Genomic DNA, 72,089 nt, shown 5'->3' on the forward strand with positions numbered 1-72,089 from the left:
ATATTTTTTAGATACAAAAAAATTGTGTAAATTGTACAATATTTTTAGTATAACGTATTTATATATACTGTTTACTATTTATGTTCAATTAGTTGGAATGTTTATACATTTGTTTGTTGTTGATTTGTTGTACTTTTTATATTTTTATGTGTATGTAAATATATATATATATGAAAAACATATATACACATCGAAAAAGCCGCAAGGCGAAACGCGTCTGTCAGTAAGCAGGGGGTCTGCACTAATAACGTATTCGTACTTGGAGAAATTGCTGCTGTGTGTGCTTTCCATCTGGTGTCGAAGATTTATCGATACTGTGTTGCAATATATATATGTATGTATGTATTTATATATATATATATATACATATATATATATATATATATAGTTGTTATATTATTAAATTCCTTTATATTATATATGTGTATATAAACATACACACTTTCATACATATGTGTGTTTGTTTACATTTTTTTATATTTAGATATTTTTAAATATCATTTAAATATTTAATTTGCAATACATTATTATTATATGTTAAAATATGTAAGTTTTACCTATTTGAACTAGATATATAGTAGTAAACAATATTTTTGTATATTTGTTCGATATTAGCGTAAAACAATTGTTTGTTGATATTTTCATAATTACCACTATAGTTTAGAAAAACGATATTTTTGTGATCGATATGTTTGACACCATATTTTGGTATCACATTTATGGTTTTGATGTTGTGTCAGTGATGCAGAAACATGCAGGCTACATTTGAAGGGCATTGAATACTGTTCTATCATTTTCAGGGTAAAAATTGCGAATTGTTTTGTACATAGTTCGTTTTCTCTGGAAGTTGAAATGCTTCAAGCAATCTTAGCCATTCAGAGCCAATCCTGTAGCACAGGCTTGTGAGTTCACTGGTTCTCGCTTCAGGTAGACAGAAGGGCAAGACAGCATTTGGTTTTTTTCCCATTCCCTCCATCTGTGCCTCATCAGGTTAACAATTTTCCTCCCAGTCATCACTACATCAAACTAGCATTAGCCCCTTTGACCCTAAACATGGGGAATGGTCATCCTGGCTGAAATAAAGCATACAGTGAAACGCTAGGCCATGATGGATCTCCAAGAGTCACGTAGTGCATCAACTGGGCAATTTCTTCAATGCCAGAAATTTTCTTGGCAATCGTTTATCACCTTTCCAGGTAGTGAAGGCCCCTTGATGTTAGTGGATCTAGGAACAAAGGGAAAGTAATTCTTTAGCCTGGGACTTGGACAATTTGCTCCCACAGTAATACTCCCTAAAATATTTTAGCAAATCACTTTAATAAATGAAGGTTAATTGATTTGTTCAGGAAGGAGTGGAACCCCTTTTCCCAGATCTTTGGGTGGGGTCTCTGAGCAGGTGGAATTTTGCCCAAGCAGGGTCATATTGCTGTACAAAAAAAGGCAAGAATTCACATCAGGTAACAGGTTAGAAACTAGTATTGGCAATCCCGATATTTCTGGCTTGCATTTTGGGTCCCAAGTAAAACATTTAAGAAAAACTACTGCAGTGTAAAGAAAAAACTCAAATAATTGTTTTCTGCATCTAATACATCTATGAAATAAATAAGTTAATGTGTGATGATTGAAAGTATTTTTGGGATGTAAGAAAGCCAGCATTCCACAGTGGATGAATAATACAAAAGGCAGGCCAATATCATTTGGTGAGACAGAAATACTTCTCTTGCAAGTGCCAAGACCCACTCAATCTATATTTTATAGGTTTGTAACAATAGGTCTTGCAGACATCTGCAGTGTCAAGCAAGACCAAACAAGAGATCTATTTATCAATGAAAAAATAAACTTTTAACAACTCTTAATAATAGTTGCCCATGAAGAAGCAGTGACTGCTTAGAGGACTCATAAATTTATATTAGAACAAAGCATAGGCACTCAAAATCAGTTTCAGAGTTCAGTTTCTGCGTACATTATTGCCCCTGGATGGTTGGTTTTACTTCACACAAAAGTCAATACTTAAATTGTGTTCTCTTGTCCACGCTGTTTATGTGATTGTAGAAGTTTATTAGATCATTTATAGATGAGTGCATCGTTCACTGATCCATATCTGCAATCCCCCACATTCTTCGAAACCTTTACCATCCACCAGAATAGGGCTTCCAGCTACACTATGGGTCGCTTTTCGGTGGTCCAACCGCCTGATTACGATGTGAGCGGGAAAACCGCCTCCAGATCACCACCCCCGCCAGCATTTCTGCTACCGCGGCGACAGAGGCAGAGGTGACCCATAGAGGTGGTCCCACCAAGCTTCCTGGAGGCCAAATTATGACTTGCTTTTTCGCGCACCTTTTCCTGGTGGGGACAACGCCATGAGAGAGTCCGCAGAAAGGCAGGTAATGAAGGGAAAACCTACCTCCAGGGGGAATGTGCCCATGTGAAGTGTAAATGGTGCTCATGTTTTGAGCTCCACTGCCTTTAGCTCGGGTGCACGTACTATTTTTCTTACACAGAATAATGCAAGAAAACAGTGCGCCAGTCTAGCTTAAAGGACTGTAGCACGGCGGGCAATGGCTTCTGGCTCATTACCAGAGCCGAAGCATGTCGCAGCCATAACTCCACTGCCCACACACTGCCAACCCCACAGAAAACTCCTGATACGGTGGGCAGGGATGACGCCGTCCTGGTGGCGTATTCTGGACGGCCAGCATGGTGGGCTGGTGGTAAATCTGTCTACCTCGTAATTGGCCCCTATGTTGGAAGGCCCTGCCTATGTCGTGCAGGATTTCTGAGGCTTAATTTTCAGGTTTGTAACTATGTAAACCATAGCAGTTGTGAACATGAAAAAAGCAACATTGTCCCCACTGCTCATAGATAATACTCCGTGCATGGCAGGACATTTCCTTTTTCTGTTTCATAAACAAAATCTGCTTTTGGGATTTGTTTCCAAAAACAAAATAATGGCTTAGCAGCTTTTTCAGAATTGTGTTCTCTCCAAAAGCGCTCCAGCCAAAACAGTGGGGAGTTCTTTACGTAAATTTCCTGCCTGACAAAGCAGAGGGGATTTTTTATTTAGCATACAGGCTTTTCCTGGCCTGGTAGAGGAGTGGCCTTCACCGTTCTAGTTGTTTGGTGGCCTCTTATTAAGATAGAGCCTGATGGAAACTATGGATTCAGTTATCTAAGGTTTGCAATCATTGAGAGAAGCAGACCATGATTGAACAGAAATGTTCACCTGAGTGGAGCAGTTCCTTCAGAAGAAATTCAGTTCTATGTCGATTCAGTTCTATGATGGAAGGTCATCGATGCCTGGTCGACATAGATAGTCACCACTAGATATTATCGGAGAAAAAACTTTCAGATACATCTGGGGACCGTCAGTATGCACTTGCTGCAACATGCCAGAGTTTCCGTGAATAATCCAAAGACGTGAAATGTATAGAGTGAATAGGGGTGCAGAAAAAGTGTCTCATTGTAAGTATGTCTGTTTTATGAATGCAACAGTACTTGTATTGCACAGCCCTACTTAAAAATAAAGGAGAGCTGGATTACTGAGGCAATCTTTCCAGGATGGGCTGGGAGCCGGAGGGATGCTTACCTATTGTTATGTACTGAAAATATTTAGTTAGATTGATGTGAACCAATTTTAAGCCTGATTACGACTTTGGCTGTGCTGTGCCAGCTAAGCGCCGGCACAGCGCCGCCAAAGCCGTGCATGGCCCTCCTGCCAGATTACAAGTTCAACTTGTGGCTGGTGTGCGTTTCTTTGGCCGTTCCCACGGCGGTGCCCTGAAAACGGGCACCACAATGGGACCACAAAAGAAGTTCCAGCATGCCTTGGACTGTGAAGTTCATTCCGTGCTGGGACTTGGAGTGCATGCAAACAGGGGGGCATATTTTGTCCCCCCTTGGATGCATACCCATGGCGGCGGGGGCTTGGGGTCCACGTAGGGCCCCCTTTGTTTCCCCACGCCCAGCCTTTTATTGGCGGGCTCACCACCATGAAAAGACTGGCAGTAGAGAAGCGCAAAAAATGTTCAGCGGACCTCAGCGGTCCCGCCTTACATACTGGATACCCCTGTATACTGCGCCACCATCAGGGAGCGGCGGTTCCATGGCACAGCCGGGGCAGTGGTGGCGGTCCAAATGGCAGCCTCACAATATGGCAGCTGCAGATCCTCTACCGCTACGCCACTGCGAGTCTGGTGGTCAAAGACCGCCAGACTCGTATTCAGCCCCTTGTTACTTTTACACATATGTTCATATGATGCTTTAGAGTTTCAAATAGTATTATGTCCTTGACAATACTGAAATACACCAACAAATCCAGAAGTATGAAGAAAAAGGAATCACCAGTGTCAAGGCCATGTAAGGCATCATCCACTTCCAGAAGTACAGATGACTCAGTACTGTGCCTGGGTCTGAAACCTAATTATAAGTCATTAGTGAAATTGTTTTTACTTATATACTTCTGGAAATTGAAAGTTACAAAATTCTCACGTACTTAAGCTAACAGAAGGGGGTCAGAGACAAGATGGAAATGACTTGGGTATATATGGTCTGTTGGTGGTTTTTTTCTTATTGCAGATATTTGACCAGTTTTTAGAACATTCGTGAATTTAACTTGTGAAAGTGATAGGTTCACAAAATTTCAGTGATGGCCGGCATGGCTCACGGGTGGTGGTGCGAGGGGAAGAGGGGGTGGGGTACGGCATCCGGGGTGGGTTTGTGGGCAATGTAAAAAAAAAACACTTTCATTGCCGAGGGGTCCCGTGTCTCTGCTCCTGCTCTCCTCGTCTTCACTGGAGGAACAGGAAGCACAGCCAGGCTTCCCTAACCAATCACAACTCTGCAATGCATCTTTGTGACTGGTAAGCACCCAGGCTCCCCTACCCAATCACAACGCTGCAAAACAGTGTTGGGATTGGTCTGAGCATCCTGGTTTGACCCTCAGCGAGGGAATCGGGGCCTGGGCATGTTCTCCGTGCAGATTGTAATGCAGCCTGCATGGAGAACGGGGAAAGTGTGCATGACTGGTCTGGGAGGCCAGAGAGGGCCAGGCAAACAGTCATGTGCACTTAGGAGTGGGCTCACCACACCTCCCCTGCCCTCCTTCGAGAGCAGAGCAGCCCCGCCCACATACTAAGCAGCACAGAAACATAAAATGATAATAACATAAAGTTATCATTATTTTATGTTTCTTTTACCTTGCACTGCTTAAAAGCAGTGGGGCGACGCTCCTCTGCCATAGCGGAGGAGCCGCCACTGTTAAATTTACTCAGATAAAAACTGAGTGATAGAACCAGTATTTTTCTAAATAGCTGCAATAGGGTCAGAAAAACATTTAGAGGTATTTTAGGTTGATTACAACAAGTCTGAAGTGATTAATGTAAAATACAGAGTGGTGTAAAGTCTAACTTCCTCGTGGAAGATCTTAGCAACGTGCTGCGAATGATGAGGTATGTTAGCGGCCCGTTGGAAAATCTATAAATTATTTTTTGTCACTTTTTGGATGAGTCAATCTAGCTTGTATGTACATAGACTTGCCATCCAAAAAATTGGTTTTTCAAGCTTTTCTGCCTGCATGTAAACATAGTAAACATCAACTATTTGAGGCTGTTGGATTCAGTCACATCTGTGGCTCGGACGCCCAGAGACATTTTCATGCTTTTTTTAGCTGCTTTCAGAGTAATTGTGTGAATTTCTTAGATTTCGGTCTTTGTGTTTTATAAGGGAGTCTGGTTATTTAAGATGTTGCTCTTGCTCCTGTTAATTGACTCAGGATGACATTCACCTCCTGATTGGAAGTGATAGGAGGTAGTCTGGTAGAGACTCTCATCACAGGGTTGTTAATATTTTTGGTGCTGTGTGGCACTGTCATTGAAGAATTCACAGGCGTATGAGTTACTGAGATGTTAATCAGTAAGATATGATTTTATTTTATTCTCCTTCTGCAAAAATACTTTTAAAAAAGAGACAATCTATTCTCCACTGCCTCTGTAGCCTCGTGAAACATGGGGATGTTCCATGCCGATTCCACCCTAGAGATACACCAACTCCTACGTTTTTAATACTACAAACACACACACACATTCACACACACACACATATATATATATAACAAAATGTTTGCTTGTTCACTCTTTGATCCACCCACTAGAATATTAGTCTTCCCACCCTAATCCCCACTACTACTGAAGAAAATTCACTATACGATCGATATTTCCCAGAAGTAGGTGATATTTGTAGTAAAAAAGACATACAAATCCTGACTCTGTAAACTACTACCAGATATTCAACATTAAGTTACATTTAGATGCACAAACAATGGCAGTACCAGTGTACACTATCCCTTACCTTTGCCCAGTGGCGGCTCCCCAATTGGGGCGTTGCCCCACTGCTTTCTCGCCGTGCGAGAAGGCAGAAACATAAATGGTAATAACTAACTACCATTTTTGTTTCTGCCTTCTCGCACGGCGAGAAAGTAGAAGTGCCTGTTTGGGGTGGGCGGTCCTGCTCGAGGGCGGGGGTGGCTTGCCTGCTGTTGTGGGTATTGACTGTTTGGTCGGCTGGGGCCGACCAAACAGTCAATACCCACAACAGTGGACAAGCCACATACCCCCCTGCCCTCTAGCAGGACAGCCCACTCTCCCTTCTTAGGTATCGCCTGAGCCAGTGCATGCGCTGCTCTAGCGAGACATTTAGTGAGTGGGTTTTCAAAAGTGCGACCGGGTGGCATAGAGCATGCGGTTACATGCACAATGATGAGCAGAGGCACCATCTGGCTTTCCTCTCTCATCATGGTGCGCGCACACCACTCGCCACAGCTGCTTTCACATTTGCCGGCACGCGTTCCACTCGCATCCTTTTTTCTTTTAGTGCGTGCACACACAACTCCCGGGCTTGTCCTCAAAAGACTTCCTACTTAGGCTAGGTTATTACCTACTTATGGGTATTTAACGCACTCTCTCCTTTTGTCTTCGTCCAGCTCATTGTTTGTTTACTGTTGTCAAGCTGTAAATGTTTTTTTGGCTTGCGCTACCATGTTTTTTGCGTCGCCTGCACTACTCTGATCAGCGCGCCGGTTTCACAAGCAGTGTGCCCTACTAGATTTCCTGCAGCCCCTTCACGGCTCGGTGGCACATGGCATTTGGTTAAAAAACAAGCCTTCCCCTGCTCTTTGTTTTGCCGGCGTGTTCTTGCTTGATTTGGAGGAAGGTTAGAATAGCCTAGAGGCTGAAGTACCGAGCATGAAACCCAAACTATGCCTTGAATACGTCATGAGCTCTCGCTCCCAGTTTGCACTAAGATGAACCTCTTTCCTAAAATCTCCACTGCAGGGTCATACCATATTATTTCTCTAGCATGCCCTGGAATTGGCTGCCTTGCACACAGCTAAGCGTGTGGTACAGCCTACATCACTTCGATACGAACACTTTACAGTAACAGGGGATTGGCCATCAAACACACACTCAGAACCGAGACCTGTCTGTCTAGTGTAAAGATATACCAGCCGTCTTTGGAATAATTTCCGTGTGATTGTAAGAGAAAGATGTGTGTGGGAAGAGGGGACGTGTAGACATCTGGAGTAGAATCACAACTACTCCATAATCACCCAGCCAAGCCTACAGGCCACAGACCTATCACTACCTGCCCACAAAAAGGACCCCGCACCCTCCTAGTCCAAATAAGCAGCAACCTAAGCCAATACACCTGCCCTCTTCCTTCAGGCATGCCTCCCCCTTCAGCTTCCAACCCTTCTCTTTCAGTCTGCAGAGAGACTAATCCAAACCTTCAGCTCTACCCGTCTCTAACGCCCCCTATTTGTTTTTACCTCTAACTCCCTCCTCGCAACAAGATCACCGTCATTTTCTGCTCCGAACACTCCTACCGTCTAATTCAGCAGCGCGGCCACCGTAGAAGCCGGATTCCGGAAGCACGTACTCACGAGACTGCGACCATATTGAAACAGGAAGGACCCACTGTAGGAAAAGGACAGCAACAGACAGATGGCGGCCATCTTAGAACGGGAAGCATCAGATTTAGGAGCTAAACTGAGACGGTGCTCTTGCAAAGGGAAACGTCAGCTTGAAGAAACACGGCAGGGAACATTCACCATGAAGGATTGTATCTGAGACTGTACTCCTCAATACAACGTCTATGGTTTAGTGGCATGACTGGCCATAGAGGCTTGAAGTCACCTTTCTTAGAAAAAATATTGGACCATTTAAGTTTTGTTTTTCTGGAACAGTCAAGAGTTGATAGATGAAAGCAATAATATTTTTGTAGCTGTTCAATTAAGTATTTTTAGTGACACCAGTCAATCAACAATCAATAACACAAAAAACACACATTTCGTGAACATAGGAAACAAAAACAAGCATTGGCATAGCCAATAGGTCTCGCCTTTGGGACCTTATACGTGTTTAGCCATGCAACATTTGATGTTGTTGCACAATGGATATTGTGCTGCATAGCTAAATACTTATAAGGTCCCAAAAGCGAGACCTATTAGCTATGCCAATGCTTGTTCTCTATGTAGGCTGCTGCCTGCAGCAGCCTACATAGAGAAGATGGCTCGGGTGGGGTGCGCTCCGCTGCGCCTCACCAATCACAACGCTGCCATTGTAGCGTTGTGTTTGGCAGAGTGGAGGGAGGGAGGCTGCCTTTCCTAGATTACGAGCGCTGCAGGTCCGAATTGGAAAATGGTGGACGGCGGGAGCGGAAGTCGGACTCGGGACCCATCCAGATCGGGACGGTAAGTTTTATTTAATTAAACCCCTCCCGCCTCCTCCCCCATCCCCCCGCGATGACCCCATTTCCACCCCCCTCCCACCCGCCCGTCATGCTGGCCGCGACTGCCAAACTGTCCAGTCAAGTTGCGTCCCTTTCCTGGTTGGGCCACTGGTGTGTCAGAGGCGCTGATGCACAAACCCCTCTGCAGGGGTCCAAATCTTGCCATGGCCCTGGGGTTCACGCTTCGGCTTCGGTCTCTGCAAATATAGGGAAGGTATTCAGATGTCACACAGAACCGATTCTGTAAACCACCTTGCTTGTAAATCAACCTCTTAAAAAGAAATTTAACAAGTTTCAAAGGCCAAAGCAGGTCACGGGTCGCGTCCTCGGCCACACGTTGCATTCTCCGAGCAAAGAAAGACCCTGTGTTTACAGTCGGTGTGTGAGCAACAAAACTGCCACTTTTGTGGAAATGCGCACATGGCGCGCTGGCACAAAGTGCCGGTCCAGCGGGAGGGAAAAGGCCGGCAGCGGCGATACTGCCAGCAGCATGAGACCCGCTCTTAAAAGACAGAGGGGCAGATTTACAAGCCCCTTGCGCCACTTTTGCATCACTTTTAACATGGGAAAAGTGACGCAAAAGTGGCGCAAGAGGCTTGCAAAAAAGTCCCAGAGTTTCTTTAGCACACTCAACGCAAACGCAATTGTTTTTGATTCGCTGAAGGGTTTGTAGGGTAGAAGATTGCCAGACAGACCACAGAGGGTCTCAGACACGATTAGCAAACACGATAAGCGCTCATTGCAGACGAATCAACCATTCCAGTGGGCTAATTGCAAACACCAATGGGTGGGAAAACGGCAATACGGGGAAATACATTATTTAGTGCTGAACCCCCAAAGCCCAAGTGCATAACATCAGTGAGTCCAAGTGTTGGCTCAGAATGATTAAAGCTAAAGCATTTCCAATACTCTGCGCATGCCTAAATTTCTTTATCGTCGGCTTGAGTTTTGAGACTGGGATTAAACTTTTAATGCAAAGTACTATTGGGCACTCAGAAGATTTTAATGCATGTGATTTAAAAAGATGCAAACAGAAGCAATTTCCAAATGTAAGCGTTCCTTTTTGAATGAGAAGTTAAAGTAAGAAAAGTCATTCTACGCTCGCTCGTTATAGTGCAGTACGGGAATAATTTTTCGCTTTACCACTTTCAAATGTCACCAGCCGCCACTGCTTCTGCCTTTGTGTGCACAGTAGTAAATGAATGTATGCAGTGCTATGAAGTAAACGAAGTGACAAAAAGACCGCATGCAGCACTTCCTAAAACACCCATATAAAAACGTAAGTCAAATCCTGGAAAATCCACAGTACCTGCTGAATGAATGACTTGCTCATTGATTAGGCCCTCACGGTGCATACGTCACAAAGAACTGTCCAATACTGCCCGAAGAACAAGATAGCACAAGAAGGTTCTTACGACAATGTAGAGGCCCTAAAATGCAATTGTCTTATTTTTCCCAATCCACCCAGCTCCAACCAAAGTGTACCATCAGGGTTTCTATTTGTCTTGCTGAGGGAGAAAAGCACCCAGGGTGCTATGCTCACTTAATGTGCTTGGTACCTCAAGAGGAAGATATTTAAACCCCACTTCTTTTATTTAAAGTTCAACAGTGCAAACGAGCACACATTTTTAATTTTACAAAATGGCGCCATATCACAGGGCACCACATTTCCAGTACTGAACTTTCCCTTTTCGAATCATTATTAAAAGGTGAATTAGTCTGATTAAATTAATTGAATCAAAAAAAGGCTAAACAGCCCCTATAGTGGACATATTTTTTCACAGAAAAGTTTAGAAGGTGTGAAACAAAGGGACCTTACAGCACAGTTGGCATTTGCATCCATTGTTACTGCACCAAAGCTCCTTTTCTATCAGAGAATAGGCCACAGACCTTCGTGTGGCCCCTTCTGTAATATGTATTCCCGTAACACAGAGCTAGCACCTTGGCAATGCAAAATGAGTGTTCTCTCATTTGAATAGGGGAGTGGCCCTGTGTATATGAGATAAAACCTTAGCCAATGCATGAGTGTCACATTAGCAATGTAGGCAAACGGGCATGGTGAGCCACCTATGAGTCTGCACACATTTAATCAGACCCTGCATGTTGCCTGTTTGAAACAGGACATGAAGAATTCCAGGGACCCAGAGAGACCCCCAATAGACGTTTGAGGCACAACACCCCATGAGGAGGGTCCCTGGCCCTGTTCCACAAACATGTCTGTACTGTTCTTACAAAGACAGTCACAGTGCATGAGGAGTCGAGCTGTCAGTTTGTCTATAGGGACAGCCTGTACCATCCCACTTGAGGGGTAAATTTGAAGACCCACTCTGGTGCTGTTACAGTCGTGCTATCTGTTTGTCTGTAGGCACAGCCTGTACCATTCCCTCTGAGGTGGGATTTGAAGACCCACACTAGTGCTGTTACAGTCATTCTATCAGTTTGTCTATAGGCACAGCCTGTAACATCCCGTCTGAAGGGGGATTTGAAGACCCACACTAGTGATGTTACAGTCGTGATTATCAGTTTGTCCATAGGCACAGCCAGTACCATCCCTTCTTAGGGGGTGGTTTGAGGACCCACAATAGTGCTATTGCAGGCTGTCATCGCACCTTTGTATGGTGTGCCTTTCAAGGACGGTCTGCAGAGAAACACAAAGCAGCAGACTGAACCACCACCATTGCCTGATTCTCTGTTGTGAGCTCTTTAGGTCATTGCGAATTCTGGGATCTACCACATGAGCAGGAAGTTGTGCCTTCTTTATGATGAAGCACATAGTCAGCCTGAACATGGCAACACACTGTGGGTGTGCACCAGTCATGCATACCAAGGCACAGCTCCAGGTTTTTGTAACATGGTCCAATTGCTCAGATTTTCCAGGGCTAATCAGCCTTGTAGATATACTTCAGTTTAAGAATTTTATTAAAAGGGAAAGATACGAGAATTTAAAAATGACTACAGTCCCTGAATGCATCAGCTCGGGTCAACCCAGGCCAATTAGCTGCCATGTTATCTGTCTGCCGTGGAAGCGCCTGGAAGGAAGGCCGCTGGAGGCCCCGCCTGTCAGGATGTAATTGACACGGGCAATCTCTGATGTGGACCCAGGAACCCCCCGAGATGCCTCCTAATACCCGAGTGACTGGCAGGGCAGGATTTCTTGTGGATCTTTTTAATGAAATGTGAGGAAAGCGTCTGCCTCTTAGATGGATGTACGAGAGGAGATTGGGCAGTGCGGTTCCCTGGACAGGATTAAGCAGACTTATTACGGTGGCTGGCACTCCGGCACGAGCGGAATATTAAGAGGAGGCAGAGGAGCTCGCCTGTCTACACTAGGATAACCAGACAGGCCAGGATTTAATTTACAAAGGACGAGGGGCTCTTTAGAAGCACCACCTATTCCCCACGATCCCGCCTAAAATACCACATTAAATGCCATTACAGCAGGGCTAATTAATCAAGAAATACTTCTAAAGACTGACTCGCTTGCACCACTCACGCGTTTGGCGTGCTTTCCGACTGCGTAGGCACCACGCAGTGGCGTAGCACAGGCCCCGCAGCCCCCGCGGTGCAGGGGGCCCCCTCAAGTTTCCTTACGCCGCTGGCACCACGAGGGAATACCAAAGCCAAGATTAATACTCTATGCCATATGTGTATTCAAAATTTGCGTTTTATTAAGAATGTTGGGGCATATTAACAAGAGCCAGCGATAATTATCGCTGGCCCCACATAGCGGTAGAAATATTATCGCTGGCAATCGCTGATAATTATCGCCATGATAACGCTATATTAAAAATACATAGCGCTATGGCGATAATATTTCAGCGATAGCGGTGTTTACCATGGAACATCGCTGGTTTTCCAGCGATACTCCATGGAAAACAGCGATAACCTTGCTGATACGACCCTGCATAATCCACCTACCATTATTAGTATGCCTCAGTCTGGAATTTAACAGACGTTAAATTCCAGCGTTAAAGCCGAGGTAGCGCGATTTTTTCTATCGCTCCTTGTTAATATCGCGAAGCTGCCTGCGCGATATTTTCATGTGTTGTTTTCACAGCCACGCCTTCTTTGCTTCTCCTTAGCGATGCGAGGCGAGGCTGTGAAAAAACGGGCTCCACATCAAAGAAACACACGCTAGCGTGTCCTTGATGATATTGCGATATAATTATTGCATGAAAACGGACGCTAAAGCGGCGATAATTATACCGCCAGCCCTTGATAATATGCCCCGTTGTGAGACATGACTCTTGAGAGTGATTTGACAACCGCTGCAAAAAATAGAGAAACAGCAGCAATTGCCTCCTAAATTATTTCACAATTCAAGCAAAAAAATGTGTCAGGTCAAAACCATTTTTATTATGTAGTGTTCCAGATGTGTGTGTGTGTGTGTGGTTGTATGTGTGTGTGTGTGTGTGTGTGTGTCTATATATATACATACATACATACATATATATATATATCCAAATCAATCTGTAAAAGATGTTTATATAGGCAGTAACATATACACACACATATCGGTTGGGATGGGAGACTTCTATACAAAATCTGGGTGCAGCCTGTGGGCCATAGGGTACAATCTTGGTGGCCTGACGGTGCATTTACTTATCCTCAGCTTGCAAAAATGCATACCAATGTCTATTATTAACCCCTTCGGTGCTCATGACGGAACGGTTCCGTCATGAGCCACGGTTGAGCTGTGCTCATGACGGAACCGTTCCGTCATGACCACGCCCGCACAAGATTCCGTCAGCACAGCGGCGGAATCTGCGCAGCATGGAAGGGGTTAAAGAGGCTGAAGACCATTTACTTTGTGGTGTGTGTTGATAAACTTATTATTGCGATTATTATTGTTATTAGTATTAGTAGCTGGAGCAACAGCAGTAGTAGTAGTAGTAGTAATAATATTAATAATAATAACAACAATATTAAATACATGAGTAACAAGAATAATAACAGCAAATAGCAATTATAACAATAACAACAACAATAATAATAATAAGAATAGTAATATTAATAACAATAATAGATATATAGTGGTTCATTATCACCTCATGCACCTTCCTCACTGAGATTTGGAAGAGGATACATTTTTTCTTCCGGCAGTGGAACAATGTTTGATAGGGGCCCTCTTATGTGATAGTACTGCTTCTCGTGTAAGAGTTTTCTCTCTAGGGCATTGCATTTGGCAGGACCAAAGCTGGGTCTGGTGACATCCACTTTGCTCATAAGAATTCTAGGTAACTCCAATAATTGGTTGTAATTTGGTGTATTAAGTGCAAGAACATTTCTATTTGCATCCCATCATAGCAGCAGAAATCTTAACCCTGGATAAACTAGCAAAAGTTGGCAACAATCCACCTAAAGTAAAGTCCTCAGTCTCTTTGCTCTTGCCATCCACATCTTCCCCATTGTACTCCACAGTACTCCACCCACTTTGGGTAGTACTGCGAATAGCCCCACCCACATGCACCATTTATAGCCTCATGTGTGGTCTCCCGTCAAGGATGGCACAGATCGGATCTGGGTCAGCTGAAGGACTCACTCTAGGATTTTCTGCTGCTTGCAGGAATCCATGGGACATTCCACTGTCATTGCTGCCAAGCCAGTGGCTGGAAACGGTATTGGGACAAAATATTGAGTTGTAAATATCGGTATATAGAAAGATCGCCCAAAAGAATATCGTGATACAAATATATTGTGAGGCAGAAATATTGTTGACCAGAATATTGACTTTTTCAGGCAAGTAATATTGTTAAGAATATTGTTGCTGTTAATATCGTTTTCAATAATATAGTTGTAAAAATTATTCTTTTTTACTTACCTTAATATGTTTTAGTTCATATATTAATCTTGTGTGTTATCATTTACATAATTGTTGATAGTATTTTTAAATATAGTTTGTAATTTCAAGTGATTTATCATTTTTAATCTGTCTAAAAGTAATTTATGTTGTCGGAGTGGATTGCTAGTTTGGTAAGGGTGTAGGGTGGGAAGTTAATTTAGTATTATTTAATGAACAATTAATTATAAATGTATTAATAATTATTTAATTGATTATTAATTATGTCAATTGTATAATAATTATACTTTTGGTTATATATTAGGTATGGGCTGCAGGGTTTATAGGGGTATAGGGTGAAAAGGAAATTGAGCAATAATTAATTATCAATTATTATCAATTATTATTTAATTGATAATTATGTACCTTAGCTAATATTGATTCATTTTAGTTATATTTTAGGTGCAGGTTGCTAGGTTAGTAGGGGTACAGGGTGGGATGATGAGTAATAATTAATTAGTTATTGATTACCAATTATGTAAATTGTGTTATACTTATTTATTTTACTTATATTTTTAGTGTGGGCTGCTAGGTTCGTGGGGGTATAGTGTGTGAAGTTAAGTAATAAACAACAATTTATTTTAACTGATAAAACATTTTAATAATCATAACTTACTTAACTGTTTTTTACATTTTTATTTTTATATATATATATAATTTTGAGGGGTTAATTAATAATGTTCATATTAAGAGTATTATATTTGTTCTCACTCAATAGGGTTATTCAAATATGCAAGGTGTTTAAAGTGAAGTACTTTCCCTACTGTAGCATCGAATGGAGTGGCGAAGACCAACGTTTTCCCTACTTTTGTACAGACTAGAGCAGGAATAGTAAGTGTTACCCCTCTGAAGTCCAACGCTTTCCCAGTTGTTGAACAGTCTGAAATAGGAATAGTAAATTTAACCCCTTTGAAGTCCAACTCTTTCTCTACTGTTGCACAGACTGGAGTGGAAATAGTGAATGTAACCACTTCAAAGTCCAACTCTTTCCCTGCTATTGCAAGGACTGGAAGGGGAATAGTAAATTTAACCACCCCGAAATCCAACTCTTTCTCTAGTGCTGAGCAGGCTGGAGTGGAAATAGTAAATATTACCCCTCCAAGGTCCAAGACTTTCCCTACTGCTTCACATACTGGAGTCAGGAATAACAAATCTTACCCCCCTGAAGTCCAACGCTTTCCCTACTGTTCCACAGACTTGAATGGGAATAATAAATCTTACCCCTCTGATGTCCAAAGCTTTCCCTTTTGTTTCACACACTTGAGTGGGAATAGTAAATCTTACCCCTTGGAAGTCCAACGATTTCCCTTCTGTCGCACAGACTGAAGTGGGAATAGTACATCTTATCCGTCGAAAGTTCAACACATTCCCTACTGTTGCACAGACTGGAGTGGGAATAGAAGATTTTACCCCTCCAAAGTCCAATGCTTTCCCTACTGTTGCACAAATGGGAGTGGGCATAGTTCATTTAACCCCTCTGAAGTCCAACCATTTTCGCTGCTGTTGCACAGACTTGAGTGTGAATAGTAACTCTTATCCCTCCAAAGTCCAATGCTTTCCCTTCTGTTGCACAGACTGGAGGTGGAATGGTGGAAGTCCAGTGCTTTTCCTACTGTTGTACAGACTGGAGAGGGAATAGTAAATGTAACCCCTTTGAAGTCCAGTGCTTTCACTACTGTTGCACAAACTAGAGAGGGAATAGTAAATGTAATCCCTCTGATGTCCTGCGCTCTACCTGCTGTTGTACAGACTTGAGTGGTGATAGTTAATCTTACCCCTCTGATGCCCAATGCTTTCCCTACTGTTGCTCAAACTGGAGTGGGAATAGTAAATTAAACCCCTCTGAAGTTCAAGGCTCTCCCCACTGTTGTACAGTCTTGAGTGGGAATGGTAAATATTACCCCCCCCCCCCCAAGTCCAGTACTTTCCCTACTGTTAACCTGTTTGGTGTGGGAATAGTAAGTGCAACCCGTCTGTAAGCCTACGCTTTACCTATAGTTGCATAAACTGGAGGAGGAATAGTATATCTATTATTCCCAAACTTCAATGCTTTTCATAATATTGTTTAATTATATCTAGTATTACTACTCGTGTATTCTTTTACATTTTATATTATGTGTTTTATAAATATATATATATATATATATATATATATATATATATATATATATATATATATATATATATATATATATATATATATATATATATATATATATATATATATAATTAATGTTCATAATCATTTTAGTAAATGTTGTATTTTTAATTGTATAGTGTTTTAGATTTAATGAATCTGGTAATTTATTTAATGTTTTGCAGTTCATTTGATAATATGGGCCTGATTATGATGTGACTCGGAAAACCTCTGACCGCTGGTCGGAGGCTTTCCGAGTCACATCGTAGGTTTTACTTCTGACTGCCGCATTGCAATGCAGGGGGTCTCAAGTGAAACCAGCCAGTCCTTCCGTCTGGATTCCGACGGGTTCAAGGAGCCCGTCAGGCAGGCGGAGGCCGGGCTTTATATACTTTATATAGTAGTAAATTAAAAAAGTGAATATAATGTAAAAAAATATTTTTTTTTAAAAGTGTTACAATATATATATATGTATATATAAACACACACACACATACATACGTGTGTCTGTGTTTAGGTATGTATTTATATATATATAGTATTAGATATTATTTACATGTATTTAATTTACATTATATTAAAGTTATATGTTAAAATAGTTAGGGTTTACTATTTTGAACTACATATATATTAAAAAACAATATTTTTGTATGTTTTAAAAAATATTAGTGTGAAACGTATTTGTTATCAATATTTTTGTGCTTGCTATTAAAATTATAGGGACACAATATTTTTGTCATCAACATTTTTGACATAATATTTTTGTATCACAATATTGTTGTTTTCAATATTGTGTCAGTGATCCGCTGGAAACTTCACCTCATACGTGGTTGGATGCCGTATACGTATTCAAAGTTTGCGTTTTATTAAGTATGTTGTGAGACACGACACTTGAGAGCGAGTTGACAACCGCTGCAAAAAATAGAGAAACAGGAGCAATTGCCTCCTAAATTATTTCACAATTCAAGAATAAAATGTGTCAGGTCAAATTAATTTTTATTGTGTAGTGTTCCAGATGTGTGTGTATATATATATATATATGTATGTATATATATATATATATATATATATATTATCTACTGGCGGTCGCCAGTAGATAGTTATAGTTAGGACCGAGTTTCCATAGGAAATCGGAAAATTCTATTTTGAATAACTTTGGCGCCGGTTGACTTATCTTCGTGAAATTTTCAAAACTAATGGGGCGCTCCGCTCAGCTCCTACCCTGAAAGTCTCGGGGTGATTCGTCAAGCGGGGGCTGAGAAAAAAGGGGGGTCCCAAAACACGTTTTCCCCATGCATTTTCCCATAGGACCTTTAGTAGAAGGTACAGCCCGAAAGGCTGAACAGAATTACTTGAAATTTGGCAAAGAGGTAGTCCTCAGGTCAGGCATGTGCCTTTTGCTTAAATGGTGTAAATCCGTTCCGTAGTTCCTGAGAAAATCAAAAGTAAAATCACATATATATCTGGGCGGAGCCTAACCACACATCTCATCCTGAGATCTGATTGGCTGTCAGCACTTCATCCAAGAAGTGTTGGCAGCCATCTTGGGACCAATATACATGATAGCACCTCATTAAAAAGCATTGCAGTCAATAGAAGGTTTTAAGACTTTAGTTACATTATAAATCATTTGTTGATGGTACCATACTCATTTAGGAATTGTGGTGTGTTCTAAGGTGATTTTACCATGTGAAAAAGCCTTCTGCTGTGATATCATGAATCATGTTTGAGAGAAAACTATTTTCTCATGCTTTTCCCACAGAGGTTTGGAAGGTGATCTATAAGCTAACTGAGAGCATATTTTCTGTAAATTCACATTATCTTTCTCAGTCATGTGAGAATGAAGTCTGAAATTCTCAGTAAAACATGTGCATCCAACAAGGGCAGAGACTGTCAGTTGATTCCTTTGTGTTCTACTGCAGCTTCCCAGAGTGTTCTAAAGAACAACTAGAGCGCTAACAGTCCTACTTATGACAAACGTATGGCACACCTGAAGCCATCTTGGTTGGAATAAAGTGGTAATTCTTAAAACATTTAATTTAAAAAGGAACAAAATGAGGGGGTTCATTTTGCCATAGAAAGTATGATTAGTGCTGCAGAAAGAAAACTTAGGGCACATTTTGAGTGACTTCTCAAATCCTCTTCTATTTCATTAAAAAATTCTGACATGCAGACTGAAACATGCACTTTCAATACCAGCAGCAGACTTCCCTGGTGAGCAGTAGCTTTACTACAGTGATCTAATAAGCAACTAGAGTGCTAACATTCTGAATTTATGGCAAATTTGTGACACATCTGAATGCCTTCTTGATGGAATCAAAGTAAAAAACTGAATGTATTTCCTACTGGGGAGACTGTAGTAAATGAGGAAACATCATAACAAATAAGTCTCCCAAAATGGCCACCAGAGACAAAAGAGCCCAAATGTAGCCCAAATATCACCCAGATGTAGCCCAAGTATAGCCCAATGACAGAATGTCCCAGAGTGTTCTAACGAACAACTAGAGCGCTAACAGTCTTACTTATGACAAAAGTGTGGCACACCTGAAGCCATCTTGAATGGAATAAAGTGGTAACACTTAAAACATTTAATTTACAAAGGAACACAATGAGGGGATTCATTTTGCCATAGAAATTATGATTAGTGCTGCAGAAAGAAAAATTAGGGCACATTTTGTATTCTCAAATCCTCTTCTATGGCATAAAAAAATTCTGACATGCAGACTGAAACATGCACTTTGAATACCAGCAGCAGACTTCCCTGGTGAGCAGTAGCTTTACTACAGTGATCTAATGAGCAACTAGAGTGCTAACATTCAGAATTTATGGCAAATGTGTGACACATCTGAATGCCTTCTTGATGGAACCAAGTAAAAAACTGAAAGTATTTCCTACTGAGGAGACTGCAGTAAATGAGGAAATTAGGAAACTTCATAACAAATAAATCTCCCAAGATGGCCACCAGAGACAAAAGAGCCCAAATGTAGCCCAAATATCACCCAGATGTAGCCCAAGTATAGCCTAATGACAGAATGTCCCAGAGTGTTCTTAAGAACAACTAGAGCGCTTACTGTCTTACTTATGACAAAAGTATGGCACACCTGAAGCCATCTTGATTGGAATAAACTGGTAACACTTAAAACATTTAATTTAAAAAGGAACACAATGAGGGGGTTCATTTTGCCATAGAAATTATGATTAGTGCTGAAGAAAGAAAAATTAGGGCACATTTTGAGTGACTTCTCAAATCCTCTTCTATTTCATTAAAAAATTCTGATATGCAGACTGAAACATGCACTTTTAATACCAGCAGCAGACTTCCGTGGTGAGCAGTAGCTTTACTACAGTGATCTAATGAGCAACTAGAGTGCTAACATTCAGAATTTATGGCAAATGTGTGACATATCTGAATACCTTCTTGATGGAATCAAAGTAAAAAACTGAAAGCATTTCCTACTGAGGAGACTGCAGTAAATGAGGAAATTAGGAAACTTCATAACAAATAAATCTCCCAAGATGGCCACCAGACACAAAAGAGCCTAAATGCAGCACAAATATCACCCAGATGTAGCCCACATGTAGCCCAATGACAGAAGTGTGCAAAACACTTATTTTTTGTGTATTTGCAGTTTTATATAGTGCAGACTTGTCAGGTATTGGAATGCTTTACATGAGCATTGGTTACATCACACGAGATCAAATTCATTTTGGTTGTAGACATGGGGAGATTAAGTGATTTGACCACAATCACAGAATGTTGAGCTGAAGCAGAAACTCCAACCTGGTTCCCCAGTTGCAAAGTCTGCAGCTCTGGAAGTAACACCACATCCTCTCGCCAAGGTGCAACATTTAATCAAGTGGTCAACTGGATCAAAAAACATAAAGATTACAAATAATTTAAAAGTTATTTGTCGCTATTTGAAAACTCAGAAAATATGTCCTCATTTTAGTTTTTTAGAGCACTAACCATAATTTTGATGCAAATAAGACCCTCTCATATATGTAATTTCTAAAGGAAATACTCTAGGTATTACAGTTTTGATTACATCAAGATGACGTCAGGTGTTCCACACTTTTGTATTAAATATAGAATGTTAGCAATCTAGTTGTTCATTGGGATACTGTTGAGAGGCAGAGGCCAGGGGCACGGACTCTGAAAATTGAAGGCAGGTAGGAGAGTGCAGAGGCAACAATTTGACCACACTGGGCAGGCAGGAAGGGCTGTGGCAGCACAACAGACTATGGAGGGCAGTGGAAAGGGGGGCAGGGGCAACAAACCAACAATACAGGACTGGCAAGAGAGGCTGTGGCAATATAATAGACCATTGTGGGCAGAAGGAAGAGGCAGTGGTAGTACAACCATACATGCCAACAGACCCGTTTCAGCCAGGAAACGTCTAATGTTTTTAAGCTCAAATGGGCTTTATTTGATCTGTCTCCTGTCTACAATCTCCTCTTTTTCAATGTAACTCAGAGGGGAAAATCAATGCCCCAGTTTTTTTTCAAAATCTCCCTCTTACCAAGTTCAAAATGTTCGCAAGTATGGTACATTGAATCATGGTAGGCAGGAGGAATTGGGGTAGGGACATGGACTCGGATAACAGAGGACAGGAGGGACATGGAGAGGTGCACCAAACTGACCCTACAGGGCAGGCATCAGGGTTTGCAGCAGCACAATACACCACACAGCGCATGCGGAACGGGAGTGCAGCACAACAATCCATAGAAACCAATAGGGAGGGGACAGGACCATGCACATGGACAACAGAGAACAGATGGGAAAGAGGCAATGGTAGCTAGCTGACCATAATGGACAGACAGGAGAGAAAGCTGAAGCATAACAGACCATAAAGGGCAGGAGGGACGGATCAGGGGCATTACAATGCAACAGACAAGCCAGGAGGGAGGGAATAGGGGGTCTGCACATGGAAACAGAGGGCTGGGGGCAAGGTGGCAGGGCAGGAGCAGCAAGATGACCATGGAGGTCAGGCAGGATGGACACTAGAAACAAGACACACCATGGAGAGCAACAATGAGAATATGGTGGCATACACACAGACCATGGAGGGAAGGTGGGAGGGGGTCAGGGGCAGCTAGCTGACCACACAGGGAAGGTGGGAGGGGCCATGGCAGCACAGAAGACCATGCATGGCAAGCAGGATGGTTAGTGGCAGCACAATGGCTATGATGGGCAAGAAGGAGGGTGCAGGGGCATGCACAAAGGACCATGGAGGATAGAAGGGAGGGTCAGGACCTGGGCACAGACAAGAGAGTTCAGGGGAAGGGGCCTCACAACAGACCGCGCGGGGCAGGCAGGAGGAGCAGTTGCAGCACAACAGATCAGGGAGGGCAGAAGGGTGTGGCAGTAAAATGGACCATGGAGGACAGGAGGAAGGGGATAGGGGCATGGCATGTGGACAGGCAGGGTGGAGGTGGCAGGGACAGGTTACAGTCATCTGACAATGCTAGGCAGGTGGGAGGGGAGTGGCAGCTCAACAGAACACTCAGAGTAGATAGGAGTGGCAGGTCCATGGAACATATTGGGCAAAAAGGATGGAGCAGGGGCATGCACAAAGACATCGGAGGGCAGGGGGAAGGAGAATAGGGGCAGCAAGCTAAGCACAGAGGCTAAGCAGGAGGTCAATGATGGGCCATAGAATTGGGCAATGGAGGGCAGGAGGAGTGGACTGGTACATCATGCTAAATGGAGGGCAGTAGCAGCACATCAGACCATGCATGGCAGGAGGGAGGAGGCTAGTCCATGGATTCAGACAACAGAGGATAGGGAGGAGGTGGATGGGGCAGCAAGCTAACTGTTCAGAGAAGGTGGGTATTAGGAACTTTATTGTTTTTAAAATGTGTGTCTGTGCGAACTACTTAAAATATGAACAAGTATGCAGCATAATCTCACTTTTATTCAGGAAGAAGAGGACGTTTGTGACTGTGCCTCCGGGCTCACTTGGCAGAAACACCCCCTGACCCTCCACCCCCATCGCAAAATGTAATGCCCGTGAAAAGGGTAGGTGGACGCAGTGTTATATAGAACATAGTCCTGAGAGCACGATTGAAAATGGAAACTAGATGTAGTATATGGTATAAACTATGCACCAAAAAGTGTGATATAAGATGAACCGGGGCGTGAAATATAATATGCAATACATTGTGCGCAATGACAGATTCATTGGAGAGCGCGAGATAGCACAGGCACTAGCGCGTGCTATGCGATATGCGCCTTGGAGTGTAATATGCACAGGGCAGTGTTGTGTAACATAACTAGTCTCTAAAGTTGTAATATAAAATATGTGCTGGGGAGTGTAACGTTGCATATGCACTGTGACAAAGATATGGATCCCAGATTGTAATATGTATGGCATAGCGCTGTGCGTTATAACATACGCATCGAGGAAGGCACGTTAGATGGGGCAATATAACCCGTGCGAAGGCAAGTGTGGCATGACATATTCACGGGGTGGTGTTACAGTGCACATGCGCTAGGGAGTGTCATAGCATACGCACTAGCTGGTAGAATACAACACAGAGGTGTGAGGTAATCGGCGGGCACTGGTGGGTGTAACACAGCATTGGGCTCAGCCAGGAGCACGCTGTGACTCTCAAGTGAGGTTCGTCTCCTTTCCAGAGAGTAAGATAAAAAGTATTACACATCTGGCGGTGGATGTGTTTTTTATTAACCGTGAGCGGGGTTTCTTGCATAGTTTGGTCGAATTTTTGTCGAATCCCCTCTGAATGGCTTGGTGTGTGTGTATATTAAATGTGCCCGTCAATAGCTACCCATGTTTGTATAAATAAACAACAAGGATGTCTACTTGGAGAGTATCCACCGCCGGGATTAGGCACGGTAGGGCGTCAGACACGTCAGAGCTTCACTAGCGGTGTAAATACATTCCATGTGGATTCATTCTATGCATAGTCGCCTTTTAATGAATGCATAGTCGCCTTTTAATGAATATCACTCAAATCATCATGGTGATAGGTACATACGGTTTGTCCAGCATGTCCTAGGTGTTTCTATAAATATATATATTTTTAAAATAATAAAAAACAAAGGCCGGCCCCGGGGGATGGGGTCCCCGGAGCCATAAGTGGCCTGAGGAGGGGGGCAACGCAGCCCCCTCCTAAAGAATTTAAATTAAAAAAAGGCCATGACCCGGGGGTTGGGGTCCCCGGGGCCGATTAAGGCCTTGGGAGGGCCACATTTATTTTTTCCAACAAAAAAAATTAGGGTGCAGGCCATGGGGGATGGGGTCCCCAAATAAAATAAATAAAAGTCCGGCATCGCGCTGGAGGCCTCGCCCCCTCCTTGCAGCACTCTGCAAACGCGCCCCCTGGCCAGTTGTAAGTTGGGGAATTAATTCCCCTTCAATACTGAGGGTCCCTGAGGGCCAACTAGCCCAACAGGTATCTCCAGTGTGTGCCAGGGAGCTGCGTTGCAGACAGGTGTTCTGAGGCCACGCCCCTTTTTACACCTCTATGCAACGCAGCTCTGTGGTACCTAGTGGGCTAGTTTGACCCTAGGGACCCTTAGGATTCAAGGGGATTTAATCTCTCAACTTAGAACGGCCACAGGGCGCGTTTACACAGTGGTGAAGGGAGGGGACGGGGCCTGAGGTGACGTGTGCAAACATGCCCTGTGGCGCGTTTTAAGTTGGGGAAATAATTCCCTTTCAATCCTGAGGGACCTTGGGGGCCAACTAGCCCACCAAGTGCTTCCAGTAAGTGCCACTGCTCTGCGTTGCAGAGAGGTGGTGCAGGCCGTGCCCCTTTTTACACCTCTCTGCAATGGCGCTTACTGGACGTACCTAGTGGGCTATTTTGCCCCTAGGGATCCTCAGGATTCAAGGGGACTTAATCTCCGAACTAAAATGGCCACAGGGCATGTTTACACAGTGAGGAAGGAAGGGGACGGGGCCTGAGGTGATGTGTGCAAACACGCCCTATGGTGCGTTTTAAGTTGGGGAAATAATTGCCCTTCAATCCTGAGGGCCCCTGGGGGCTAACTAGCCCACCAGGTGCTTCCAGTAAGCGCCACTGAGCTGCGTTGCAGAGAGGTAGTCTAGGCCGTGCCACTTTTTACACCTCTCTGCAATGCAGCTCTGTGGCGCATACTGGAGGTACCTAGTGGGCTAGTTGGACCCTAGGGACCCTCAGGATTCAATTTAACTTAATCTCCCAACTAGAAACGGCCACAGGGCTTGTTTACACAGTGGTGAAGGGAGGGGACGGGGCCTGAGTTAACATGTGCAAACAAGCCCTGTGGCGCGTTTTAAGTTGGGGAAATAATTCCCCTTCAATCCTGAGGGCCCCAGGGGGCTAACTAGCGTTGCAGAGAGGTGGTCCAGGCCGTGCCACTTTTTACACCTCTCTGCAACGCAGCTCTGTGGCGCATACTGGAGGTACCTAGTGAGCTAGTTGGACCCTAGGGACCCTCAGGATTCAAATTAACTTAATCTCCCAACTTAAAACGGCCACAGGGCGTGTTTACACAGTGGGGAAGTGAGGGGACGGGGCCTGAGGTGACGTGTGCAAACACGCCCTGTGGCGCGTTTTAAGAGGTAGTTTTATATTGAGTTCCTGTATGAACAAGTATGTGTTTCTATAAGTGATTGTTTAAAAGACTAAGTATGTGTAAGTTTCTGTAGAAGTAAGTGTGGTGGTGTGTGTATAACTGTATATGCAAGTAAATGGATGTTTGATTCTTTATTAGCATGAGTGACTATGTGTGTGAGTAACTCTATGGATGAGTGGCGTTGTGTAACAGGATGTATAGGTGTGTGAGTACATATGATGAGTGAGTACATGTATGAGTGACTGTATAGGACTGTTGGTGAATGAGTGGATGTGTATGTGGATCTTAGAATTACTGAATAGGTTGTTGTAACTGGTATTGGTATGTCCATTGTTTTGAACATTGTAGTTTCTATTTTTGAATGTGTGTATCAAAGGTTATATTAGGGGAAGAGGAGGTTTGCCACTCTATCACAAGGATGATGTCATTAGTGATGTCATTTGAGATGTCATCAGTGATGTCATGAGTGATGTCACTGACCATGTCATGAGTGATGTAATATGTGACGTCATCAGCAGTGCATTGCGGGCGCGCGAGTTATAGTTAGCTGAACTAACTATAACGGGGGAATTTCAATGGTTTTGTACGAGTGAAAAGTCCAGCTAACTATAACGCCCCTGAAACCTATGGTTTTTTCAGTGAATATATATATATATATATATATATACATACATATATATATATTACCTACTGGCGGTCGCCAGTAGGTAGTTATAGTTAGGACCCAGTTTCCATAGGAGAAGCATTTTTTTCTTTTCTTAATAACTTTGGCACCGCTTGATGAATGTTCGCGAAATTTTAAAAACTAGTGGCCTGCTCCGGTCAGCTCCTGTCTTGAAAGTTTCAAGGTGATTAGCCTATTGGGGACCTAGAAAAAAGGGGGGTCCCAAAACGTGTTTTCCCCATGTAATTTTCCATAGGAAACTTTAGACACAGCTGCAGCCCGAACTGCTGAACAGAATTTCACCAAATTTGGCAGTAAGATAGAGGTTGGTTCAGAAAGATACCTTTTTTTAAAATGGTGTAACTATGTTCAGTAGTTCCTGAGAAATTAAAAAAAATAAAAGTTTAGATATCAAGGGACGCGGTGGAGTTGCGACCCCTCCCGAGCATGAGCTTCATTGTGATTGGCTGCCAACACTCCATACCAGGAAGTGTTGGCAGGGAAACAAAGGTGAAATAGAAGAAAATGGGGCAGAGTAGAAACACCCTGACCCCCCAGGCCTGCTCAGAGGGTCCCACAAGGACCGCCTGGGCCCAAAAAAGCATTTTCTAAAAATAATTTCAGCGGAATTCGTGCTGGGGTCACGAATCGTGCCGAAATTATGTAAAAAAATGAAGCGCGGGTTAAATGAGGCCCTCAGGTGGGCCAGGCCCTGGGGGCATTGCCCAATTCCTCATTTGAAAACTGCTGGGGCCTGCAGGGGCCCTGCAGCCCTGGGGACCACCACCTCCCTGGGGCTATGATAATAAGAGCTGAGTGCCCTCCCGCAGTCCTGGGGACCACCACCCCCGTGGCTTGATTTTTAATGTGTGAGGGCCTCCAAGGCCCCCCAAGCCCCAAAGACCGCCACCCCCGAGGCTAATATTCGCGGGGGCACATGGCCCCCCGCTGCCCCGGGGACTGCCACCCCCAGGGATTTAAAAAAAAAAAAACCTGTGGGGAGGTTCAAGACCTCCTACATGCCCCAGGGACCGCCACCACTCCGGGGCACTAATATGCAAATGCAGGGGTCCGTTACGGACCCAGAGCCCCAGGGACCACCACCGCCCCGGGGCTGTGCACTAGTTGAGAGGGGGGCCACGCGGCCCCCCTCCTGGAGCCTTTTATGGCCCTGGGGACCACTACCCCCCAGGGCCGGCTCCTGCAGTGTCCCGGGATGCCCGCCCCCGGGACACTGCTGTTTGCTATGGCAGGGTGGGAGCATGGCTTCCACCCTGCCATAGCAAATGCTGCTTTGAATTTTGGAAGCGAGAGCAGGGAAACCTGCTCTTGTTTCCAAAATCCAAAGCAGATTGCTTTTCCACATGGGGAGCTGCATGTCAGCAGCTCCCCATTTGGAAAAGCATCGCCGGCTCCTTCAGGAGGCAGGGAGCCGGCGGGACCGTGGGGGAGTTGGGGTACCCCCACAGTCCCCAAAAAATAGGGCTGGCCCCGGCAGATGGGGTCCCCGGGGCCAGAAGTGGCCTGAGAAGGGGAGCCACGCGGCCCGCCCTCCAAAAGATAAATAAAAAGAAGGATGGCTAGGCATTGGGTCAATATTTGCACAATTGACCAGGAAGTATTATTGATTCCATTGTGCTGCATGATAAAGCCTGGATGGGCATGTATACAGCATGTCAAGCTTGGAATTAAGTTGCCTCGGTTTATGAATTGTAAAAGCTTGAAGAGTATGGAATCAAAATGATTTACATGGAGAAAAATCATATTACACTTTTCATTCAACTAATCTACACTGTGCAGCTTGTGGCTTGAGCAAAACATGGCCCCATCTTAAATTGGAAGCCTCAAAAGAGAACCATAATTAGTAAGGATGTTTTACAGATTGGGACAAATAACATTGTATTTGATTAATGTCAAAGCCCTGTGATAGTTGAAAACTCAGTTGACATTGCCGAAAATCATAGGAGGCTTAAGTTTGTAGTAATCACCATTACAATTTTTTTAGAAAGAATCTTTTCAATAGAGCCACATAATCCTTTCAAAATCTTGATGGGTAACTTCATGAGGAAGAAATTAATAAAGGGGAGAAGCATAATTTTAATGGTATCTAAATATCTCCATCAGGAGAGGTAAAGAGTATACCATCTCTGAAAGAAGTGATGAAGCTCAGCTGAAAGGACTTCTGAATTTGTTTTCAGTGTATCCTTGAGATTAGCAAAATACCTGATACCTAAACATTTGGGGGCTCATGAATGAGGTTTTGGTGCAGGGCAGTGCCATAAGAAATCTTGCTGCAATACCCTGCATATGGCGCACAATGGGCAGCCATATGCCAACGCAGGCCCCTTGCACCATGCTGCATGGGTTTCTGCGTTGCGGGGCTGATTGATTTTGTGCAGAATGCAACACAAACAACAATTGGTTCTGTTGGGTCAAACAATTTCTTTGTAGTGTTGAACATTTACAAACGTGAATAACGGCTCAAATCGGTCTGGTTGCCAGGAGCAATCTCCCACCTGTTTCATTTCCTATTATCAGGTATGCTTGACCCGTTAATCCAAGCATTTGGGATGTTGCCATTCATTTGAATTGAGGGATATTTTCACCTCATTTCCTCTCTAATACAATCCCCCCGTTATTACTCTAGGTAACTGATTCATTCTACCTTTGACTACCAGTTGGACCATACCCCTGTTGTACAAACCCTAGGGCTCTAGGGTCTAGCTTCACGTGCGTCCTTCGATTTTTTAGAAGAACCGGTGAGTGTATTGTACATACCCCATGCATTGGCATGTTCCCACACACGCTATAAACACACACTCACTCAGAAATTTTTTTCTGCAGGCTGTCCAGCTCAGCACCCTGCCCTGAAGAAGGCCCGTTTTGACATCCTTAACGTATGCTGTTTGTCAGGGTCAAAAAGTCGACGGTTATTTTCCATGCTTCAATAGGTCCCCTAGCACACAAATCCATGTAATTCAATTATCGAGCTAAGGACCTTGCTACTTTCACTTGAAATTGGACCTAGTTCTCAATAGTGTAATTTGTAAATAAATGTACAGTATCATGTCACCTTGTTGTATAATACACCGATCTCTCCACCTTGTCACTTCACTCAATATGTCACTATAATCACGTTCACATGTGCCGTTTTATTAATTGAATTATCAGATAGCCTTTCTCCCTTTTTTGTCGTGGTAATTCTTGACCTTACTTGACTAGGTTGGAAACATAAAGTAAAATATTCTCTTCTTTGTGAATAACACAATTTTGTCCTTGTGGTTGTGTTCAAACGCTTTGTGTACGTTAATCACTTTTGTAAATGTTCAACACTACAAATAAATTGTTTGACCCAACAAAACTAATTGTTGTTTGTAGTACATATGCCCATGTTCTGAGGGATACTGGGTTACCCCATTGCTTTGCATATTGCAGAATGAACACAGCAACACCCATGGAACGCTCCTTTCACGCAGTGTTTGGCGTGAAAGGAGCACATATTTACGATGCCATGAAAAGCTACGTAAAGTGGCATTTACGTGGCCTTGTAAATATGCCCCGGCACATTGCACCACCGGAATGTCAAAAAAGTGGTGTGCCGCTGTGCAAAAGTACTGCAAGGGGCCTCATAAATTAGGTCCTTGATTTTGAAGAAAGTCCATGATAGACTTGCCTTTATGAAGGGTGTTTTTTTTTTTTTATTTATTATTTTTTTTTTTTTTTAAACCGTTTATTACAAGACTCAAAAATATACAAATATGGGCCTACAACCTTCTGGCCGGCCGCTATCAATGAAAGGAGCATACGATATACATTTATAAAACACATGGTGCTGCGGATGAGCATGCACAGGAGTTAACATCGTTGAGAGCCACACCATCCAGACCCCACTTTACGGTTCCATTTTAAACTTCAAGAACAACAAGTACAAACAAACCCACAAGGCAATCCTCAATCGGAAATAGCAACACGTGCTCCCCTAAAGGGGGGATCCTAGCCATCCATAGGAATCTCAAGAGGGGGGAGAGATCAAAACAAGGGCTGGGTAAACCCAATGCCCGGTACCAGGGGGATGACTTGGCTAAGGGGATGGGGCCGGCGACGGATCGGGCAATAACGGTGGAGCACAGATTCCCCCGCGGTAGGCGTTCCAGGGGCCCCATACTTTCACCCATGTCCCAGGCTTACCTCTCGCCACATACACCACCTTTTCCCGAAACATGCACCAATCCATATGTTCCTTCCAGGCCGAGACAGTCGGGGGCCTCTGGGATCCCCACAGTTGAGCAATATCACGCTTAGCAACCATATACCCCAGAGTCACCCACCACGTCTGCGGCACCGAGTAATCGGTAGGTTCCCACACATTCAACAGGCATCTCCTCGCTTCGGGCAACAGCGCCACATGCGTAACCACTCGCAGCACCTCATGCACACCACGCCAGAACCCCTCCACCTCCGGGCACTCCCACAAGATATGCAGAAAAGTCCCCAACGCACCACACCCACGCTTACACAAACCGTCCTCAGCATAGCCCATACGCAGGAGCTTTGGCCCCGTCATGTAGACCCTGTGGAGTATCTTGAGCTGGACGAAACGAAGGCGAGCCGGTATGGCCACCTCTTTCGGGGAGGCCACCGCGGAGATCCAGTCCTCGTCGTCCAGCTCCAGCCCATCGGCTACCCAAGCCTCCCGAAGGGCCGTCAACAAGCCTGAGCGGTCGTTGATCAGTTTTTTGTAGATCAGTGAGATCGTGCTGTCAGGGACGTGTCCATCCAGCACTCTATCCTCCAGGGGGGAATACTCCGGGATGGAGGCAACGTCCGGAAAGACGGAGCCCAGTGCATGACGGACCTGCAAATACCGAAAGTACTCGCTGCCCTGTAACTGAAATTCCGTCTGCAGCATCTCGAACGTTTTAAATCCTCCCCTCGTCCAGAGATCCCCCACTTTGCTAATGCCTATCATGTCCCACTTCTCAAAGCCCTTCGAGGTCCACAAGGAGCCCAACCGCTCAGACGCGTATAGTGGTGACGCCCGGGTCAAACGGTCCTTCTACCCCATAGCTGCATTGGCCGCGTGCCACACTCGCACCATGACACGCGTGGGGCCCGTTAGGCGAGCGTCGGGCGCGCTAGAGTAGAGCGCTCGATTATGGTCACCACCTGGAAGTAGCATCCTATCCATTTCAAATGCCGGGTTTAAGGCGGGCCCATATAGGCCCTGATTAATCGCAGCTAGCTGGGAGGCCCAATAGTACTGTTTAATATCCGGGAGGGCAATCCCCCCGTCATACCATGGGAGCGTCAGCTTCGCCAGGGCAATACGTGGCTTCCCGTCCCAGAACAGGCGGCGCTGCAAACTCTCCACCTCGCGGAAGTAGCGCGCTGGGACGAGGTCCATAGTGTTCTGCAACGCGTACAGGAAACGCGGCAGCGACATCATTTTAAACAATGCCGCCCGGCCGAGCGGCGAAAGCGGCAAGCGCCGCCAGCGCGCGACATCCTCTTTCAGACGCTGGAGGGGGGTAAGCAAGTTCCGATTATACCGGGCCTCCGGGTCCAGAGTAATGAAGACACCCAGGTACCTGAATCCCTGCGGGGCGACCTGGATCGGACAGCCCCGCGGGAGGATAGGAGCCTCCCCGGAGAGAACATACACACACGATTTAGCCCAGTTGATGACAAGACCGGAGTTACGACCGAATGAATGCAAAACATCCACCAGTACTATGAGTGATTTACGTGGGGAAGCTAGGTACAAGAGGATGTCATCAGCGTATAGGGATACGCGGTCCTCATACTCGGGGGTCCAGCGGAGACCACGGATGGAAGGCTCCCACCGCAGCCACTCCGCCAGGGGCTCCAAGGCAAGTGCAAAGAGGAGCGGCGATAAGGGGCAGCCCTGCCGTGTGCCCCGGCCCAGCTCGAACGGAGCCGATACTCTTCCGTTCACCACCACCTGCGCCAATGGGCCCGAATACAGCAATTTGACCCAACTGATGAACCCTGGGCCAAATCCAAACTTCGCAAGCATCGCCCAGATGTATGGCCATTCAAGCGTGTCAAACGCCATGGTGGCGTCTAAGGACGCCAAAATGGCCGGCTCCCGTATGAACGGGACACGTGCGAGCACACCGTGCAAACGCCGCAGATTAAGGGCTGTGTTGCGATGGGGAATAAAGCCGGACTGGTCCTGATGAACCAAATCGCCCACCACGCCGACCAGCCGATTGGCCAGTACCTTGGCGAGAATCTTGGGCTCCGCATTCAGTAGCGAAATGGGCCGATAGGATGTAACCCGGTCCCGAGGTCTCCCCTCCTTGTGGATGACCACGATTGTAGCCAGACGCTGGTCCAGCGGGAGGGAGCCCATCGAGTGTGCCGCCAGGAACATAGCCCGGAGGTGGGGTGCCAGCGTATCCGGTCGCAACTTGTACAACTCGATAGGGAGACCATTCGGACCCATGGCCTTGCCGGAAGCGACCAAGCGTATGGCGAGGGCGATTTCGTCGGAGGTGGGAGCGGCGTCCAGCGACACCCTGTCATCCCCCGAAAGGGACGGCAGCGCGATATCCCTGAGCAGGGCACGGGAATCCTCTTCCGAGCAGGGAGACACCGGGGAATACACCCCACGGAAATAATCCGCGAAACAGGAGACGATTTCTTCTGGCTCAGTAACACACACACCATCCGTTTTCTCAATCAGCGGGACCACACGATTCGCTCTCTCTTTTTTGTCCAACCACGCTATCAGTTTACCAGCCTTATCACCCACATCATACAGTCGCCCCTGTTGCTCTCTACTGAGGCCCCTGGCCGCCTCCGTGACGAGGGCCCTATAGGCCGCTTGCTTGAGTTGGAGGACATGTAATGCGGCATCCGTCACCCCACCTTCTAGATTACCCTCCAACTCGGCTATTTCAGCCTCCATCCGGGTCACCTCCTCCCGCTCGCGCCTCCGGGCGTGGGAAATAAGGTATAGGGCCTCCCCTCGGAGTACTGTCTTGAAGGCCTCCCACAGTGGTACAGCCGAAGGCACGGACCCCACATTCTCATCAAAATATCGCTGAAGGGATTTAATCAATTCAGCGTGAATGGTGGGGTCGCGCAGGTACCAAGGATTGATTGGGACCACCCTACCCTCACCCCTCGGAAAGACATCAAAGTGTAGTAGGAGCGGGGAGTGGTCCGAAATACCCCGTGGCAAATGGCGCACCTCTCCCACCCCCCCAACATAGGCCGCCGGGACAAGGACATAGTCTAGTCGTGAGAGACTACCATGGGCTCCCGAGTGGAAAGTGTACTGCAGCTGCGTGGGGTGTTTTAAACGCCAGCAGCCCACTAATCCAAATGTATCCAAGAGGCCGGATAGCCACGCCTGTGCCCGGGGGAGGTCCCTAGGGGGGTGACGATCCATAGTCCCAGATACCACCGCATTGAAATCCCCCCCCACAACTAAAAGCCCCCCCGGAAGGCCAAGGAGAAGGCGCCCCAGGTCTGCAAAGGTGGTCGACTGCAGCCCCGGTGGGATGTATACTGACACAAAGACAACCACTTTGCCCTCCAGTCGTCCCACCAAGACTGTGTACCGTCCCCTGTCATCGTGGAGCACCTCATCAATCTCCAACGGGAGCGAGTTCTTCACCATGATGCCCACACCCCTTGAGCCAGACGTGAAGCCCGAGTGGGCCACTAGGCGATAGCCGCGCCGATTCATGGCGCAGAAGGAGTTGCCAATGAGGTGTGTCTCCTGCAGAAAGACTACATCGGGCGAAATTCGCTTCAAAAACTGCAGGACCACACCTCGTTTGATCCTGTCCCCCAGTCCATTTACATTCCAAGACAACAAAGTTAATTCCCTACCCCCCATCATATACAGAAGCCATCATTCGTCCCCCGGAGAGCACTTTAGAACTAACACAAAAATAAGTTTGCCTTGTGATAAAAACGAACAACACCCCATCCCTACCCACCCACCCCAACAGAACTCCCCCCTCCCTGCACCCCTGCATGAGCCCGAACAGCCCCCCCAACGTGCAGTGTGCCTGTCGCCCCATATATAGTTAAACTAACTAGACCCCCTAGAGGAGGAGGGAGAACCCCCAATAGACCCAACACAACCTCCATAGGAGGGGAACTTACAAAGACTGACGCGGAATCGAAAGTGGCATCATTTTCGTCCAGAGTGAGGCCCAATATTAAACCCTCAGTCCCGATCCAGCGTGCCGTCTCCCCCCGCCCCCACCCCCCCCCGCCCCCCCGATCACGATCCCCGGACAGAGTATCCAGCCAGTACCCGGCCGCTTCGGGACGATCAAAGAAGTGCGTGCGACCATCCACCTCCACTCGCAGCTTGGCTGGGAAGAGCATGGCGTATTTGAGGTTTAGGTCCCGAAGACGGCGTTTGACGCCTAGGAAGCTCAGTCTCTGCTTCTGGACCGCTGGAGTGAAATCAGGGTAAAAATTTACCTCCATATTGTCAAACTTGACCGGTCCATGCAGTCTGGAGGATTGCAGGATAGCATCTCTGTCCCGAAAATTGAAAATCCGGGCAATAAGAGGTCTCGGAGGGGCTCCGACCTTCGGCCTTCCCCCGGGAACCCTGTGGGCCCTCTCCACAGCGAAGAGTTTACTCAGCCCCCGTGGCTGGAGATGGGTAGCAATCAGGTCCTCCACAAAGAGATCCGCCGCCGCCTCCTCGCGTCCCTCGGGCACCCCGATGATGCGGATGTTGTTCCTCCGTGCCCGACTCTCGGAGTCCTCCAGGCGTCGATCCATAAGCGCACTCGCCTGACTAAGCCGGCGCACCTCTGTTTGTAAGGCCGCCACATCTGTCGTAAGGCCCGATGCGGTGTGGGCCAAAGAATCTACTCGGTCGTTGGTTTTGGAAAGATCGGCCCTCACCAGGCCAACATCCACGAGGACCGAGTCGATCTTCTGCGCCAGTGTATCGAACCGCTGGCCCACCGAGGCCTTCATCTCGGCAATGGCGCCCATGACATCTCGCAGTGTCAGATCTGCGGGCAGGTCTGGGGCATCAGGAGGGCTCTCAGGGGACTTGCGCGGTCCATCGGGAGATCCCTTCTGGAGGGTATAGCGGTCCATACTGTTGGCCTGATGGACGGCGCCACGCCGGGTCGATTTGATCTTTGCCCGGTCTCCATCTTGTTTCGTGGCCATGGCCACCAGTCTCCCAGTCGCACCAGCCACGTCGTGTAGGGCAGGAAAGCAGGGCCACGAGCTCCGGGGGGGGCCACCTCAGAGCAGCGGGGTGGATCACAGCCTGCAGGCAGGCAGGGTCTCCCAGCAAGGCCACACCAACACCAAGAGCTCCGCGACCCAACCTCGCAGAGACGGCAAGGGGGTGCGAAAGCGAAAGCGAAAGTGTGGGGTACGCGAGTCGCCAGGCCCTGCCTGCCGCTGTTGTTCACTTTGTCACTGGATCACCCCACAGCGCAAATCCGGGGTCCGGCGAGGGGAAGGCCGCAAACCTCAATCGGTGCTCACTCCGGTGTCCGAGGTCCGATTCGGAAGCGGGAAACGGGTGCCACCTCAGCTCAGGTTCACCAACATAGTCCCCTCGTCCAGGGCAGGATAATTTCAGGATAATCGTAGGAGGTTGCGGAGGTCCTCGGGAGCCTTGCACCTACGCGGCCATCTTGGTTGCGCGCTAGGCTCCTCCCCCCAAGGGTTTTTTGATACAGTATTTATTAAGTATCATAACTTCTCAATGCTCATGCACAGGCCTCGTATATGTGATTTTAGAGTAGGGCAGTGCAGCAAAGCACTTTGCTGTGCTGCTCTATACCAAAGTAAAAGGGCAGGAATGCACCGTATTTATGCAATACAGTGCATTCATGTCCTTTCTCCCTGTGCTTGTGCCGTTTTGGCTGTCTAGCACCAACGTAGACGCCCTTGCACCATGGGGCAAGAGTGCTGTCGTTACAGGCAGGATTGTTTTTGCTCTGGAAGGAGCACCTGATTCCATAAAGAAAATCCTAAGAAGCGTTTTCCTCTTTCAGTGTGTGCTGCAGAATGCAACACACATAAAAAGAGAAAAAACTAGGAGAAATAAAGATATCCTCGTTAAGCCTCGGGTGCCAAGATTTGGCAGTTCCCCAGGTGCACATGCTTTTGTAAATCTGGAACAGCGTCAAATTCAATGGGTGCTGTATGGGGAAACCTACCCCAATGCTCAGAGGCGCAGAGTAAGGCAACTCAGGGATTTGTGCTGTGTCACCTTACTCATGATTTATGAGACCACTCAAAACCATGCATGGTGGCTTCATAGACCAAAATGAGAGCCCTGCGTCATGCATGTACCACTTTACGTGGTGCAAAAGTAACTCAGGGATCTTATTAATTAATCACTTTGTTTGTATGGTTTTGTATGGCGAAATAAATGTTGAGTTCTTGAAAGAAAGCAGGAAGGGAACATTCTGGGTGTGACATAAAAAGAAGAATATCATCTGCATAGGCAGTGAATTCAATGTGAGTATCTCAAATTTTAAATCCAGAGAAATTATATGGGGTCCTTAGTTGATGTAGAAATGGTTCCAGGACTAAAACATAGAGCAGAAGGGATAAAAGACAACCCTGTCTGGTTCCTCTATTAAGTGGAAAATTATGTGCATCATTTTGTCTAATTATTTATTTATTCAGTATTAATTCAGTCTGTCTTTTATGAACCAAATCTTCTATGGCTACTGTTTCACTCTTTCGTGCCTGTTACAGAAATCAAAATTGCCATTTCTTCTATGATACCTAGACTGGATTGCTGAAATAGTCAAAATTGGTATAATACGCTGTCATGAGGCAGCATTGCTGACATTACAATCAAAGAGAGATCCAGCTCTATTCCCATCTTTGCACCTGACCAAACATCTTGTGATTCTGGTAAAATCTCTTGATCTCCCTGCACTCGTAAATATATTTGTGCAATGAGAAAACATGTAATGTAACCATATAAAGCATTGTTGAGCCATCAGGAATGAGATAAAGAGGCAGAGACAGTCTGGCAGTTGATAAAGATGCATGAGGTGGAATCAAGGCTAACAGCCTTGGTATTTGCCACTGTGATCTTCAATTGTGCCAGCGACAGGCTTCTGAGCAAAACATTGGGCCCCGGCACTTATTCTTTTACACATTTAGCACAGCAAAATTACCGTATTTCTTTTGATAACTCCACCTGCTTTTTCTGGCAGTAAAAGCAGCCAGAGACATCTCCGGAAATTAGCTGGAGATGTGCAGCATTACCAAGATATATCTTGGTATTTCTACTGCATCTCCCGGACCTTTGCCAGTATCTTTATAACTTAGGTCACAATTATGTGGAAGGACTATCCAATGACATTAAACAAATGTGCATTGCTCCAGGAAGGTGTTGTGCTTCATTCATCTTTGAACTATAACTGAGACATGAATGTTTCCCTTGCATGATGGCCTCTAAACGCTGACTACTGATTCTGGCCTGAATAAAGCATCCGACAATCGAAACGTCTGCGTTCATATGGACACTGTGCCTTAATCACTGTGGAATCCACCATGAACCGCCTTACCTATAGCCCCAGCTACTCATCATGAAGAATACATTGGTAAACATGTTTAAGAACATTGGATCTCTGTTATTTGACATTTATAAAACCATAGACTGTGTGGGTGCATGCTCCCATCTCTAACAGCAACACCCCTTTCCATAATAGAGGCTGCTATGTCAAAATGAGAACACTGCCTGTCCAGCAGCCATATACTCTGCCTTATTTAAATGCTGACCTAGCTAATGATGATATGTTTCCCTAAAAGCCAATCCCAAATGACCTTCTGGCCTCATAGAAATTTAAGACCAACTATAGAGCTACAGGAATTATATTTCATAGCTTAGGGCCAGCATTTCTCAGTGACCTTGCTCATGAAGGTACAATTTAAACTTGATTTTGGTTTCCACAGGATGTTTGATGTATGCATTCTGAGTCTAGTTTCAGATCGGAAGGTCAGACACTTAACATTAGCTTGTTCCAATCTGCCATGGTGGTTTTGTTAGAGCAGCTTTAATGTTACCATTGTAAATACAGATCAGCGTTCCAGACAATTATTCCTAATAACCTGTCGTGGCAGAGGAGTAAGGGAGTAGGCCAAAGGTGCCCTTGTAAGAAAATTGCACTTGTGAGCTATATGATTGCATTCAATAAAACCCTCAGAAAGATTTTTATGTTCTAAAACAAAATTGAACAGTAGCAGGGCTCAATCTTTGAAGATTTTTCTCTTGCCCCATTGTCCTTGAAAAAAGCAATACCAGTATGAAATGAAAAAGCATGTTTTATTTCTCTTCTAGCTTTTTGAGTCACATTCGAATGTGGACAAGTCAATGTATTTACTGTAACACAGTGCATTACGGCACAGCTCTGTTGGTGACTGGTACACCACCTTAAAATAACATAAAATAAAGTCCATAAGAAATTCTGTCTTCATATATTTGCTTCAATTAACTATATTAAAAAGTGCAAAAGTGTTCAGTACTGATATAGGTTAGCCCACCTGTGAGTATGCAATAAGAAGCGCTTGCAGGGCCGGCTTTAGCGCTGGTGGCGCCTGTTGTGAAAATCATTTTTGGCACCCCCACACCCCATGACCGCCTCCTCGGATTCTCTCACTAGAACCCGGCAAAAGTGCCCCTCAACTTCCCAATTATAAGGTATTGCTAAACACAGCGCACTTCCCTGAGTTCAGTGCGCCCTCGACAGTTCAGCGCCCAGTGCAGCCGCACCAGTCACACTGCCCTATAGCCGGCCCAGAACGCTTGTGAACAACATGGCAAACTAACAGTCCCCCAGGAGGCCAGGTAAATGTGGAGCACAATACAAAATGACTCCAGAAGGAGTAATTTACAACAATATTTGGGTATGGTAATTGGTGATAAAAGAATCCAATCACTAATAACACTGAAACCCTATATGTAGATCAATATGAAAAACATAGTATGATGAGTCATAATCTGTTATAGGAGGTGCAACCAAGTTTTACCATCAATAGATTTATATCAAAATATAGCGGCAGATAACAACACACACCCACTCACCAGGTAGTCACAAAAGCTACAGGATAATTTGTGGTGCCTATAGGCAGCGAGAGAAACCACTCAAAAGAGTCCTTGTAAAAAACCACTGTACTCAGATAAAATGTAAAATATAGTCAGATGTGAGGAAGTTGTAGTGGATTTAACGTTAACATTTCGGTCTCTCAGTGTCAAAAAGTTGGTGACTGCTGGATGACTGACCGATGCTAATGACTGATAACTTGTGGTTACTATATTTTATTCTAGTCTAGAGTGTCTTTTCGACTCTAACTTGATTGAATTCATCTGTTTCTGGCATTTTGTTGAGTAATATACAGGGCCACTGGAATTATGTGACTGTGTGGCCGTGGTCATTTTTACATTATTATGCATTTACAGCATATGCCACATAATCCGTCATCTGCAGCATAATCTGCTTATTTTGATTTTAAAAAGTTGGAAGTCCCCTTGCAAGCTCAACTAGTCACCTTTATGTTGCTTATTGTTATATTTGGGTATTAACCTGGTACTAATGAAGTGCAACCAATGCCCAGACAGTGTTACCAAGTTCAAAAATGATGAGCTAATGTAGCAATACTATTACAAAATGCGCCACATTATGTTGCATAATTTGCCTTTCCTTCTCATATAATTCACTCAACCCTGCCACATAATTTGGTACTCTTCTGCCACATAAATCGAGTGGCCCTGGTCATATCCTACATTCTGTCGTAATACCATTGGTCGTGTTTAAGGATCTGTCATTGTGGTTTCTTCAACCCCTTTCCTGAAGTTGTTTGGTATATAGATAGACTAATATAGACTTTAGACTAATCGATGGGATCAACTGGGAAGATGACATGGTTATGATCACTCTAGACATCACCAGCTTGTACACTTGTATTGAACATCCTAAGGGCCTGAATGCAATTAAGTGGTTTTTGAACAAACGTGAACTGAAATATCATGACCACAATATTATGTTGTTAGATATGACTGCTTACTGTCTTGAAAATAATATCTTTCTATTCGATGGTCAACTATTCAGGCAGAGCCGAGGAACAGCGACGGGCACATGCTTCGCTCCCAGCTATGTGAACTTGTTCGTTGGCTGGTGGGAGAAGCACGTGGCCTGGGCGGAACAAGATAAGCACTGGGTAGAAAAAGTTGCCCTATGGGCGAGAGGCACCGATGATTTATTTATCGTCTGGAGAGGGAACCCCGAGGAGGCTAATAGATATATAGCCACCCTAAACCAGAATTACCTAAATCTCATATTTACCGCTACCATAAGTGCAACCAGTGTTTTTTACCTAGGTCTGGAGGTATACACCGAGGACAGTAAACTATTAACTAGGCTATACCGCAAGCCAACCGCGGGCAATGTTATTCTACACGCAGGCAGCCATCATCCCAGAGCCCTGATCAAAAAAATACCGTTTGCAGAGCTTTTGCGGGTCAAACGGAACTGTACTACCAACGACGAATATATGAAAGCCAAAAGCAGTACAGTGATGAGGTTCAAGGCCAGAGGCTATACCGATGGCATATTACAAGAAGCTGTCTGCAAAACTGAAGAGATAAATAGACAGACACTCCTAGCAGAAAAGCCAAAAGCTATCACTAATATAGGACCCATTAGAATGATCACGGGGTTTCATGAGAAATAACATAGTCACTCAAATATTTAGGAAGAACTGGCACATCATTCAGACTGACAATGTGATAAAACACGCCTTACTGCTGCACCCACTCATCACCAATAGACGTAGTACCTCCATCAAGGATCACCTCGTTCACAGTCATTTTGCTACCACTCCAATCAGGCAGGACAAGTGCAAGGGTTTCTTTCTGTGCCTTAGATGCAAAGCTTGCAAATTCATCAGAAAGGTCACTGAGCATGAGGTGGGAGGACAGGGCTCTAAGAAATACAAGAAAATAAATAAACTACTTAACTGTATGCTGGTATTTGCAGTCCATATGCGGATCCCCCTTGAGTAAGTGGGAAATCCGAAACACCACTAGTGTTCCTAGTAACATTTGTTTGGTATAATCCTGTTGGGTAACATGGAATGTTTCTAAATGGAACGTTCTGTCAGTATAAAGAGCTAAGCTTTGGAATGTTCATGGGGGGATTTGAGTGGATCAGTTGTGAAGCAATGTTCTGATGTCTTGTGATCCTGTTATCTTACAATAAAGATATTGAACATCTTTTACTGGAATCTGTTTCTTCAAGACACTGAATACAAAATGTTGGTGACAAGCAGAGGAAACAAAACTAGGGACATGTAGAGAAAAATGAAAACAGCTATCACAGACTTACCATGATTTTATATTGAAGCTGTGCATATACAGTGACAGAAATCTGATCATGTTTACACAGCAAGTACTTTAAATCCTGTGTGGATCCTGCCATAAACATGCATGCTGTCTACTACTAAATTTGAACTGAAAACGTATTTATGAGCAGTGTTATCTAGCAGTTGGAAGCTTGCCACTTTGTAATCCTGTTTCATCAGTATATGCACCAAATTAAGGTTGGAAGGTGCTGCATAATTTAACTATGTGCCATAGTAAAGTTGGAAAGATTCAAGATCGAAAGATTTCTGTCAGTAGAATCTTAGGGGATGATTCTCAAAGCGCCTCTACACTCTTGGTGGAGTCCCACAGTCGTGGTGGGGGTCCCTCACTCGTTATGGAACCTTTGCACTAGGTAACTGCAGTACGGAGGTCCTGCGACAAGTGTGGGAGCCCTACAACAACTGCGGGGCCTCCACCATGACTGTGTAGGCCCTTTGTGAATAGGGGCCTAAGTGTGCACATTGTAACAGCATAGCTAGTCAAGCATAACAGTGCGTGTGGATCAAGAGGAAGTCATACTGCGCCATCATATCAATTATGCACCTTACCTCAGGCAGTAAATGTATTTCTTATGTTGGCCAGATCTTGTGTGAATACACTAATATTGCAGAAGTTAATTTGTCAGTGCTAGCCCAATTATTTCAATTTGGGCAATTTGGGCTCTTCTTTCCTTTTTGAGTGATTCACCCAAAGAGAAAAGGGAAAAATAGAACAACAACTAAACAAGCATTCTGTGCTCTGCAGTTCATCATTGCAGAATATCCATTATTCTACGCTTGGAGCACAGTATTGTATTGTAGTTTGGTTGTACATTTACAGTGTCATATTTTCTGGCTTAATATTGTAAGTTCAAGGTGAGATGTAATATTTTGGGTAACATGCACAAAGCATAGATCAACCTGTTCTATTCTTTGCAAAACGCCGGAAAACCGATATTGAAATGTAAGAAATGACACTGAGCTTTTGAAAAATTTGCTATTAATGGTAAAAACTTTAGTGCAGAACCAAAAAAGCCCTAATGTTTGGTTTATTGGGCAATACTGGACAGGAAGTATTTAACACCGTTTCTGAAATTGATCCACCTTATGTACATTGTGATGTCCCCAGAAGCAGTTAAAAGGATGGAAAAACAGTGTAGTGAAGAACCTGGTGTTATGGTGTTATGGTGGAAAGACATACTTTCTTTAGGAAGAAACAAGATGACAGTGAAAGTACTGAAGAGTATAATGCTACACTGCGTAATTAAGTGTCTACATGTGAATTTGGAGATATTGTAGACACCTACATGAGGGAACAATTTGGTCTACATTGCCATTCAAAGAAAGTTCAAGAGAGGTTGTTGGCATGTAGGAATCCAACATTAAGTGAAGTTATTGATATTGCCAAAGTAAGTGAAATGTCCATGTTGTCTGTAAAAGGTTTGTCTTCAGAAAGTGTTCAAACATCAGCAATGTAGGATGTAAGTGAAGAAACACAATGAGAGTGTAACATTTAAAAGTGCAGTTAAATGTAATAGTGGTAAAGGGTATCCCAGAAAACCCTTTTTGTGTTACAGATGTGGATCTAAATCACATTTGGGCAATAACACAGTTTGTCCTGCTTTGAAAAGAAATGTTAAACGCGTCTCAAGATTGGTCATTTTTCATCTGTTTATCATAGTAGCAAGAGTGTTGGTAACATTATGGTAAATGATAGTGAAGAAGTTGCTGAGGAAATGTGTGTGAACATTGTTCTTACTGAGGAAACCGGGAAAGGTAGATTCAAAGCACCTCTACGAATTGTTCACATTGGTAACGTACAATTGAACATTATGGTAGACTCAGGGTCACCTATACCCATCTTATGTGATGAAACATTTGATCAACTTTGGAAGAATGTGTCATTGATAGAAATGGATGTTAATTCCAAAGACTTTGGTGAATTTGATATTAAGATGCTTTCATGGTATCCTTGAATGTAGAGGTCGTTCAGTGGACACAAAAATCTATGTAGCAAAAAGAGGTAGAAATATTCTATGTTGGCAAGAACTAGGACAGTTAGGAATCTTACTTAAACCTAGTTCTGATGACCCTATCACTTTAGGTGATAAACCCATCTTGAATGTTGAAGAAAAATTAGTAAAGAAATGGCCCTGAAAAAACATAGTGAAACGCTCACTGCACGCATTTGGTGCATTAAATGTTTAGATGCATTGAATAAAACATTTGTAAATGCCCTACCAGTAACTCATAAGGTTCGCACAGATCCACTTTCTATTAGGAATGAGTTAAAAGTGTTGTTTGAGAATTTGTTAAATGGTGGTATTATAGAACCAACTGACTCTTCAGAGTGGGTATCGGCAGTGGTAATCACAAAGAAGTAGACAGGAGATATTCGTTAGTGTGCTGATTTAAGATGATTAAATAAACTCTGCCTGGTAGAGTTTACCAGCGTTTAACCCCAAACAAATAAGACGAGCAGCAAAGCAGGTTTGAAAGTGGTGATTGGCGTGCGTTTGTGGCCTTCGGCCAATCACCAAGCTTGGTCTGGCACAACTTGGCGCACGAGGCAGGGCAGGGTCATGGAGCCACCTGGATTTCTTTGCCCACCGTCGAGGCTAGTGTCCATGTTCTGGGGGTGAAGAAACAAGGGTGGAAATATCGAGGGCAATGGATTCTAGACGAAGGCAGGCTTTTGGGTAAGGGTGGGTGGGGGGTTTATGTGAGACCTTTCCTCACATGCATTGTTGGTTATTATGTTTATTCCCTTGTCAGGCACTGGGCAAGGTGCTGCTACGCTCACTGTCACCTGCCCATCCATAACCACTTGTGCACTGCAGAGTTCTACAGTTTTTGTGATATTTCCTTTGTCTCGTGAGTGCACTCGCATGTTTCTACAAGTTTCCATTGTTTAGTCTTGTTTCTAAGAACACCACCGGTTCCCGACGCCGCTGCTCAGTTCTGTTTTTTTGGCATGTGCTGCAGAGATTGTCAAGTACGCACCAAAACAGCCCACTGCTCCTCCAGCCAACCCTAGCAGGCCTCCACACTCTATTAATGTAAGCCCTATCCGTTTTCCATTTTGCATGTATAATGACAGAACGTGGCATCTATCCCTTCAAACAGGCTTAATTGGTTATTGCACACTCCTCCAGTACACTGTCAGCACCCCTGCCTTTCATCTGCAATCTACAGCGACACACCAGGCACCGCTGCTGCTTCCATTACCTTTTAGTTCCGCAGGCTTTTTTCCAGTCAGCTGCATATCCGCAGGTCTGGCTTTAGGGCAGTGTGACTGGTGCGGACGCACTGGGCGCTGACCTGTGGAGGGGGCGCTGTGACTTCAGGGGGGTGCTGTGTTTAGCAATATCTTATGATAGGAGAGATGAGGGGCACTTTTGCAGGTGGTAGTGAAAGAATCCGAGGAGGCAGTCATGGGACGTGGGGGCGCCAAAAGTGATTGTCGCACAGGGTGCCACCAATGCTAAAGCCGGCCCTGCATGTCCGTGAGCTTTGGGGTCATGGGTGCTGCAGAGAATATTCTTTCAGTATAAAGAGCTAAGCTTTAGAATGTTCATAAGGGGATTTAAACAGATCAGCGTGAAGCTACTGCTGATGTCTGGTGAGCCTGTTTACTTCACAATAAAGAACTTCAAACGTCTATTCCTGGAAGCTGTTTATTCATGAAATTGAATACAACAGTGCTTTCATGTACTGGGTTTTAGCAAGCCTGCATGACCTGCCTCCTACAGCACCTGATGCGCCTCCAAAACCTTCACACTACATGTCCCTGTACTCAATTCAGGCTTACCGATCAACTGAAACCAGCCCATAAGTCCCTAACTACTGGTGGCTGGCTTGCCTTACCACTAAGAGGACCCTAACCTAAAGTGCCAGCCCACTTAATGTCCAAACCGGCCATTCCCTGACCAGTAGACCTTGGCCTGCTCCATTCGCCTGAAAAATGCCCAGGTGATAAGACCCCAAAGTCACCTGCCCCTCAAGTCCCCTTTGTCAGCAAACAGCATCAAAGAAGGTGGCAGCACAACAGCACTACTTCCAACCTTCTCAGACCGGCTCTGGTCCATGGAGATTCCTGGACCCCCACTAACAACATGCCAGCATCTGCAATGGAAGTTTCTGGGGATTCTTTTTGCATGACAAGCATGGGAATTCCAGGGATGTGCAAGTGCTTCAATATTCATACAAAGGATGAAGCCACTGTCAAGAAGTGTCAACATAGTTAGTAAACTCGAAATTGTTGGGAGCCCTAAAACTAAAAACATTCCTCTTTTCACACTGGGTAGCATGGATGCTGCCACTCACAGAAGGCTCTAGTGCTTGGCTCTGCAAGGCCAGTGCCAAGCTCCAACTCTCCGGCATCTCTTCCCTGTGAATTACCTGCTGGCACTTCACAGAGAAGTGAGTGGGTCAGTTCTCCCAGTGAACCTGTTCCTCTCACTGTCAACCGCTGGTGTGTAGGTGCTCGAAGTCCATAGTGACTAGCTTCAACTGTCAGTCCCCTCTCCCCAGTGAATCACCAGCTCGAAGAACATAGCACAGCACTGGACACGAGTGTCTAGATCGACTAAGCCTTAGCGTTGCCCTTACGTCATGCAAGCGTTACAACAAACAAATGATGGACGGAATGCTGACAATGCAGACATTCTCCCCCAGTCAAGAGATCTGGGTTAAATCCATCGTTCTTTTGCCCACTACGCCACCACAGTTTAGACATGGCCATATGCAAATCAGTCTTGACCCTGTGCCTCATGGGAACAGTCCAGCCCGAACTGCCAAGCCATGTCTTCCCTGGACCGGAATCAAGCAGCCTAGGACCGGTTTCTGGCTATCAGCCGTCATCAGCCAGGATAGCTTGACTCCAGTGGAGTAGTGAGCACGGGTCCCACGTCTGGGAATACCCATCCCACTCAGGGCGAAAAGCGTTACAACAAACAAATGATGGACGGAATGCTGACAATGCAGACATTCTCCCCCAGTCAAGAGACCCGTGCCAGATCTCTTGACTGGGGGAGAATGTCTGCATTGTCAGCATTCCGTCCATCATCACCGGTCCTAGGATGCTTGATTCCGGTCCAGGGAAGACATGGCTTGGCAGTTCGGGCTGGACTGTTCCCATGAGGCACAGGGTCAAGACTGATTTGCATATGGCCATGTCTAAACTGGGGTGGTGTAGTGGGCAAAAGAACGATGGATTTAACCCAGATCTCTTGACTGGGGGAGAATGTCTGCATTGTCAGCATTCCGTCCATCATTTGTTTGTTGTAACGCTTTTTGCCCTAAGTGGGATGGGTATTCCCAGACGTGGGACCCGTGCTCACTACGCCACTGGAGTCAAGCTATCCTGGCTGATGACGGCTGATAGCCAGAAACCGGTCCTAGGATGCTTGATTCCGGTCCAGGGAAGACATGGCTTGGCAGTTCGGGCTGGACTGTTCCCATGAGGCACAGGGTCAAGACTGATTTGCATATGGCCATGTCTAAACTGGGGTGGTGTAGTGGGCAAAAGAACGATGGATTTAACCCAGATCTCTTGACTGGGGGAGAATGTCTGCATTGTCAGCATTCCGTCCATCATTTGTTTGTTGTAACGCTTTTTGCCCTAAGTGGGATGGGTATTCCCAGACGTGGGACCCGTGCTCACTACGCCACTGGAGTCAAGCTATCCTGGCTGATGACGGCTGATAGCCAGAAACCGGTCCTAGGATGCTTGATTCCGGTCCAGGGAAGACATGGCTTGGCAGTTCGGGCTGGACTGTTCCCATGAGGCACAGGGTCAAGACTGATTTGCATATGGCCATGTCTAAACTGGGGTGGTGTAGTGGGCAAAAGAACGATGGATTTAACCCAGATCTCTTGACTGGGGGAGAATGTCTGCATTGTCAGCATTCCGTCCATCATTTGTTTGTTGTAACGCTTTTTACCCTAAGTGGGATGGGTATTCCCAGACGTGGGACCCGTGCTCACTACGCCACTGGAGTCAAGCTATCCTGGCTGATGACGGCTGATAGCCAGAAACCGGTCCTAGGATGCTTGATTCCGGTCCAGGGGAGAGATGGCTTGGCAGTTCGGGCTGGACTGTTCCCATGAGGCACAGGGTCAAGACTGATTTGCATATGGCCATGTCTAAACTGGGGTGGTGTAGTGGGCAAAAGAACGATGGATTTAACCCAGATCTCTTGACTGGGGGAGAATGTCTGCATTGTCAGCATTCCGTCCATCATTTGTTTGTTGTAACGCTTTTTGCCCTAAGTGGGGTGGGTATTCCCAGACGTGGGACCCGTGCTCACTACGCCACTGGAGTCAAGCTATCCTGGCTGATGACGGCTGATAGCCAGAAACCGGTCCTAGGATGCTTGATTCCGGTCCAGGGAAGACATGGCTTGGCAGTTCGGGCTGGACTGTTCCCATGAGGCACAGGGTCAAGACTGATTTGCATATGGCCATGTCTAAACTGGGGTGGTGTAGTGGGCAAAAGAACGATGGATTTAACGCAGATCTCTTGACTGGGGGAGAATGTCTGCATTGTCAGCATTCCGTCCATCATTTGTTTGTTGTAACGCTTACGTCATGCAAGGCAAAGCAGCGCAACATAGAGGCTTAATTGGGATTTCAAACCCACGCACGGCTAGATTTGCGTGATCTTGCTTGGCTTTGTAAAGAAATGTAACACTAAGCAGCAGCTTGTGGTGCGTTGCGTCACCTTTTTTAGTGGTAGGTGCCCCATGGTGGGAACATGGGCATTTCTGTTTATCCACCCATGAATTTCAAGAATCTCTAGATTTACTAAGTTATGTGAAGCTTAACTGCATGAAATTGGTACACTTACCACAGAGAGGCGTAATGATTAGAAAAATATTTCTTTCTCCTCTAGATTGCCTCTTTCGTTATTTCATTTCACACAAGAAAGAGGAAAATGCCTCTCTGGATTGCTTGTGTGCTGGAAGGTATGCCTCCCTGCACACAAAAAATCAGCCCCTTTGCACTTGGCGCCGCTGTCCGCGGATCCTAGGGCCCCTTGCATGGAATCTATCACAACATCACACAGGAGTGTCTGCATTGGCTCTAGGCAGCCTCATGTGCGCCAGCACAGAAAGAGAGCTTAAGTCAATGGCCCATTCACCCAATGCAGCACAGCAACTTGCTTTGCTGCACTGCATTGTGTAATGTTTTATAAATCTGCCCAAAGATTTTAGGCTCTGCTGGCTAATAGTGTAAATGAGAAAGCATCAATCACAAGGCCAGCGTGAACAGGTCAAACTACCTGGATCCAAACAGGAACTCAGGCACTCACTCATGGGCTATGCCACATGCCTAAAGTGTGTAACACTCCACATAATTGTCTGCCAGTTATGTGAGCAGGCCAGAGATTGCCAGGATGCTAGTGGAGCAATGACTTTCACTGCCTCAAGGATGAGTAATTAGAAACACATACCTTCAGCTTTTGGTCAGCTGATTTGTGTGAGCTTTCTGGGAACTTGTAATAATGCAGGAAAAATCCAACATGTTTTACCCCTAATGTGTGACACTTGGCAGAGCTGAAAACGACCACTTTACTGGAGATACAATGGTTTCCTCTAAGTTACATGTCAATCACTATGTTTCAAAATTGGACTATGGGGCAGATTTACAAGCCTCTTGCGCCACTTTTGCGTCAGTTTTAACATGGGAAGTGTGACGCAAAAGTGGCGCAATTGGCTTGTAAATCTGCCCCTATGGGCCTAATTACAAGCGGCCAGTTAAATTGCGACAGTGCAGGGATCACAATTATAATCGGTGCAAAGTTCAATGCACCTGGTATTTACCTACTTTAATTAAGTTCTTACCCTCCTTTACATTTTGACTGATCAAACCTGCTGGAATTTAATGGGAAAACCCCGGTTTTCAGATTGTAGTGCTGCAAGCACCGTTTATTCCCCAAAAAGTCAGGATAAGCAATAATCATTACACTTAATAAAATTGAAGACTTTGATATCGGATTTTCTTGGGTGCAGTGATTACCTCCCCGACACGGACCACTCATCATCCAGCCCATGTCTTTACCATCAAAAGCATTCATGCCAATGAACCCGATTCAGCCCGGCGGCTCCCAATTTTTGAAGGCCAACACATTGATTTATTTTAGTCGTCTCTCACCTAAAATTGCCTCTACTAAGTCAGTGGGGAAAATACATACACAGATTTTTTTCAAAATTTCCCACTTTCCACTTTTAAAATGTTGCTGTGTAGGCAAAACCTTTTCTTGTCTTTTTTATATTTAAAATGCACAATATAAAGAATACAGTAGGTGGAAACAAATGTAAAAGACAAACAACTTCCTTATTTTTAAAGGTTTTTTTAATCCTATTTAAGTTTTTGCTCCACAAGTAAGCCGCCGATCAACTTTCCAGCATTAAACATCCCACTCAGCACACCAGAGTGCCAGAGGCGAGTTGAGATCTGCGATAGACAAATGTAGGAGCAACCTTAATACCAGGGTTATTTATAATTCCACTGAACACTCTCACAAATGTACTGCACTTACACGGTTCAAAAAACTGATGTGTACATGCATGAAAAATGAAAAGGTCCATAGAGATGACCATACATATTTAATTCTGTGGGAGATTGAACATTCTTTTAAAAGGTTTCATAGATGCATCTCAATTGGCTCCATTCCCAAGTTCTCTCCTGATTCCTTGTATTTACAGACTGATCGCTGAGGAAGCCAAGAAGAAGCATGCCAGTGCCTTCTGTAGCTTTTTTTGTGCTGTCATATTGAGCGCAGGTGCTGCTGTTCCACCCACAGAAGCCGAAACGCATGCCCTTGCTAAACTATGCACTACGTTGCCTTCCACGCTCTAGGACATGCCTGAAATATGGATAATGAAAAGGGTAATCTTGGCGAGCAGACCGTCGCGGCCAACACCATGAAGAAGTTGTGGGGTCGGGTGGAGGGGGCACAGGGGGGCGTGGAAGGGGGAGCGCGAGGAGAGGTTAATAATAATTAAAAAAAAAACACTTACCTGAAGCTGCCGGCTGCATCGCTCCTCGTGCTCTGCTGCTTCCTGGTCGCAGCAGACACTGGGGCAGCATCAGAGACTCCATGTGCATTCCCCGCGCTGCTCTCATGCTATGAGAGCGGCACGGGGATTGGCCTGAGCGGGCTGGTTTGACGGTCGGCTCAGGACAGGGGTGTCTGTACTGTTTCTCCAACCCGGCTCAATACAACCCGGTTGGAGAAACCTAAGTGCGTATGTGTGTTTGGCCGGCCTGTCAAGTGAATTACACATATATATATCATTGTCTGGAATAACTTGATGCATACAGGGAACAGGGAATTAAAGGTTCAAAATAATAGGAGTTTAGTTGGTTGGAAACTGAAACATAGAGCCTTACTTTAAACAGTTATTAGGGATCTTTTCAATGAAGTGCCGATGTAGAGGGATGATAGCGCGGGAATTACCTGTGCAACTGCCATTAACTTAAACCCTTCATTCACGACAGATGTCTCCAACTCCACGCGAACACTGTCTCCCCGTTGAGTGATCTTTGCCACCGTATTCGGATGGAGCACAAGTCAATTCACAAGGCATCTTCACATAAATCATCAACTATTAGTTCTAAAAGAATGCACCCCTCATTAAGAGCAGTTCCAGGAACTCAGCCTAGTTCCCCAACAGTCACAGGAGCAACCGTAATTCTAGAATAAATTAAAGTAATTACAGCAGTAGTATGACTTGGCATAAGAGAAAGAGAAGTGTCCTCACAAAATGTAAAGAAACGAAGGGAAATCACAGTCAGAGGTAACTTACAGTAATTTAGGCAAGCACAGCAAAGTGCTGAGGGGTATGGCAGGGTAGATGTGCAAAGAATGTATTAACTCTCTAACTAGGAACACATACTATATAGAAAATGCATAAACATTATGTTGCAAAATCATGCGCATTCATCCCTTTCAGCCAATGGAGAAGAATCATCTGATCTCCTCCCTGGTCCATCGCCTCTCCTCTCGGGTCCCGCAGAAAGTATGTGAGGTGACATAAAGGTATCTGGAGGCTGCTAAAACTTTGCACATTTGAACCACTGCAGAAGGTTCTCACAAGAACCTTCAGTAAATCTACTCTATTAGCTGTTCAACGTCCCATGGTTCAAATGTACTAGTCTAACACATTAAATATTTTCTATTCGCAATGTCCTGGTTAAATCATGTGAAAACTCTTTCCCTTCGGCAAACATTAATTGAATTAAACATTGTATTCATTATAACACATTGCAGGTGACTTGATCTAATGGGATGAAATCATATGGTATGAGGAAAGAAGGAAATACATTTTCTTGTAGCTACACATTTTCTAGTGATGACACATTCTATAATTAAATATTAAGATGAAATCAGCATTTCTAAAAGCCATTATTTTAGGGGACGGAAAGAAGAGAAAAGAAAGTTGAGGCCTAGTCATGTATGCACAGTGGAAATGGGAGGCTTCTGTTGAATAATAAGCTGCACATTTATTTTAACACATTTAAGAAAAGCACATTTCTCTACGGTTTGTCTTTGTCAAAACATTTCTATAATATTGTGAAGGCACAATTTAAGTATACATGTAAGATTTAGGGGCCGCATCTTGGTTTACTTTCCGACTGCCGCATTACAATATTGGCTGTCAGAAACTAAAACGGCCAGTGATTATGGCTGGCTTCCAATGGGCTCAAGGAGCCTGTCGGACAGTCGGTGGCCAGCATGTAATCCCAAAGGGTGGTCTTTCCGCCCTTGGGATTACGATGCACAGTTTCCGGCAGGGTTTCCATGCCGGCCTTTCTGACATGGAAACTGTGTCGGAAAGTGTGTTGGGGGGCCCCTAGCACGGCCCTCTTGTTTTTATTTATTTTTTTATTTTAAAAGTTATATAGCGCTAGCTTGACCCGTAGGTATCAGAGCGCTTTACATACATACTGTAAAGAAAAACAGACGGAAATTGCATTACATAGTAGGCAGTAAGGAAGCAAAACCAGGGATAAAAAAAATACCGCATGGAAGATAAGGTGGTTAACACAGTCCGGTAGCCAACTATCCTTGAATGTCAAGAGAGAGGAGTAAACTCGGATATTAAAGTCTAGGTTAGTTGACGTTGGTCAGGAAAGTATTTGTTAAGGAGATGGATTTTCAGGTCCCTTTCGAAACAGGAGAAGGAGGGGTTGCATCTGAGGACTATAGGGAGAGCATTCCACATCCTGGGAGCGTTGCCAGAGAACGATCGGTATTGTGTGGTTTTCTTTTTCAGTTTCGGATGAATAAGAAGGAGTGAGTTGGAGCTTCTCAGCGATCTGGATTGACCTGCTCTTACCAGTTTGTTGTTCAGGTAGTTAGGGGCCGGAGAGTGAAGGGTTTTGTGTGTGATGCAGGCCAGTTTGTAAATAAACCTCCCTTCCATGGGAAGCCAGTTGAGGGAGTTGAGAGCTGGAGTGATGTGATCAAATCTTTTTACTCCAGATACAAGTCGAGCGGCCATGTTCAACACTGCCCTAAGAGGGGCTAGGTGAGCTTTTGGAGTCCCTGTTAGGATGGCGTTCCCGTATTCGATTTTAGAGAGAACTAGGGATTGGACTACTGTCTTGAGGTCATCATGGGGAAGATAAGGTTTCAATTTCTTGAGGTGTTTTAGAGAGAAAAGAGCACTTTTTGCAGAGTTTTTGATGTGGGCTTCCAAAGATAAGTTCTTGTCAAGGGTGATGCCTAGAGACTTAACTGAGTCGTATAGGACGATGGAGCAGTTTAGGGCGACCAGATTCTTGAGCCACTCTTGGATTGGACGATGGTTGCTTTTTGAAGAGAATAGGATTAGTTCTGTTTTATCTGGATTGAGTTTTAAGTGGTTAGCGTTGAACCAAGTTTGGATCTCCGTTAGAGTGGCATTGAGGTGTTGGATGTCGCTGGGAAACTTGATTTTGAAATAGATTTGGGTGTCATCAGCGTAAATGTGGTAATTCACTCCAGCTTTTTTCAAGATGATTGTGAGAGGCTCCATGAAAAGATTGAAGAGGGCCGGGGAGAGGATCGAGCCTTGCGGGACCCCAAGTGTGACTTTTGTTGGCTTCGAGAGACAGGAGTTGATTTTAATTTGTTGCGAGCGGTGTTGAAGGAAGGAGGTGAACCATTTTAGTACTGTGCCATTGATGCCGGAGCGCTTCGACATGGTCTCCAGAAGCGCTGGATGATTTACTGTGTCGAATGCCGCAGATAGGTCTATAAGGATGAGTAGGCAGGCATCACCTTCATCTAAAGCCTTGTGAATATCGTCCGAGACGTTGAGCATAGCTGTTTCCGTGCTACAGCCTTTCCTGAATCCTGATTGAAAGGTGTCGAGGAGGTTGAACTCATCAATGTGTTTGTTGAGTTGGTGGAGAACGCATTTCTCCAATGTTTTTGCAAGGAATGGGAGGTTGGAGATAGGTCTGAGGTTGTTGAGATCATTAGGATCGGCCCCTGGTTTTTTGAGAATGGGTGTGATTTGTCCAAGTTGAAGGGAGTCTGGGACACAGCCTGAGGTGAGAGAGGCGTTGATGATTTTAGTCCAGAAAGGGGAAATGGTGTGGTTAAGTTCTTTTATGATTATGGATGGGATGGGGTCCATAGTGTGGGAGGAAGGTTTTAGGTTAGAAATTATACTGAAAACCTCATTATCCGACATTAGCTCAAAGTCGGACCAATGTGCATTGTTTTTTAGCTGGAGGCAGACCTGATTGTCCTTGGTAAGGACTCTTTCTGAATGATCAGGGGTGGTTAGAGTGGGGCAGGTTAAGAGGGAAGGAGGGTTAGAGGTTTGGATGAAGGATTGATCAATTTTCAAGACTTTATTAGTGAAGAAGGTGGCAATTTCTTCACAACGGTCATTGGTGGCTTTGATTTCTTGAGAGAGAGTGTAGTTAGTTTGGCTTTTGACAATGTTGAAGAGTTCTCTCGGTCTGTTTTTTGCCAGATCTAGTTGGCTGCGGAAGAAAGACGCCTTTTCACTGAAAATGTGTTTTTTGTATGCTTGCCGAGCAGATCTAAGTTGCGCTATGTGTAAGGTCGAGGGGTTTAGTCTCCAAGACCTTTCCGTTTGTCTGAGTTGACGCCTTTCCTCATTCCGAACCACGTTAAACCAGGGTTTAGATTTGGTTCGCCTCAATTGTTTGAGTTTGAGAGGAGCTACTTGGTCTAGAACCTCTGTCATTTTTGAGTTAAATAGTGTATTGAGGTCATCGGCCGTCGATGATGAGGGTTGGAGTTGAAGATGGGCATGAATCTTGGATTCGAGTTCAGATAAAGGGATTGCTTTGATATTTCTGGTCCAGTGTTTAGGTTTGTCATCACGAATAGGTTGGTGGAAGACAATCGCTGTCAGAGAGACCAGATCATTGTTGGTAATGATCGCATCCAGTATTGCACCTTTGATGTGAGTTGGTTTATTGCAGAGTTGTTTGAGGTTATATATTTCAAGTAGGTTGGATAGGTTCTGGGCAGTGGAGTCTTCTGGGTCGTTCCAGTGGATATTGAGGTCACCCAGGAACACGTCTTTAGTGTCTGTCATGGAGAACCGTGATATTAGGTCTGTTAGTTCTTCGGGGAAAAGGGTACACTCTCCAGGAGGATGGTATATGGTGTGGAATTTGATGGGTGAGGTGCCCTTTGTACTGAGTTCGACACCCAGGTATTCAAACGATAGGTATTCTGCAGGTTTAAGTTTGGTAATCTGAATTCCTGCCTTGTGGATGATGGCTAGTCCCAACCCCGTTTTGTTCGGTCTGTCTTGTCTGATGATGGTGTACCCTGGAGGGGTGAGAATGTCAAGAATGGGTGTGGAGTGGACATTGAGCCAGGATTCAGTGAGGAAAGCGATGTCAATTTCTTCAGCGAGTAGAGCATCAGCAATGTCTGTGGCGTGTTGTACTGCTGATCTGCAGTTGAGGAGCATGCAAGAGAGAGGACGGGGAGCCTCGATGATGGGGGGAGTGAGGTGGATAGAGGAGTATTGAGCAGGAGGTCTAGGCGAGTGGACATTTTTTGGGATTCTGTTAGTGCTGATAATAACAGGGATGGGGAAAGGGGCTGACTTCTGGCTCAAAGTGAGGTAAGAGTCGTTGATCTCATCAGGTTTCGGTATCGAAAAGGGTTGGCGATCCCGGTTGGGTCGAAGTGCCTGACTCGCTGATGGACTGGAGGGACGAGGGGTGCACTGAGGGGCCAAGGGAGCGGTATTGAGTGGGGTGGGAGGAAATCTACCCGGGGAGAGGGAGCACGGCGGCTTGGTCCTGTTGAGAAGATCTTGTTGTAAGTATAGGAAATCAGCAGCAAGGGAGTTAATTTTCAGCTCCATTCTGTTCAGTTGCTGTGCTATTGAGCTGAAAAAGTTTAAGGTTTTAGGCAGGGGCCGAGAATGACTTGGGTCTTTGGAGGGAGAGTGAACAGGGTTCGGGGATTGGACAGAGTCAGTGGGGTTAGGAGAGGGGATAGGTTGGACGCGGGGAGCCGGATTAGTAATGCTCCCATTCAAGGGGTTCAAAGGAGGAGTAGAGGGTCTACTGTCCAAGTGAGGAGGGAGAGAAATTCTAGGTAAGAAGCCAGATTTCCGGGGAATTTCAATGAGATTAGCGGTGGAGGCAGGTTGTGTATGTGGGTGTGCGACGGAGGAGGGGGAGCGTGTAGTGATAATAGGGGGGAACGAGTTTAAAGGATTGGTGACGACGTTGGCCATGGGGATGTCCCGGGGGTTGTCAGTGAGGTAATCGGTGGAGACCAGTTGTGTCTGTGGAAGTGGGACACCGGCGGGGGAGTGTGCAGTGGTCGTAGGGGGGAGCGAGACTACTGGATTGGAGATGACGTTGGACATGGGGGACGTAAGGGTCGGGGGAAAAAGGTCTGTGTTGGAGGAAGAGGTAGTTTGTGAGGGAGGGTTCAGATTATCACGGGTCGAGCGGAGAGTGCCTGTGGGGATTTCGGTTACGGAGGGAAGAGGTTAGAGTCCGAGCTGTCAAGATCTAGATCGGTCTTGTGGTGTTTGTTAATTGTGAGTTTGTTGTTCCTAGTGTGCTCAGTAGATGTAATAGTTGTGGGTGTTTGGCGTCCGAGACTAATGATAGGGGTAGTGTGATTATAGTGAGTGATGGTGGATGTCCATGAATTGGAGAGAGGTTCTTCAGGGCAGGGCGATGGGATCAGTTTCACGTTATTAGTAAGGGTGATGGTGGGTTGGGGAGATATGGATTGACAGCTCAGTTGAGTTAACGAGGAAAGAAGTGTGGAGAAGTGGCGGTCAAAAGTGGTGAGGTGCGGGTCGGTGGCCTGTATGAGAATGGTTCCAGTTCTGTAGATGGAGATGGGGAGTTCCACTTTGAAGGTCGGGGAGATGGAAGTGGAGATTTTTTTCACTATAGGAAATTATTACTGACTTGGCGACTTGGAGGTGAAGAGAGAAGGTGTTTTTCCATTTAGCCGGGCGATTAGTGTAGAAAATGAAGTTAGTTTTCGTGTTGCCGTTGGTCGCTGTGTGGTAGTTATCTACAATGAGTGTTTCCGGGTGTTGTTTTAGAATATTATGCTTGAAGTTCTTTTTTGCATTACTGGTCATTTTGTCTGGGTAGTTAATGGACCAGGAGTTTGGTCCGTAGCGCACAAGATTCGAGTTCCGGGTGGGGTAAGGTGGGCGCATGGTTGAACGGTAGAATTTCCGAGATACAATCAGGACTCAGGCCGAAGAAGAAATGCCAAGGCACAGTCTGGAATCAAGCATAAGGCAGGGAGGTAGTTATCATACAATTTTATGCAGTATATACACTAAACTTTAAAGTGCCATATTAACTGCAGTGTAAAACATTACTAGCAGTGTATCTCCTAAATCACAAGAGGTCAGGGCCCCACCAACCATGTATTTACAGTATCTGCTGTGCCTTCAGGGGCGTGAGGGTGCAGTGCAGGCCTCTCAAGCCTGGGCGAGAACCTCAAGCGAACTCCAGGTCCGCACCTGGACCCAGTCTCGTTGTGCACTCCAGCCAGCCGAGCCCTTGTATGCGCGGCCTTTGGTTGGGGTGCCTGCCACGGGGTGCAGGGATTAACACCACCTCCCATTTCTCTATTGGAGTATGTACGATGGCTGGTTTATGGCCGTAATACATGTTCCCATGGGGAAATGTCAGAATGCGACCAAACAGTGTTTGGTCGCATCCTAATCAGGACGTCGGGACCAGAGGACGTTGGTACTTGTTCCGAGACGGTCACCCGACATCGTAATAGGCCCCTAAATGTTATCTAAAAATGGTTACTTTCACAGGCGCAATTGAATCTAGGGACTTAATTAAAGTTTATCGGCTGTGGCGTCAGCTATTTTAGAGTGCCATTGACATTAATGCACTCTTAATAATGCAGACTGGGCAGACTCACTTTTTGGTAGTTGTCCCTAATCCTTTCTAGGTTTCATGCCTTAGCCCAGATCAGAGGATGAGGACAAGAACTAAAGGAGGAGTCTTTGTATTTTTCCAAGAATGTCAGTTAGGGTTAGACAATTGTAGCTGCTACCTACAGGTTGACCTTTTATAAGCCTGGCACTGACCTTGCTAATCATTGCCAAGAACATAAGTTACAAATGTTTCCATGATTCCTGTTTATTTTCCCTTGCTTGCACTTTTCTCCCTTCCTGTGGATCCTCAGCAGCAAATATGGTGTTGTTTAAGAGCTAAGAGTGTTGTAAGGGGTCAACACTTTGATGTCATTTGGGGTATCACTTTTGCTATGCCTGGCATTTTGTTGACTCAATGTCCATCCTTCTGGCCCTTGCCTATTCTGTGCCGGCTGATGCAGAGAGTTATAAGTTATTAACATAAAGAGAACATATGTCTTAATTTAGAATTTGTTGAACAGGCTACCCCATAGCAATTGTGATGGCAGACCCTGTTTGCCATACCCTTGATCTGACTGCTCTATTCTGAGTTGTGTGGACTGTCAGGTTTTTGATAGAAGTGATCCAAAACATAATCCAATAACCAAACATAGTTAGTTGGGGCAGTCACAATCAGGACAACAAAAAGCTTAGCTGCCAGAAAGATGTCAGCTGCTTACAAAACATTCAGGCCCAGATTTTGAAAAATGTAATGGAACGTAGCGCAGCCCCCAAAGATGCTGCGCTGGATGACAGGGAGAGAGCAGGAAAGAACCATATTCACAGAGATATGGCACTCTCCTCCTTCTCCCTAGTGCCAGCGCTGATTTCAGCTGGTGTGCGCCAGGCATACACCTTAGCCCCAAAGTGATAGCATGCATGCCTGAGGCTAGCACAGGTTTTGTACAGGAAGGGTGCTCTTCCTGTACAAAATAGTATGCCTAGACACACTTCAAAGCTTTTCCTACTTTTTATGTGTGCTTCACAGTGCATCACGCATGCAAAGTCAGAAAATAAAGGAGAAATGAAAATATTTCCACTTTTAAAACCTGCTTTACAGCGGCATTAATGTTAGGTGCTAAATCCTGTCTACAAATGTCAATAGATAGTGTTACGCATCAAAACGTATGGCTAGTTGCATGGAAACGCCCATGTGGCCACCCATGTAACGCCCCCTTGATGCAAAGTAATGCAAAGCAGCATTTTGCACTGCTTTGCATTACTTTTCTATACAAAATAGCGCTAATACCAATTAGCGTTGGTTTGTTAATCCCCAAATAGGTTCAGCTTCGAGTTAGCATTACAAAAGTAATGCTAACCCGACACTAAATCTTTGTGAATCTGGGCCACAGTGCCTTCAGAAGAGCCGCTGTGGTGATGGGTTCTCTGAAGGCACAGAGATTACCACAGAACCCACAGTGATTGTGTAGTTTGGCAGTAGTCTGAACGGGGGTGGCAGAGGAGACGACCACACCGAGGAGCAGCTTGCCGCCCACAAGGGTCAAAATCATGCCCTTAATCTTCCCAACAGCTGTTGGGGAAAGTGATGCAGATTATATAATAAATGGTTTTGCTCGCAGTCCCTTCCCAGACTGGTAGGGCCCGATTCACAGAACTAACTTAAGACAAAATCCTAAACTTACTACCATTTTGGTATTCACAGAAGTCACTTACTCATTTTGGTATTCACAGAAGGCACTTACTCATTTCGGTATTCACAGAAGTTAGGAGTACTAACTTTAGGACTGCTAAATGCCTTCTGTGAATACCGAAAGTCTTAAAGATAGGATTTTTCTCCGTTTAGGAGTAGTAAAGTTAGGACTCCTAGCTTTAGGACTCCTAAATGCCTTCTGTGAATACCGAAAGTCTTACAGTTAGGATGGTTCTCAGTTTAGGAGAAAAATCCTAACTTTAAGACTTTCGGAATTCACAGAAGTTAGGACTCCTAACTTCTGTGAATACCGAAATGAGTAAATGCCTTCTGTGAATACCAAAATGAGTAAGTGCCTTCTGTGAATACCAAAATGGTAGTAAGTTTAGGATTTTGTCTTAAGTTAGTTCTGTGAATCAGGCCCGTGGATTTCCCTGGAGCACCTGAGCACAATGTCTGAGGAAGCTGAAACCATCTGCTTACATGTTCAGGCGACATGACGAAAGCGGAAGTCGTACAGAAATAGGGAGTGGGCAAGAAAAGTAGATGGACTTCTCATAGTCTCATCTGACCTTGTATTTTACATTTTGGAGACAAAGCTGGACACCTAAGACCTCCTGGTTGATCAACACAAACCTGTCTGCTACAATTCTGAACCGTGCTGCTCACTCGTACCAGCAAATGATTTGTGAAGCAAAACAGTGTGAGGTTGATGCATTTTTCCTTCACGACTACTCCTCGCAATTGAGGGAGCGAAATGTGAAGAAATTATATCTAATAGAAGAGCAGAGAGCTCTTCTTCCTCAGTGAGCCCCTGCTTTGCAACACCGCTCCTATTTCTAATGCTGTGCCTAGAAAAACTGCTAATGTATCTCATTTTTCTGTCTTTGTGTGCGTGAAATAAATTATAAGAGGCAAATATGGTCACCTATTAGAACGAAATCAGTGGAAGTGGTCAGAGGGCGGTCAGGAGGCGGTCATCTTGTTGGTGTGGTATGACTGACCCACTTGTTCACCTACAAGGTTTACTCCAACTAATTATTACAACTGTTCTTCTCTGGAGACTTGACCATTTCAGGCTACATTTTTGGGTGGCTTTTTCAGCATACTCGCCATGTTGGAACAGGCGTACAGCGCTCTTCATCTGCCCCACCCCACCATAGACTTTGTACTGGTGCTTGGATTACTTTTGTAATGCAAAGCTGTCTCACAGCGTTCTGCTGGGATTTACTCTCCAACGCAAATTCGGATTTGCATTGGATAGTTATGCGAAATAACTTAAAGTTGCACTATTTGCTGGCTTTCGTTACTTTGCGTCAAGTGAGCGATCCATGGGTGGTACATGGGTATTCCCAAGCAACTTCCCATGGATTTTAGCACAAATTCCAGTCTACAAATACACGTAGACAGGGATTACCGCCAGAATCTTATACCTCCTTGAGGCAAGTGTAACAAGGAGAATTTGTATCATTTTCCTTGTTTTTCCTACCTGACATCAGTGCTGCAGTGTACAGCACACATACATAACAGGAGACGTGTTAACAATCCTTTTTTTGAAATTAGAAGAGTTCTCTTCCAATACAAAAACTATTCCTTACAGAACACACACACCCTTGCTCTAAGGCACAAGGTTGTGTGCGTAAACTCATGTAAATATCCAGTATTTGTAAAGTGCGAACAAGTACCCGAGGGCATCAAGGTGCTGGGGGCTGTCGGGAAGATTAAGCGAGCTATTGCCCAGAGTCACATGGTGCTGAACTGATCTGCCGCCGGCGATCGAATAGTGAGCCCCTGGGTTTCGGAGTCAGCCGCCCTATCCGCTGCGCCACACCTCTTCCCAGCTCATGCCAGCCTGAAGTGCTCCAGCGCAGGGAGAGAAGAAACCAGCACCATAGCTTAGCAGGTATGGAGCTGTTCTGATTATTTCATTACACATTCACACTATTAATCTTCAAAAGTGGGTTCCTTCTTAAATTACAAACCATGAGCTTGCAGCACCTGTTTGCTCAGGAGTCGCAATTTCGAGGGTTGTATACAGTCTGTCCTTCCACTACCTGTAATGGCCACCTATGTGATCGTCTGTTAGGGCAGATGAAAAAAATCTTTCATGCTGTAAAAACAGAGGGCCCTCATACAGATAGGGGAAGGCCGCAGGTGCTGAAAAGAAGACGCATCGAAATGCCCTCCTTAACTGCTTCCTTTAATAAGCCCCTATACAACCTTTCCACTTCCCCCTAGATGCTGGTGCCCAAGCTTGTGTTCATCATGTCCTTCAACCTAAACTTATTTTTCTATCCTATGAATTTTCTGGCTTAATTTCTAATTTCTGTCACCTCATGTACACCTTCACCTCGAAATTTGAGACACTCACATGATCTATTGTATTTATTGCTACTGTGTAAAGCGCCCAGACTATAGTGTGGGAGAATGGTCGCGCATCCCTGCGCTCATGCACAATGGGCTGTAATGAAGGATGTGGGAGGCAGCAGGCGCTTCTAAACTAGCATTGCACTAAGTGCACCAGCCAGGGGCGTACCCCTTTTTATTAATTTGCCCTGACTTCCAACGTGAGATCAGGGAGTGCATGTGTGTTAGCAAGCATGGTGTTGGACACGACCAAGCGCTGTGCAACATTCTTCCAAAACATTCAGCAAACAACATTGAAAATTGTGGTTCAGCAGGAGTTCAGGTTATGGCCAGTTCTGTCACTGGCAATGCTCTCCTTCAGTCACACATGTAGTCCTTAAGATTTTTAGGCCATCTGATGGGAGGCCTCAGACTGTAGGGATAGCGAATCACTGACAAAATATCGACTACAATAATATCGAGGTACAAAAATATTGTGACAAAAATATCGAAGTCAAGAATATTGACATCCTATCTACATCATGGTAAGTACAAAAATATCGAGAAAAAAATATCGATGTCTAATATCATAAAAAATATAGTTTTTTTAAAATGTTAAAAAAATAAAGTAAAATAAAGTAAATAATATATATAATTAAAAGAAACATGGTTACAAATATTACAAAATGTTTAAAAATAATAACTAATACATATAAGGGTCGATTCCGATCCTGTAAATAAGGCCCTACGAATAGTCGTATGGAACGTTTTCTCCGTACGACTCGTACCAGGTAAACTCATTTCACAACCTAGGAAGTACGATTCGTACAGAAACCCTTTTTCTGTACGAATCGTACAAAAGACCGTACAGCCAAAAAATACCCTCGATTCCGATCCAGAAATGCTTGTACGCGACGTCCGTACGTATTTCACCAGCGTTTTCCGGCCCAGCAAGTACGATTCGTACCGACGTCACTCCGTACGGCTCTTTGTTTACGGGAGCCAAACACAGCCGGAAAAGCAGAGTCCGACGCGAACGGCAACACCACGGAGCCCCGGTACGCGACGTACAGCCATGAACCCCATCGTACATGTCATCCCTGTCCTCTTGGCCTACGACCTGGTGCACCGCACCCGACGCACACGCCATAGAAGGTGAGAACAACATGCATGGGTACGGTGCGTACCACACGTACGTACCCCTACGGCACAATGACAACAGTGGTACGGACCGTACCCACGCATGAATGCGTGGGTACGGTGCGTACCAGACGTACCTCTATGGCACCATGCCAACAGTGGTAGGGACTGTACCCACGCATGAATACGTGGGTATGGTGCGCACCCCTACGGCCCTATGAGTACTCAGTTACGGACCGTACCCACGCATGAATGCGTGAGTACGGTGCGTACCATACGTACCCCTACGGCACCATGCCAACAGTGGTATGGACCGTACCCACGCATGAATACGTGGGTATGGTGTGTACCCCTACGGCCCCATGAGTATTCAGGTACGGACCGTACCCACGCATGAATGCATGTGTACGGTGCGTACCCGCAACATCGCGTACCCACAACATCCACCGTACATATGCGATGTTGGGGGTACGTACCGTACATTCGCAATGGGGGTACGGTGCGTACATACGCGCTGGGGGTACGCACCATACCTATGCCCTGGGGGTACGCACCGTACATTCGCACTGGGGGTATGGTGCGTACCTACACGCTGGGGGTACGGTGCATACCTACGCGTTGGGGATACGCACCATACATTCGCGCTGGGGGTACGGTGCATACAAACTTTGCTTCATAGCTGGCAAAGTCATTCCCCGTGTACGGGACGTTTTCCGTACGAATCGTAAATTGTAACGCCGGTCCGGATCGTACTAGTACGGTCGGACTTCATTTTTACGATTTGTACGGAGAAGTGTCCGGGTCCGTCTCATACTAATTTTCCCGAACAATTTCACCTTCCATTATAAAATATAATATATACTTACTTAATAATATTCATAAATAATTATTTTATGAAGTTATAAATTGTTAAAAACATTTTATAAATAATAAATGCATATATACACATACAAAAATAATATAAATAAAAATATAAAAAATATATATAACAAATTAAAAAACGACAATATTTTTAATGTTTTTAAAATAAATTATACACAACATTAACTAAAACAATACAGAAAAATATTGGATAGCAGAGGGAAAAAAATACTATTCCCACTTCAAAGAGTGCAACAGTAGGGAAAGTGTTGGCTAGCGTAGTGGTAAAAATTACTATTCCAACTCCAGAGAGTGCAACAGTAGGGAAAGTGTTGGAAAGCGTAGAGGTAAAAATTGCTATTCCCACTCCAGAGAGTGCAACAGTAGGGAAAGTGTTGGATAGTGTAGTGGTTAAAAATAATATACTTATCAATTAAATATTTTTTTAATTAAATAAAGATTTATTAATAAATTAACAATAAATTAATTATCAATACCAATAAATTAAAATTAATAATTACTTTAATAACATTAAATTACTTCCCACCCTATTCCCCAATAAACACACAACCCACTCCACATTAAATTGAACACAATTAATATCATTATCAATTCATCAATTAATAAAAATCAATTACCAATTAATTATTAACAATAAATTAATTATCAATACCAATAATTATTAATAATTACTTAATTATAATAAATTACTTCCCACCCTATTCCCCTATAAACACACAACTCGCTCCAATAAAAAAATAATACAATTAATATAATTATCAATTAATAAAAATTACTTATCAATTAATAATTAATTAACAATAAATTAATTATCAATACCAATAAATAAAAATAAAAAATTACTTAATTACAATTAAATTACTTCCACCCTATTCCCCTATTAACCCACAACCCGCTACGGAAGTATAGTGCAAAATTTAATTAAAAATAATTAATAATTTCTAAACAATAATACATATATATTTTTTTAAAACACAACATAACAAAACACGTGGAACACATACATATAAAATACATACTAAAATACATAAAACTAACATAAACATCGACATTATTGACATCAATATTTTTGCTATCGATATTACTAACTTCGATATAAAAAAAATGATATTTCTAACCTTCAAGTCGATATTCTGGTCACCGATATTCTTGATGTCGATATTCTGTCCCTACGATATTTAAAACTCGATAATAATGTAGGTCGAAATAAAAAACTAAATATTTTGTCTGTGCACCAAGGATAACCTCACACCACCAAGGGTGTTGCAGGAGGCTCAGGTGTCTAGGAGGGTCTGCCGCCCCCAGGCGAGGGGCTGTCACCACTTGCTGTGATGGGGTGGACTTGGGGGTGCCATCAGTCTGGGCAAGGTCCAGGCCCTCTCCCTCACCGTGTCTGAATGCCTTGCACATCGAAAATGTATGTGCATAGGGATCTATTCTTGGTGAAGGCAGACACATTCCTTGTTACACAGTCTGAGTTGTTTTTTGCTGTGAGCAGTGGTTAATTTATAAAATATTAAGTGCTGGAGCTCTCGTCAGCAGTCTTCTTACACTAGCCCATTTCTCCTGTTAAAGCTGCCTAAAACAGAACCAACTACTAACCGTGAAAGTTGGGAGAGGATGTGGTGTAATGGGCAAAGCTGCCGGACTTCAAAGCGGGGGAACCAGGTTCGAGTCTCGGCATCGGCTGAACATTCTGTGATTCTGGGCAAATCACTTAATCTCCCTGTACCTACCATAAATGTAAGTGAATGTGTCCTTAATGGGTGCTCATGAAAAGCGCCAATGTTGATGATTAAGTGCTGGTACTGAGCACCAGAAACCACCAGCTCAAATTAAGTACTGGCTGTGAGCATTATGCCTTTTATGGCAATGGCCTAGAGGGGCCATGATTCAAAAGGCAGTGTAAACTTCCCCCCGGGGGTCGGTTATGGAGGAGGACCCAGCCTCCAACCATGATGTCAGACATTTTAGCCCTCCATGCATGACTCGCTTTGTCAACAGCATCCATGGGTTCAGGAGTCCAGGCTTCTGCATGGGGAATGGTGTCTCATATGGCCCATTTGAATAGTACATCCGCAGGTGCTTGTTGCGTTGTACTATGCGGAGTGCACCCGTATGCAGTCTTGTGAATGGCATATCCCACATCAACTTGCTGTTCGCACGAAATGAGAATAGTCTTATTGAGCATGTACATCAACCTTTTGACTTATTAGCTTTGTGCCATCGAGGCATGATCTTTCTGTGTTTGATAACGAGGGATTGCAGGTAGTGTGTGAACTCCTGGCCTGAAAGGGGTCTCTCTTGCTCCTCTTGAGAGTGTTTGGGACTTCAAATGTTGCAATTAGTTTGTCGAGGCACTTTTTGGTGTGTTCAAACATGGTCGCTTTAAGTATTTCTATTATGGGAAATTTTGAGAAGGCATCCAAAACAACAAGCATATGTCGCCCATTGGGCAGTGCCTTGAAAACAATACTAATATCACACCATGGCCACACTGGGGGAGTCAGTAGCAACCACTAGTGGTCGATGTGGCAGCTTGATGACTTGGCATCAGTAGAATTTGGCAACCATGCTGTCAACCTCGGCATCCTGAGCTGGAAACCAGACTTTTCTACGCAGACAGTCTTTTATGTTAGTAGCGCCTTCATGCCCTGTATGAGCCAGGGCTAACATGGTAGCCCAAAGTGAGCGAGAGATGAGATTTCAGTTTTCACGTAAGAGAATGTCTGGTGGCATGGTGGAGAGCTTGTAGTGGATGTTCAGAGAGCAGTGAAGTCACATTGGGAGATGTCATTATACCTGACACTGTCGCAGAGAAAATGTTTCCCATCGTTGTCATGGCTGCTGCCCAGGATTTCTGCGGGCATGTGTCTGAGGCAGTGGTGTCTGCAATGTCCTGCTGGGCCACAGCCTTGGGGTAGTCCAGCTGTGTGACCCATTTGACATAGTCGTCTGCATAAGAGTGATGGCCGGGGGATCCATCTGCCAGCAGGCAGAGGTGTTGTGAGAAATAAATGGCGGGATTATTACAGCCCAGTCTACAACCCAGAGTCATTTGATATTTCTGGAGTTGCAGTGCCCACTTATCAATGCGGGGGCGGAATGCAGCTAGGTGCCTGCAAAAAGGAGTAACAATGGTTTATGGTCCATGATGACACGAGTTAGCCCGAAAGGGATGCCCATACAGATAAAGATGGAATTGGTGGCAGCCCACTTAATGGCTAGAGCCTCCTTCTCAATGTGGACATAGTTGTTTTCAGTGTCTGTGAGGGCCATGCTTGCAAATGCAATGGCTGCCCAGCTGTCATTTCTAATGTGCTGCATGACGACGACTCACAGGCCAATGAGGCTGGTGTTGACAATAAGCTCGGAATCTTTGGCAGGGTCGAAACAGGCCATCATGGTGTCACAGAGAAGTGACATTTTGATGGCTTGGAAGGCTGCATCTTCTGGTGCCCCCACACCGATGGCGATGCTTTTGTGAGGCTTCTCGGGTGCCTAACACCATGGCGAGGTTGGGAATAAACCTTCTACAATAAGTAGCAAGACCAAGGAAATTTTTGACTTTGGCTGCAGAGGATGGTGTAGCTAATTCCACAATGACAGTGTACTTGGATGAGTCAACTCAGATGTAACCAAAAAAATCCATATCCTGGTGAAAGAGTTGCCATTTTGCATGGTTGAGAGTGAAGATAGTTGAGTTCATTCTAATGAGAGTGAAGTGCAGGCGGTGTCAATGGCTTTCGAGAGTGAGTTCATGAATAAGGATGTCATCACTGACGTTGACAACCTCTTCATGGCCAGCGAGAATCTTCCATATAGCATTTTGGAACACTTCTGCCACTGATGATATCCCAAAGTTGAGTCTCTTGTAGAGGCAGAGGTCGGCATGTGTGGAGAACATCGTAATATATTTGCTCTCTTCGTGGAGTTCAAGCTGATGGTACTCCAAGTTTAGATCCAGCTTCGAGGGCCATCCAGGTCCGTTAATGTCAGCTATACGGTCGCCAATCTCAGGGATATATGCCGCTCTCTTTTTATGGCCTGGTTGGACAGGCGCAAGTCTATGCAGGTTTGAATGCCCCATGGTTGTTTGGGCTTGTTCGCAACCACCATAGGAGACACCCACTGGGTCAGACCAAGCACATTTTCGATGACTCTGTCGTCTTCCAACTTTTGCAGTTCGGCCTCCACCATGGGACATAGGTGAAAGGGGACCCTGCGGTGCCGAAAAGTGATGGAGTGAACGGTGGGGTCAAAGTGGGGGTAGACTGCCACTGCGGGCCCCTTCAGACGGCCCATGCCAGGGAGAAGGTAAGGAAAGTCTTGAAGGATGCGATTAACATCGCAGGAGAGGTCATCAATGACTGTGGAAAAATGAATGGGGCATAGCTGTTCAGCAGTGTCACAGCTGAGGAAAGTCTCAGAGTCTGACGAAGTGACAAAAAACAGTGTTGGGGAGGAACAGCGCTTAATTTGTGCTGGTGTTTTCCCGTGGTCAACACGGCACTTAATTGTCAGCACCAGCTCTAGTGACAGCTCACCACATGATGGAGCTGCCTTTTTAATTTGGAGATGAGCACAACAACCCTGTTTATTAAGTCAATATACATTGAACAATTGTAATACTAGCCTCTAATGCCATCATTAAAGCTTTGTGTGGCCTGAAATAGTCTGAATTGCCAGACTTGTAGGAGTGTGATGGTTAGGTGTTATGTTGGGATTGCCATTGACACTACTGGCAGGCTATGGGTGGGGAAGGCTTCAATGGCCTTCAGAGAAGGGCCCTGACACTTAATTGTTTACAAACTAAACACTGGGGGCAATGCAGGCCGTAGGACACACAGCATATAAAGACTCCCAACAGTGGAATGGGCATTGAACGGCCATAGGTGAAAATGCAAGCTTTTGATGGTCTCAGTGGAGGCTGCGGAAGGAACCAGGGTGTGGTATTGTGCTGTTAACTGGTGCCCCCATGTTGATGAGCATGACAGGTGGAATGGAGTGCTTGGGATGACCAGGGTGGAGAGCCTAGGAGATCAAGAAGGTTTCATCTTCCTCCTTTTCGAAATTAGGCACCAGGGCCTAGGGTTGGCCAGTATGCCTTCCGGGTTGGAGGCATGGTCATGGACAATGGCTTTCATTACATGGTGTCTGGACGCACCATGACCCTGGAAAGCGGGTGTCCAATGACTGCCTCAACAGACATGGGAAAGTGGTTTGGGCGTAGACACGCATAGCAGGCTATGCCTCAGGTTGGGCAGTCAGCACGTGGATGTGGGTAAACACCACAGTAACTGCAGTGGTCTGTAGGAGGTAGCCCTGCCGAGGCAGAACTGTGGCACCATGAGGATCCTTTGAAGTCTACTGGGTAGGAAGGTGCAAATATTTATCAATGTTTGAGTTGAAATGTGCTAGGGTACACTACAGGACTAAACTCTGTGGTTACAGAGAAGACAGCTTTTTAGAGCTACCTACCTACAGCAACAGTAGTGGCAGAGAAATCCTGAAGCCCTAGCTCAATCTGGTATGGTTGATCATTGGGCAGCTTGTGGGAGTGAGCAAGTGTCAGTATCTCATCAAGGGGCATGTTGGGCCAGTGCAGGATGTGGTGCCAAAGTACGGAGGACCGTCAGACTTGAATGATCTGGCCGCACACTTCCTTCTGTGGATCTTCCTCTATGCAGGTACTTGCGAGCTCTTGCATGTGAGCATAGAAACATCAATGGATTCCCACTCACACTGGCACAGTTGCTGTAATTTGAATCTCTCAAAATCGAGGTTCATATGGTGGGTCACTGTATGCATTTTAGGGCTGTGATTGTGCCGTTATAATCGTCATACGCACCAGTTCCAGGAAGGTTGTGGAACAGTCTGAAGATTTCCTCCCCCGTGGATTGCAGAAGCAGGGATCTTTTGGTTTTGCCGTCAATCTCTTTGGTGGCTTTAAGATACTTGTTTCAGGCAGCCTCCTATGTGTGCCATTGGGGGCAGCCATCATGGGATCACTCACTTTGCTGAAAGGAGGCAGCGGATTGGATGTGCCACCAATGCCGTGGACAGGCATAAGGTGCTATGGAGGGGTCTGGAAGGGGCCTTGAGACGGCAGTGCAGCTGGTGCATCTGCATGCTGATTGGCCTGCGTGGAGTTGGGGTGACTGAATGAGGAAGGCTGGCGACGTTGAGATGCTTAAGTCATGTATGCACCAGGCAGGAGGGCATGATCCTGGGACTATGGTGGATGTCAGAGCAAGAAAGCAGTCATGCACCAGGCAGCAGAGCGTGATCCTTGCACTATGCTGGGTGGCAGAGCAAAAGAAACAGTCACTCACATAGAGATTAAGGCAGGATGGCACACTGGCGGTTGGTACGGGTGCTGGCTGGAAGGCAGGGCCCTGTCTTGGAGATGGCTGTTGGCGATTGCAGAGACTAGGACTGCTTAGAGGGCAGACATAGAGTCAGCAGCTGAAAACAGGTATCAGAGTGGGACTCGTGGGTCTCATGGGCAGGGATCAACACTTCAGGGCATCGGGGCTCACTGTTCCCAGAGGGAGCATGGCAACAGGCAGAGATGTTGCTCATCAGGCACATTGGCTTCCAGCAATGGCAGAGGAGCGATGCGAGGTACGGTCTCTTCGTCGTCACTGTAGTGTGGGAGATGGTCGAGCCTCCTGGTGCATGAGCATGCTCACCTGCAATAAAGGAATGTGGGAGCCAGCAGGGGATCTTAAACAAGCTCCGAACTAACTGCAAGAGCCAGGGACATTCCCCTTTTTATTGATTTTCCCTGATCTCCAGTGAGGGCATGCATACGTGTGAGCAAGTACATCGTCGGGCATGCCCAAGTGCCATACTACACAGACATCCTATTCCAGGGTTTGTTATGTGCTCTATTGGAAACTAACGAGGAGGTTTGCATTGCGTTTGCACCCCGCAATGTGGTACGTGCGCGATGCAAACCTTAAGTAAGATTTATGACGCCATGCAAAGCCACTTTGCATGGCCATGAGTGTCTTAATAAATTTGGAGTAACGCAAGAGAGCATAAATCACTGCATTACATTACTCTGGCCTGGGAAGGAGTTCCATGGGTGCTACATGGGTGTTTCCATGCAACTCCCATAGTTTTTGACACATTCCCAGATCTAACAGAACTGGTAAACCTGGGAATGCACCAAAAGTTACGGCCTCCCAGGGGAGGCACAACAAGGAGAAATATCTCTATTTCTCCTTGTTTCTTTCTCATTCTATGTGTCCTGCATTTTGCAGCATGCATAGAAATAGGAATATGCCTTCCAGGATTGTTTCTATGCAGGAAGGTGCCCATTCCTGCACAAAAACAAACCTGCATGCAACACAGGCAACTTACACCACGGAGCAGGTGTGACTACATTGATACTAGGTAGCCCATTGTGCATGGGAAAGACAGGAATGTGCCGCATAGCCTTAAATACGGCGCATTCCTTCCCTTTCTCTTTCATGTAGTGCAGTGAAGCAAGGTACCTTGCTGTGCTGCACTGCATGTCCTTTTCGGAAATGAGCCCTTAAGTGAATTAAATATGGTAAGCCCAATCTTATTCAATAAATTGTTTCTCTCTTCTTCTAAGTGCATGGGCGACATACACCCGGAACATATTCTACACTCAACTGATATGTCTTCTCACTAGACTATGTATAATGTAGATAATACTGTGAATAAATTCGTCCATATAGCTATAGATCTAGAACTACAAATTAGAGCTTTTCGTGTCCTTGTAAATATGGTCCCTTCTCACGCAACACGTTGCGTGAAAGGGGCGTGACATGGGTGTTGCAGTGGGTGTTCCCATGCAACACCCATGTAGTCTGCCGTATTTCCAGATTTACGAGAATTCGTAAACCTAGAAGTGCGTCAGAATGCTACGTCACCCCAGGGGAGGCGTTGCACAGTGCAACGAGGAGAAATGTTCTGACTTTTTAGGGAATAAAAGGTGCTTGCTGCCCAACAATCTGGAAACTTGGGGGCATATTTCCAAGCCCCTGTCGCCACCACAACTGCACTTTTTTGGATTATGTGGTGGTGATAGGGGCTTCACTTTATTCATAAGGCAGCCTTAAGCCACATAACTCCGCCTTGTGAATAAGGCACCTTTTAACGCTATACTTAGCGTGAAATGGGAGGGCAATGGGTGTTGTGGCGGGTGTTCCACCGCAACACCGATTAATTTTGACGCTGCCCCCTATTTACAAGGGTGGCATAAATATGGACC

This window comes from Triturus cristatus, chromosome 6 (genome assembly GCF_964204655.1).
Source record: "Triturus cristatus chromosome 6, aTriCri1.1, whole genome shotgun sequence".
In the NCBI taxonomy this organism is placed as follows: domain Eukaryota; kingdom Metazoa; phylum Chordata; class Amphibia; order Caudata; family Salamandridae; genus Triturus; species Triturus cristatus.